Below are 72,089 nucleotides of genomic sequence, written 5' to 3'. Positions count from 1 at the left end.
CGAACGTCCTTGTGTACAATTTAATATCTTGTACTTTGCGTTTTGAATCTTGTACTCTTGTAATTTCGAGACGTTTCTTATCAATAATTGGAACCTCTTTGATTGTATTTTGTACTTTTGAGCTTTTTGGTCGTTTGCGTCTTCAATTCGTCGAATCTGTCTTTTGTCTTCACCTTTTATTATTTAAACGAATATCACTTGTAAATAGAACAATTGCAACTAAAAGCTTGTCTTTCTTGAGGAATAATGCTATGAAATATATGTTCGTTTTTAGCATTATCAAACATCATATGAATATTAACGATTACAATCTATGTTCAAATCCCTCGAAATTCCTGAAGACACTTCAAATAATGAATTATCGAGATGATGATCCAACCACATGTTACCGCAGTCTTGTACCTGAAAAACCCTCGAAATCAAAGTCATAGTTTAACACGTATCCGTGTCAGACCCTTTGGCATTTATTAGCTAAAATAACTTTTCAATCCCTTTTCAAAATAGACAGTTTTGTCAACACCCCAGCAAATCACCTTCAATTGTTCATTCGAATAAGCCTTATTATAACGATTACCCCTTCATCATTGTTACCGGAGAACCGTTCATATTCCACCACATTAGCAGTAAACTTATCAACAACTTCATTGATCATTAAGCCTCTCCGAAAAATCACGACAATTATTCATTGAAACTCTATCAAGTACTCATATACAACTTGTAACAACAATTGTCATACCAACTACTGGGAATTAGCAAATCAGTATTTTGAATTTCGTAGCAATTTTTCGCCAACAGTTATATATATACATATAACGTTTACCTTCAAGACTTACAGACTTCGAATGTGAAGTTTCTGAAAAAGACCCTAAACTACGAACTAGTTCTCGAAATCTTGAAAATTGCTGATGAAGCAGCAAAAACTGTAAACGACCTTAACAGTAAAAAGTTTGATGATAAAGAATAGTGTGCTGGCAAAGCTCAGAAAAAGAGAAAGCTTGGAACTGGAAAACGGATTGAGCAAAGTATGAAGGAGGCTGTGGATAAATCACAAGGACGAAACCTGCCTTCAAAGAATCTAAATGATTCAGCATCTGCTGAAGCCATTAACGAATACCTTATTTCTGAATCTAAACCCTTGCGGACAATATTCTTCATTATCCTCTGATATTAGAAATTCTAAGATATCATCGTATCTTTCATTATAAATATCCTCCATATTTCTGGAGATAATTCCATAATCATTCTTATCAGAAATCAATTTTCTCCTTGCGATATCTGTGTTACATCATAAAAGAAACTATTTTAGTTTCTAAATTCTGAAACCTTCGAATTTAAAATATGAATATTTTTGAAGTGGTGTTGGGAGCTGAAGCATGAGTTAGTATAATATAATGACACTTGATCAATGTGATTATATTACAGTAAGTCATGCTGAGTTTCTAAATGGAACGTGATGATTCACAGATCATAACATCATCATGTGTCATGTTACACGACTCTTACATTTTACTTAATCTCCAAACAAATCAAGAACGTATATTCTTGATAGTTCTATCTTTTCCCGTAACTTCTGGTAATTTAACTAATCAAGATCATGTTATTACAATTTCTTAAAAACCTTAGTTATGATCATTCAAAACTTCATACCTACAAATTATGGACCATTACTCGCTTGACTTAAAGTCGGGAAGAGAAAACAAAAGTATGGAACTCTGAAATATAAGGGAGAATATAAAGCCCAATAACAACACAAAAATTACAAACCGTGTATATCAATGTTTATTGCAACATAAAGACACGGGAGAATTAAAAACACTACAATCCCAAGAGCGAAGTAGAATAAAACAGATTCCTCCGATGGAATTTGGAAAAAGAGAATAATGGTTACGATAGTAAGGATAAGGACAAGGATCAGAACTGGATTAAGCATTTTTCACAATCTTTTGAAAATATGAAACAAGGAAGAAGATTATATGAGTGGTGAAAAATAAATGAAACGGAAGGGGTCAATTTATAATGAAATATCAGACATAGCAATCGAAGCAGGTTACACATTTAATCAAAGGAAATCTTAATTTCCATAAAATCCGAAGAATCAAATCTTATTTAGATTATGAAGATTTTCTATTCCTTAAATTACGAAAATCAATCGTTAATACGTCAAGAGTTAAGACGAATCTCTATTCTTCATTTCACACTTTTACGATAACTTCTCTCATACGCTTCAAGTAATTGGATTGTTTTATCCATATTATTCAAACAGTGATAAAACTCTATTTACCGACACGTATATGTCATGAAAACATTTTTATTGTTAGCCATGACGACCTCACTCAAATTTCGGGGGGAAATTTCTTTAACGGGTAGGTACTGTGACAACCCGGAAACTTCTGACCAAATTTAAATTTAAAATTTATATGATTTTGACCGACGATTCACGAACAAATATTAGGCATGAATAAAAATATATATAAATATATATATTTTATAATGTGATCAAATATAATGATAATTTAGTCATAAAACGTTTGGATTTAAAATAGTATTATTATAATATATATTGGTAAATAATGAGACGTCGATTTATAGAAGCAAATGACCAAAACACTCAAATGAATAAGTTACACTTTGAGTGGGATAATTTTTCATTGATTTGAGTCTTGTTATTGATAAAGGTACATTACACGAAACGTAAAGTACCAGTTTTCTAAACGTACGAAAGTGCGCTCGAAAAAACCGAAAGTGGTACATGAGTCGAGTGACAACGTACGAGTCATTTGAACAAAAATTACATTTTTACTACGCACGTAAATATAATATAATATTTAATTAATTCTAAAGATTAAATATATTATATATTAAATAATATTATTTATACTAATCAAATGAGAAATGAGAATTGGGCTTCGGCAGAATGAAAACAAAAGAGATAGGGTGCATAATTTCATAACCCGTCCTAATCCATCCGGACGAAGTCCATATCGATTATAAATGATTCATAATAGTTGATTACATCGCGAGGTACTTGACCTCTATATGATACATTTTACAAACATTGCATTCGTTTTTAAAAGACAAACTTGCTTTACATCGAAAGTTGACGGCATGCATATCATTTCATAATATATCCAACTATAATTGACTTATTAATAATCTTGATGAACTCGACGACTCGAATGCAACGTCTTTTGAAATATGCCATGAATGACTCCCAGTGATATCTTTAAAATGAACAAATGCACAGTGGAAGATTTCTTTCATACCTGAGAATAAACGTGCTTTCAAGTGTCAACCAAAAGGTTGGTGAGTTCATTAGTTTATCATAAATAATCATTTCATAATTTTAATAGACCACAAGATTTTCATTTCTCATAAATACACATCTCGTATCAGGCATTTCGCAAACTGCATAGAGATAAAAATCATTCATATGGATTGAACACCTGGTAACCGACGTTAACTTAATGCATAGAATATCCCCAAAACAGAACCTCTCGTCTGTATAATAATCTCGAAGTACTAAAGTATTCGTACCCCGAATGGGACTTGTCAAGGTCCATAGATCTATCTTTAGGATTCGCGTCAATGAGGGGCCATTCCCCTAAATTCTTAGGTTACCAGACTTGATGGGCGATATTCGGTTTAATAATCCAACCATGGAATGTAATTTTAAGTACTTGTGTCTATTTCGTAAAACATTTATAAAAGCAGCGCATGTATTCTCAGTCCCAAAAATATATATAGCAAAAGCATTTAAAAAGGGAGCAAATGAAACTTACAATACTATATTTTGTAGTAAAAATACATATGACGATATTGAACAATGCAGGGTTGGCCTCGGATTCACGAACCTATATCATTTGTGTACTTATTAATATACATAATTGTAATCGAATAAGTTTATATATATCTAATTTTATTTGTTATATCCTTTTATATATCTTGTAGTTATTTAGGATTTATTATTCTAAATTTCATTAAAAAAACATATTCTTTATTTATGTAAATCATATCTTAACTTATATGTTATATATATTTATTTTATATTTATATCATTACAATAATTAACAACTATACTTTTAGTTATCTTGATATATATATATATATATATATATATATATATATATATATATATATATACATATATATATATATATATACATATATATATATATATATATATATACATATATATATATATATATATATATATATATATATATATATATATATATATATACACATGTGTTTAGTATTATATTTAAAAAAAACGATATTGTATAAGTATTTCAAATGTTAGCCTATTTGATATATAGTTATATGGAATATTATCTTATTTATAGTGAATGTAATAAATATCTTTTATGAAACTAATATTTATTTGTTAAAATGATAGTTTTTATAATGATAAGTTACTAATAATAATAATAATAACTTTATTAATAATGATAATACTAATAATAATAATAATAATAATAATAATAATAATAATAATAATAATATTGTTGATAATGATACTTATGTTAATGATAATATTACAAAAAAAATGATACTAATACCAGTATTAGTGAAAATAATAATAATTTGTGTTATTTTCGTAGTAACAATAATAATAATCATATTCGTAATAATAATAAAAATCATACTTTATATTAATAATAATAATAATACTTTTAATTCATAACAATATTACATAACAATAACTAAAATTATAATACTAGTAATCATATCATCAATTTTAACATAATCATAATTTATAATATCACTAACAATAATAATAATAGAAAACTTATATAATAATGATAATGATAATAAAAATACTAAAGAATTTAAATGGCTACCTCCAAAGAAGCTTTTAACAAAAAAATAGTCGCGAACCGGACTAGAACTCCCGACCTCTCGGATAACCGTCACTCTCCTAAACCGTTTGGTCTGTGCCCATTATCTGTTTTAAAGTGGATCTCAGATTTATTTAACCCGTAACATAATTATATGGATTTCATCATCTTCTTCCTTGATTTAGTCGACCAGAAGTTTAAAAAAAAAATTGAAACAACAACACCAGCTTGAATTTTGTGTTGGAATTAAAACATACTCGACTCTCTGGGATATACTTGATCAATAGAACAGACGTGTAAAAAAAATTAAACAATAACAGCAACAACAAAAAATTTACCACGATGAACTCCAAATCTATTTTCGAATTTCTGAATGTTTTGAATCAAAATTACCACTAGAATTACATAGCACGTCCCTCCTAGAAACTTTAGAAATCATTAATTTTATCAGAAACTCTAAAACAGCTTCGAATTTCTTGATGAACATATTATTTGACTTTTTGAAATAAAGGTTTGACTTCTCAAATTCGAACTCGATTTTTAAAATTGGAACTTGAAACCTTGCAGAAAGATTAAATGAAGGATTTCTAACGCAATGGCATCATTACTTTTTGAATTTATTTTCGAATTCGAAGTTTTTAGAAAAAAGGAAAGAAACAGAGATGTCGACTATATATTTTTATATAAACTGCTTGATTTTTCTTTTCCCTCTCTTCTTCAATTGCATTAGGTATTATATAAAATGTAATATAGATATTTACACTGTATTAGACTCGTTTACAGTTGTTGTGTAGCTAGATTCAATCGACAGAAAATATATCCTGTCAGAATAAAAATAAAATAAAAATCGACTTTAGACTGTTCTTGTTTGTTATATAAACGATTGGAATCAAATGGTACTAGCTGGGTGTCACAAAACAAATTAGATACAGTTTGGAAAACGATTGGAAACTGATTCTGATACCTTATATAAAAAAAATTACGTATGATTATCTTATTCTTATTAAATATAATTACAAAACTAATAATGATAATTGATATATATATATATCAGTATAATATATATCTGTTTTATATATATCTGTATATACTTAATATTATCAGTATTTATATATTACATATATATATGTATCTATATTTATATATAACAACTAATTAATAGATGGTTATAACTATAATACTTTTAATATTATAATTAATTAATATTAACAAAAGAAAATAATAAAAAAAATAAATCTATAATAATATAATAGTAACAATAATATAATTATTATTAGTGATAGTTATAAAATTTATATCAATAATAATATTAATAATAGTAATATTAATTATAATAGTACTGTTTTTCATATGATAATACTAATATTAGTAATAATAATGCCATAACGTTTTATATAGATTTTGTAGTTATAAATTATATTTAAATTAATATTAATAGCACTAGTATTGATATTAATATTATGGGTACTAACAATATTGTTATAAAAAATATTCTTAATTTATAAGTATTACATATTATAGATTACGTAATATAATTACATGATATATTATATAATTATGAGTATTATATATTTTAATAATAATATCTAATCATAATGAAGATATAACTAGTTACATGTTCCCATTTTCATATTAAAATACTAATATTTCAAATACTGATATTAATGAAAGTAGTAATAATATTACTATAACAATTATATTTTAACTTGTTAATAATTTATTCCTAGTTATGTAATATTTACTAATCATGTAATAACATATCATTAATATTTATTATTTATACATTTTAATATATTACAATGTATATATCCTTATCAATTATATATATAAAAAAAATATCATATATATTTATATATAGTCTCATTTTAAATTACACTTAATTATTTGGTATCTTATTTTACATATTTAATTCAAATGCTTAAGTTTTATTTTAAATTTTAAATTAATATATATATACTTACCTTTACATATACATATTTATTTACAAACAATTGTCCGTGAATCGTCGGGAATGGTCAAGAGGTAATTGATTATATAAACACAACATTACAGACATTGCTTATCGTGTCGAAATCAATAGAGATTAAGTTTAAAATTTGGTCGAAAATTTTCGGGTCATCACACATAACAACTGTCCATGCAATCGCATGGCACACACTCACAATACCCATGCGATCGCATGGGGTGAGATTCCTGGCAACATCTATAAATTCGACAGTTTTTGGCTCGAGAGAACACACACATCTCTCAATCTCTCTGTTCTATATATTATTATTATTATTATTATTATTATTATTATTATTATTATTATTATTATTATTATTATTATTATTATTATTATTAAAGATTATTATTAATATTATTATTAGTAGTATTAGTATTAGTATTATTATTAGTATGTACATAAAATACTACGACGGAGTGTTGATGGAGTAATTTAAAAATAGATTTTTCGGGTAGGATAGGGCTAAGGAAATTATGGGTTATAGCTATGGAGGTGATGAGTATAGTTCATGGGTATGCTTGTGAGGTCAATTTAGTGTTTATCATCTCCGTTGCGTCTACGTACCTTTCCTGCAATATTGAATCTCAATATTGATACGTGAGTACTCGTAATTTAGTTTTTATATATTAATAGTGTATCCATGTCTAGTGCTCGAGTATATATGTTTATGCATGCTTGTATGCTTTAATTTTGTCGATAGATAGTTTATGATGATTTACGAATTTGATACATATGCTACTGATATAAAGTATATGATATGCATGTTTTTGGAAAGCTGGCGAAAAATTATTAACTTTTCATTTAGAAATCGTGTGTTTTCGAGGAACAGATTAAAAGATATGGTCAACTGAATCATGGTTAACGTTAATTGAAATTATGTTTGAAACTGTAAATTAATATTTAAACAACTTGTCTAAGAGATTGATAAATGGAATTTTTATATATTACTAATCGAGTAAATGAATTTCTTTGTAAGGCACGTCTCGTTTTGCTGACCAATTATCAAAGTTGACTGTCTTATCATGTTTTAAAGCTTTATAAATACTAAATCTGGTTTTACAAGTATTGGGAAACTATATGAAACGTTAAAATATATCCAATTGCCATGATCATTCAAATACAATATAACTCTTGAAATAAATAATGTTTTGAGTTTGATAAACTATAAATTCGTCCAACTATCAAGACTTATACTATGTTAATATAATAAACATGTATAGATTTAAAGATCAAATTGGGTCAGGTTGACTTTTGAAATGACTTTTGGTAACTTTCACATGTCGGTCTCAAGCATTAGGATTGTGATACACTATGACCTGACCTAGTTTATTAGACATGTATTGACCAACATTTGTTCTCTAGGTTAAGATCTACGGTTATTTTGCATTTCGAGTTTCGGTCACATTTCGGTGAATGACCTTATGTGCTGCTAAAGTGAGTTTCATTTGCTCCCTTTTTAATTACTTTTACAATCTATATTTTTAGGCTGAGAATACATGCACTTTATTTTAAACGCAATGGATACAATTACATACTAAATTCTACACTGAGTTTGAACCGAAAATTCCTTAGCTTTGGCAACTAGTAACTGCCAGTTATAAGAACTGGTGGGCGTGAATAGTTGTATATGGATCCATAGGGCTTGATATCCCCGTCCGAGCTAGAGCACTAGCCTTTTAACAGACGTATGCTATTTGAGAAGCATACACGTTGGTTTGCGTGTATTATTAAGATGATTATATAAAGGGTATAAATTATATATACGTTAAGTTTAGTTACCAGGGTGCTCAATTTCGTAGAATATTTTGATAAACGTTTCGGATGAAACAACTGAAATCTTGTGATCCACCTTTATATACGAATTATGCGAAACATTAAAACTATGAACTCACCAACCTTTGTGTTGACACTTTTAAGCATGTTTATTCTAAAGGTTGATAGAAGTCTTCCGCTGTTCGCTTATACGTTAAACAAGCTATGTGCATGGAGTCATACATGCTTTATTCAAGAAAACTTTGCATTCACAAAATCATCACCATGTATCTTATTTTGACAAGGATGTAGTATTGTAAACTATTATATACGGTGATTGTCTATACGTAGAAATCATCAGACGTCAAAAACCTTGGATTTATATATTCATTTATGGTGCGCCTTTTCAAAAGAATGCAATGTTTACAAAACATATCATATAGAGGTCAAAACCTCACGATGAAATCAATGAATGATGTATTCGTCCAAAAGGATTTGGAAGGATCGTCATAGTTTATGATTAGGTTAGTAAGGTAACATGTTGAATTGTAAGTATTATGAATAAGTGATGGAAGTTGATTATAATTATGTTTATGGATAGGTAAATGGTTAAAAGATAATGAATAAGAATTGATTATGATTATTATGATTAGGGTTAAAAGATTTGAATAATGATTACGGTTATGTATGTACATGAAGTATTATGAATAAGGGTTACAAGTTTATTAATAAGATTGTAATTAAAAACTTATGATTTTATGTTAATGTTATTAGGTTTTGATTATGATAAAAAAGCTATGATTTTATGATTAGTAATGTATAATGATAATGATATACATGCATGCATGCATGCATACGTATGTATGTACATGTATACGTAGTAGATATATGTGTGTGTGTATATGTAAGTATATACATACGTGTATATGTATGTGTATATATGTATGTATATGTACGTGTGTATGTATGTATGAGTGTGTATTGTGTAAGTTAAATAAGGTTAGTAAAACATGAAAAGTAAAGTAGTTATATGTATATATATGTACCACCTTTACATTAATATATATATATATATATATATATATATATATATATATATATATATATATATATATATATAAAACACTTACATATATTATACACATATATCACATAGCTATAAACATATATATGTATGAAAATAAATAAAGAATATATATGTATGTATCACATAGTTGTATATTTATATATGTAACACATACATAAGATATACATATATAGTATAGCTATAAACATTACATAGTATAATAATAAAGAATATATGTATATGTAACATGTATTGATAGACATAATAATTGGTTAATTAAAGAATAATACTATTATTAGTATAACTTATAAACCTAACTATATAGTAACACCATAAAGTACACTAAGTATATTATCACCTATATATATATATATATATATATATATATATATATATATATATATATATATATATATATATATATATATATATATATATATATATATATATATATATATATATATATATATATATATATATAAGTATATTAATAACTTGTTATGCGTATACACCTTTAACGTGAAGGTTATAATTAAAGATAACGTACAAAGACTAGATTCTGGTCAAGAATCTTGGGCGCCTGGTAATAATAGATCATTCGAGTGACTTGCATGATAGCAACGAAGTTTGGGCGAGATTGTACAACATCTTTGTTAAAAATTATAACCCGAACTTCCTAACTAGAAACTTACTATAAGTGGAAGCTTTTCATAAATAGTAGGTTTCCAAAAATAGAAACTTTTGAGAAATAGGAACTTTTCTCGAAAACCGTCACTGTTAATATAGTTTGCTATATTAATAAACTAAATTTATGTCTATTAGACATTAACTAATCAAAGGTTATATCTCTAGGTTGAGATCTCCAAACACATACTCCGTTCATACTTCTTGCGTGGAATTACTTACTTGCTACTAAGGTGAACTTCATAGCCCCTCTTTCTACTATTTCTTAACTGCTTTATAAACTTTGGGGTGAGAAACATGCTTGCTTTTAAATGATTTACAATTTAGACACAAGTACTTAAACTATTTGATATGCAACTTCATGAGACTTTTGCTAAACATGTATTTATTGTTACATGCAAATCCCCGCCATAATAATGATTGCCGACACCCGTACAGTGTCAGGGGTTAATGTTTAGTTCGATATTATAACTCATGGCATATTGAATATTTTGATGTTTTGAACTAAATCTTGTGGTCTAAAACTTATTATGATTGTTAAACCTATGATGTTCACTCAACTATTGTGTTGACATTTTTAAGCATGTTTATCTCAGGTGAAGATTAGCTTGTGTGCTGCCCTATGATGCTTAGTTAGCGGTTGCATTGGAGTGCACATATTAGACTTATCATTTGTTATTTACTTATGAATTTCATTATGTAAAACATTATTATGTTTCCGCTACAAATTCAAATTTTGTTATAAAACGTCTCATTTAGAGTCGTTCTCGTTTATACATACTTGTGTTGTGATATTGTGAAGTCATATTTCCTCGGCCCTTTTTGGGGGTATGACAAGGTATATGTCATCTACCAAGTAATACCCTTTATAAAATTCGTGCCCGTTGACATTGTAACGGACCTCCGGAGTTTGACCATCCAATAAATCTTCGAACAAATCCGATTCATTAAGCATAATAATATCATTGTTCGAACCCCTGGACCAAAGAAAGCATGCCAAATTCACATATCGTAGGACGCAACTGCCTCGAACATTATTGTTGGTCCTTGGCGATCCCCCCTGTGGTAATGCCCTTGCCACGCAACTGGATAATTTTCCAAGCCCAGTGCATGCAATCGAGACTACCTAAGATCCTCGAAAAACCGTGCATCTCCAAATGTTTGGCATGCAATCGACGAACATCTTCTTCAGTTGGTTTCCTTAAATATTCTTGCGCAAATATATGAATAATACATTTACAATAATTGTTTAAACATTCACGAGACGTTGATGAGCCCATATGTAAATATTCATTGAATGCATCAGACGCAATGTCATACGCTAATTGACATATGGCGATGTACACTTTTGAAAAATATTGAAACCGAGTTGACCGATAGCATCGTAACGTTGATCAAAAAAATGAAAATAACCAGGTCTCGGTTGAAAATTGTATGATAGAATAGCATGACAAATATGAATAAACAATGACTTACTCATTCGGTAACGTTTTCAAAAATAATCCCCCGAAAATGTTGGATTATTCGAGAAATAGTCGTTGTACAAATGATTACCTGTATCAATCCGATCTCTTTGTAACCGACATCTTCTAATAATTCTACGAGAATTTTGAGCTTCATCTTCTTCGTCCATTGCATCAAGCGAATCGAGTAAGTTAAGCGCGTTGTAACCGTGTTCAATTAAATCTTCATCAGAATCGGACTGTGAGCTATCACTATCCGTCACGCTCTCGCTTTCGCTCTGAGAATTCAATAAATCATCCATATCCATTTGAATTTTTTTGTATTTGTTTGTGAAATATGAATGGAAGGTTGAGAGGATATTGTGTGAGTGTATGTTTTTGTCGTGTAAATGTGGTATATATATTGAATATGTATATGTATTATTGATTTAAATAAAAAAAATAGAAACTAGCAGTTGGGAAAAAAAAGAAATTTAGTGGGCCCCACCAATCGACCCGTTACCACCGTTTCAGGCCCGACTAGCGGACCCACTGGCAATTTGCTGACGATGGTGGTGATCCGTTGTGTGACGACCCGGAAATTTTCGACCAAATTCGAACCTCATTCTTATATGATTTCGACAAGATAAGCAAAGTCTGATAGGTTGAGTCTCAAAAATTTTGAACTGTTTTCATATATGCAATTAACCTTCGACTGTCTCAACGATTCACGAACAACTATTTGTAAATAGATACATATATATTTAAATATATATATATATATATATATATATATATATATATATATATATATATATATATATATATATATATATATATATATATATACACATATAATAATTTGAAATATTATTTGGAATAATATATGATTTAATTGTTGAAGATAAAAATGTATAGTGATATGCGATATAATAAAAACTATATTTATAAATATATAGATACATATATATATATATATATATATATATATAAAAATATTATTAGTAAATATATAATATATTTGTTTTAGTAATTAAACTTGCTATTTTAAAACTGTTTATATATATAAAGAGAATATATTAAAAATAAATGATTTCGAACTTAATTAGTAAACGTCAGTAACACTCGGTTGACGTTTTGTTAGTTTTAATATAGATATAGTACATGTTTATGAAGGATTGAAATAAAAGTTAGACTGTAAATTGATTACGAAGATTTTAGATTTGTTAAAAATATTTTTACCTTTTTAAGTTTAAATATTAGTATTCCGTACATAGTAATTGGAACAGAAAATAAATAATTATGGTACCTTTTTGATCAGGTTTCAAACAGTTATTGAGTGAAATAGTTAATTATATTTAATCTAAAAATTTGGGATTTTTAGGAACACTTTTATACGTTAACTGTTTAGCAATGGACACGATATAGCAATCCGGATAAACCGTCGGTAGAATAATCATTTGAGTGGCTGCTTTCCTATTCCCTACAGTATAAGTGTGATATTATTGTGATTACTATTTTCATTCTTCTCAAATATGAACTAAATATATATATATATATATATATATATATATATATATATATATATATATATATATATATATATATATATACACACACACACACTTATACATATGCAAGAGGAGACCATAGATTACTCTTCTTCTTCTTCGACTCAAATCACCAACCATCTTCTTCTTCAATCACCATCCACACAACCACCATCTTCATCATAACAACCGCCGGAGATCACCATGTCCAACCACCCAGGATCACCATCGAGTCTCCTTCCACAACAACCGCCGCCTGTCACCCTCAACAGCCGTCCTTCCACTACCGGAGAACCACTATAACCATATTAACCACCCCACGACCGCCATTACCCGCCACTCACTTTCTCTCCTCCTCCTCCTTGTCTTTCTTTTTCGTAATCAACAACCACGACCACTTCATCACCACCATGGTCAAACCATCACCACCCAACAACACCACAATCGTCACCTTCATCTTCAACCTCCCAACAAATCCATCACAAACACCACCACCGTGAGCTACTGCAGCTGCAACCTTGTGTTTTCTGTATTTCTTTTTGCTCGACACCCACCATGAAGTCATTGTAAAACTTAAACTACGTTTTACTGTATTTGTCAACCAAGTAAAGAAACCCACCACCATCGATTATATCACCACCTATGGTGACTACCCGTTAATAACTACAAGCCTTCTGTTCTTGCTGTTCTGATCGAACAAGACCCAATCCAAACCAACCACCACCGAAATAATCAAAACCCACTTCATCTTCATGAACCCATCACCACTTCACAGCGGGAACCATCATGGACACACCACCCTTATTACCTCTCTCGTTCTCTTTCTTAATTGAAAACGAAACCCTCATGAAACACCTATTATAAAACAACAAACCACAATCCTACAACCCGAATCACCACCGTCACTTTATTTTCTGTTTTTATTATTTGAACCACCATTGGATGTTTTCTTCGAAAACCCAAACAACCACCTGTGAAGGTTTTTACTACTGTAAATGCTTTCGCTACTTCTGTTTATGTTTTACCCGTGAACACACCTATATAAACCTTCTGTTTTAAATCATCTATTGCTGCACTCTCCAGCTCTTATTACTGATTTTTATAGCGTAAAGAATGATGAAATAATAATGAAAATAAAGATGATACAGTGAATAGAATGATGGTGGCTATCGAAATACTGTTACTAAACCCTTGCTTTATTTCTCTTTGGCCGACAATTATCAAGCAATTAACCCCACATGTGTTTTAAACGAATCTAATAGTGGCGTATACATGTTCGATGGTTGATCCTAGATTTTTTTTTTGCTGGACTTAAGTTTCTAAACGGGCTGATATATTCAATTGGGCCGAGAACCTGTGGTTAGTCTGTTGGGCCGTAACCCAACTCCATTTTTTCTCTTGGGCTTGCTGTCGATTTCTTGGAGAAAGAAGTGAGGAGAAACATAGGTAGTAAGTTAAATAAAGCTAGGTTGTATTTAAATCAGAAAAACAAGGGTGAATGGATAGTTGAGGGTGTTTGTGTGAAACGAGGGGTTGGAGGTTCGAGCCCGGTCCAGAGCATTTCTTTTTAGGAAAAGCTTTTAGGGGTATACACTCTTATTATTATTTCATTTATTATTATTATTATTATTATTATTATTATTATTATTATTATTATTATTATTATTATTATTATTATTATTATTAATGTTAATGTTACTAACTATTATTAGTATTATAATTATTATTATTATTACCATGATTATAAGTAATACAACCATTATATTTATTATTATCATTCTTATTATATAAAGTATTAAAATTAAAAGTTGTATTAAACTTATCATTTATAATAAGATTATCTTTGTTATTAAAACTATCATTGTTATTATCATTAATAGAATCATTAATATTATTATTATTATTATTATTATTATTATTATTATTATTATTATTATTATTATTATTATTATTATCATTATTTTTTTCATTACTAATATTATTTTAATACATATAACATAACGAAATTAATATTTTTATTTATAAATATATATATATATATATATATATATATATATATATATATATATATATATATATATATATATATATATATATATATATATATAAAATGAATATATGAAACTTATATATACCATTAATATAAAAAGGATATAATTAATAAATTTATATACATATAAATGTGTCCGATTACAATTTTGTATATTAATAAATATACAAATGATATAGGTTCGTGAATCCGAGGACAACACTGCATTGTTCAAATATCATCATATGTATTTTTACTACAAAATACAGTAAGTGAGTTCATTTGCTCCCTTTTACTCTTTATATTTTTGGGACTGAGAATACATGCGCTGTTTTTATAACTGCTTTATTAAATGCTTTTGAAATATATTTTGAACTGCGAATAAATGAAATGCTTTTATAAATGTTTGAGGAGATAGAAACAAGCAAAACATTCCTCGAATGAATTATTATGCAGACAGAAGTTCTGTGAATTATTATTGAATTAGTTGGACTTGATAATTGCCACTAATTGTTGTGAATATTTCCCCTGATTATTATTGCTTGATAACCTAAGAATTAGAAACGGGTATGGCTCTAATTCACGCGAATCCTAAAGGTAGCTACCGGGTTTAACACCCCCACCCAGAATGTTCACTAGACGGAAGAGCTAGTGGGCGTGGTGTTTAGTACTTCGAAGTTTATATATTATACAGACGAGATGTTCTGTTTTGGGGATATTATTGATGCGCATTATATGTTAAGGTCGGTTACCAAGCCAAGCTATGAAAGCAAAGTGAATGTTATGTATCGAGAGAATGATTTTTATACACAGGTTATGTGTATTAGTTTTGTGCACGAGATATGTGCACGATTATTTAAAAATCGCGAGGTAACCTACGGGGGAGAAAAGGATACGAACCTACTCTGCTAAGCATTATGAAAAATGATTTCGTACACGAGATAGGTGTACTGTATTTGAATCTTGTGGTCTATCAAAATGATGAATTTTATTGTTTACGATAAACTTATGAACTCACCAACCTTTTGGTTGACACTTTAAAGCATGCTTATTCTCAGGTATGAAAGAAATCTTCCGCTGTGCATTTTGCTCATTTTAGAGATATTACTTGGAGTCATTCATGACATATTTCAAAAGACGTCGCATTCGAGTCGTTGAGTTCATCAAGATTATTATTAAGTCAATTATAGATGGATATATTATGAAATGGTATGCATGCCGTCAACTTTCGATGTAAAGAAAGTTTATCTTTTTAAAACGAATGCAATGTTTGTAAAATGTATCATTTAGAGGTCATATACCTCGCGATGTAATCAACTATTGTGAATCATTTATAATGTATATGAACGAGTCATTAAACGTTGGCGGTCGGTGGCGATGCTGATAACGGCTGCATTGCGAGTGGCCTTACCCTAAATACTTATAGCTTTTTTTTTGAACAACAATTGGGATCACCCGAGGGGAACTTTAACCACCCGTTGCGATCATCTCCCGTTTCGATTATGCCGATGCAGCGATAAACCCCGCCCCCATCGCTGCCCGGGAGGAAACCTTGAAACCGATCCAAGGGCACGGCCAAGTAAAATACCCCTCCCCTTTACCCCCCAAACGATATGAGAAGGGTGCCATTTGTGGATACTTCATGACAGGGATGAAATTACGTTTTTAATATGTAGCCAACGAGGGTCGAACTCCTGAACTCCCCTAAAGGAGGCAGGCCACCAACCGCTGAACCACATCACAATTTCAAATACTTATAGGTTTTACCCCTTACCTATATTTCATCTAACCATTTTTCCCTTATCAAAAGGACAATATGCAGCTAGTTCTAAATTTATCAAACTAATAAAACTAGGGTACCTATATAAGATAAGATAATTACTTACGAGTTAGTGAGTTACAGATACCCTTTGACCACACAATTTAAAGAAATTTCAGTAACTTTGATATATAATTTTAAGAATAGACAAAGGAAACGTTTAACACGTGTTGACAAAGAGGATTTTACCCGTGACAAAACATTTGCATTATTTAACAAAAGTAAGTTCAATAATTGAGATCACTACCCCACAATTCTCTATGGGTGCGTATGTAAGCACAACATTACATTCGTAATCCTATCCTCTCATATCCATTACACTCTTAGGCTGTATTCTCGAGTTTTTTTAAGAAAGAAATGAGAGGAATTGGACGGAGAAAAAACTAATGATGCATTCTTGAATTTTTTTTTTTAAAGGAAGGAATGGAGTAGAAAGTAAAGGGTTTGAGAGGAGAGTTTATAGCCTTTTTAGTAAGATGATTTGGGTGGAAAACAACTCTTATATATTTACAAGACTATATTATATCCATTATAAGAGTGTTACCCCGTTAGTTTTTTGACCTCTTTCAGATACTAAATATTTACCCATACTCACACAGCTCATAAGTTCATAACCATTCAAACTATCGACTGTTATTGTATATTTATATATATGAATATATAAATAAATATATAAAATAAGATGAGATGCTTTACTTATTATTAGTATGAATCATACGGAGTTTTTGCATAAAGGAGTAATATATAATCTGTATCTATATCTATATTATATATAATATTTTAAAATTATATAGACAATTAATTAATTTCCTTTCCTTTTTTTTAATCTCCTCTCAACTCGAGAATGCGTTTAAAATATAATATATTACATTCCTTTCCATCATTATTATCTCCTTCCCACTCCATCCTACTCTTTTCTGCTTAAATAAAACTCGAGAACACAGTCTTATAAACGGAGGTGATCTTTCCACACTTACTTTTAATACATATACACTATCTATCTATAGTTAATATTAAATCTCTATCCTTGTGATGTCATAAATAAGCAATTATCCTTTATAAAAATAAATCGGAAGGAAAAAAAATTAGAAGACATGTAGATGATGTCATAAACACTAATTAAAATAAATTAATTAAAAAGGCGTAATTATTTATCTTCTACTTTATTAATAAATTAGTTTTTCCTTTTCATAATAACAACTAAATAGTTATTCCGTATTATTTTTAACGAACGTTATTATCTTCTGCATCATATCTTATTCTTTTCTTTTCTTCAATCATAACAACTAAATAATTTATGTGACTAAAATGCAAGTCAGATTGGGACTGATATTGTGTGATATGTGGGAATATCAAATCTCTTATACAACAACAACAACAACAACAATACCCAATCCCACACTTGTAGGGTATGGGGGAGGTGAGACGTAGACAATCCTACCTCTACCCTAGGACAAAGAGAAGTCATTTCACCACCCCGAGTGAAACACTCACAAGAGTAGAGAAAGTCCTCCCTCTCTATGTTCGACGGATAAAGAGATTGCTTGCAACGGACCTCCGGCCAAAAAAAAAAAAAAAAAAAAAAAAAAAAAATGCCAACGCCATGAAAATGGTGGAACGAATTTCCATGGGTTTTAAAATGTTGCCTGGGATTCGATTTAGGCTCTAAGCGACAGTCAAGTCGCCAATAATTAGACGCTTGCTGATGGCTCCCGAAACAGCGCCGTAAAAAAGAAAAAAGAAAAACGTACCTTAGAGTGTACTGCGGAGCACAGGACGAATAAAGTAAAGCTGCATTAAATGAGAAATAAACATATATGTCCACATACAGATAAAAACACAACATAGCAAGCCATTCTATAAGAATTAACATACAAACATACATAAAACAGTATCTACCCAACAAGCATACATACGGGAAAACCAACATACGCATACATAGATATAAAACATACAAACATACGAATATACATACCAACATACGGATATACATACAAACATACGAATATACATACAACCAAACATATAACTATACATACATATAAACATACAACCATACATAAATACAAACATACATAAATACATAAATACAATCAAAGACAAGCAGAAAAGCAAAACAAGCGAACATACAAACAAACAAACATAAACCTGCGAACAAACTTAAATACATACATACAAACACGAACATCCATACATACACATAGAAACCCACATGTCCAAACTTACACCATCGATGCATGGGTCTAGAGAGAAAAAAAAAAAAAAAAAAAAAAAAAAAAAAAACAGCAAAGGGCAAAGAGCAGAGTGAAAGAAGATACCCACACAGACCTACAAAACCACAAACACACAAACAAAACCAAAAAAAACCTACTCGTCTATTCTAATTCTAGTCCTCCACGCAACCCTATCAGAGGTCATGTCCTCGGTCAATAAGAGCTCCTTCAAGTCTAGCTTTATCCTATCTTCCCACCTACGCGTAGGTCTACCCCTTCTTCTTATGCCGTCAACCGTAAGTGTCTCGACCCTCCTAACAGGGGCAGTAGGAGGTCGTCTTCTCACATGCCCAAACCATCGAAGTCGTTCTTCTCTAAGCTTGTCGATGATGCTTCTAACTTTCAGGTTCTCCCTAAAAACACTATTAGGAATCATATCTAACATGGTTTTACCACATGTCCACCTAAGCATCCTCATCTCTGCCACCTCCATCCTCCTCTCTTGTGCTTTCGTCATAGGCCAACACTCTGATCCGTATAACATGGCAGGTCTAATTGCCACCTTGAAGAATTTCCCTTTCAGCTTAAGGGGGATCTTCTTGTCGCATAAGACTCCAGTCGCTGCTCTCCACTTCACCCACCCTACCTTAATTCGGTGCGACACGTCTTCATCTATCCTCCCCGATTTGTGTAGCACCGAGCCCAGGTATCTAAACGAAGTTTGTGGATGCAAGATCTGGTCTCCAATACAGATGTTCACTCCATCACTTTGTTCATCAACATTCCTATCAAAATCGCAACTAAGATATTCTGTCTTTTGTCTACTAATGTATAGACCGTTACTTTCTAAGGCCACCCTCCATTGCTCCAGCCTTCTATTAAGCTCCTCCTTAGAATCCGAAACGAGCACAATATCATCGGCAAAAATCAGGCACCAAGGGATGCATTCTTGTATCCCTCGAGAAAGTTCATCAATGATCAAAGCGAAAAGGAAAGGGCTAAGGGCCGATCCCTGGTGCAGGCCTACTTCTATTGGGAAAACTTCAGTATTTCCCACCGGTGTTCGAACACAAGACTTCGCCCCTTCGTACATATCTCTAATAACATTAATATACCTACTCGAGATACTTCTGCCCTTAAGGGTCTTCCAAATCAAGTTTCGTGGCACGCAATCGTAGGCCTTCTCTAAGTCTAAGAAGACCATCTCTAGGTTCTTTTGCTTTTCTCTATACTTCTCCATAAGGTTCCTAATAATATGGATTGCCTCTATCGAAGAGCGCTTTGGCATAAAACCAAATTGGTTCTCCGAAACATTGGTTTCGCGTCGAAGTCTAGTCTCAATCACTTTCTCCCAAAGCTTCATAGTATGACTAAGTAATTTTATGCCTCTATAGTTACCGCAACATTGAGCATCCCCCTTGTTCTTATAGATGGGAATAGTCTCACTCAGTCTCCATTCCATAGGCATTTTAGAGCTTCGAAACGTCTTGTTAAAAAGGCAAGTCAGCCATCTAACACCAGTGTCGCCCAGGCACCGCCACGCCTCAATAGGGATCTGATCCGGTCCCACTTAAAATAAAATAAAATTTCTTAAATACAACAAAATATTATTCATTAGTCAACTTTCTAAACACAAAATATCGGATCACTTTTTAAAATTATGATAAAACATCCACGTGACCATATGTACAAACTTTAAAAAATTATACAATCTTTTACAAAAGACCTCATTAACATATGTACAAACTTTGAAACATATTATACCACCTTCATATAATAATTTTAATTTTAATTTTTTAATAAAAATAAGGAGACATTTGTTATTACTAATAATTATTATTAAAAGTATAAATACTCAATTTTAGAGCAAAATTTATTATTATTATTATATTATTATTATATTATTATTATTTAACCATGGATTTTTTTACCGGATTAATTACGTTACACATGTATACAAAATACACGTTTCAATAAAATGTTGTAATGTAGACTCATATGACAAGGAAAATAGCAATTGTGATAAAAATTGGAAGAAGGTCGTGGGAGAATAAATGTAGTTCATTTATTCTGACCAAGTTAAGTATATCAATATGTTTGTAAAAACAATGACAAGTTTCTTAGTCGAAATCTGTGGTTCCACGGGTCATTAAACTAAATGACTTTAACATTTACGTTCACTTAATACTCAAAACATATCATTAAACTATTTTATTAAAACAAACCCGTGATTTCACAAAAGGAGACAACGCTTAACGGTGTTAGGTTTAGGTTTTGTTTGAAACAAATTTAGCCAGGATTTAGAGGATGAAGATAGTGCAGACAACGCAAGTCGGTAGCGGTCGTGGATGAACATTAAGTGACATTGTGAATTGACTAAGTTGATGTATGCGATTTTGATTTTTTGTTGAAAGATAAAGGGAAATGAGTCCTAGTTTCATCGTCCTTCCATTTGATATATATGATGATGATTGTGTAGGTCATGTTTGAAAATGTAGCTTTACGAGTTACGATCTTAAACGATTATAGTAGAGAAAGATGGAAACATGATGGTGTGATTAAAGTTGAATGGGGGTGAGAGTATGACTGACGAGTTGGGAAGAGAAATAAGAGTTTCCAGAGAATGAAGTCAATTTTTTCTTCTTCCAAATTTCATTTCAATCAAAACGTAATCTAAAGGGTATATGGGAAATGTCGATGAAAGGTTCCAAATATGCTCGACTAGATCATCGGTAAGTTGGTTGTGCACTGCTATATCCCTTATTTCTCTTGCGATCGTGTCTCGATCTCGTCCTCTATTTGGTAAACGTCCTGGACGATTCTCCATGTCCTCGTAACAAAATCTTCTCCCCACTTAGTGCAAATCCATTATCTATCAAGAATCATTATTATGTAATATGAGACAACAATCAATTACTCTTAGCATCTTCTTTTGCGGCATACTGCGTGAAACTATTTGTAAAATATGAAACCGACCTTAAAGAACCCCAAATGCCATATCTACATACTTTCGGACATTAGCTTGAAATCTGGTAAACTTAATAGTTGGCTCTTCTGTGGGACACACATATCCTTCTATTAAAATTGCCCGGTCAGGATATATACTGTGAGCCGTCCCATTCTTAAGTGAATAAAAAAGGGATTTATTTAAAACATTTATATCATTGTTGAAACCCGCCATTCAAAAAAAAAAGCATGTTAAATTCAGAAGTCATATGAAGCAACTGCTTCAAGTATAAGGGTCGGTTTGTGATCCCCTCGAGTGCATTGTCCTTTTAAAGAAATTGGACAATTCCTCCACTCCCAATGCATACAATCAATGCTACCGAGCATACCTTTGATATGACGTCTCTGCTTGTGTGCACTATAGAATCGTGTGCACGACGCGTGTCTAAATTCTATTTCAATTCCGTCGAAATCACATTGGATCTCGTGAACCAAACAAGACCAAATTTTATCTGGCAATGAAAATAAGGGAACAAATTTGGGCATATATACACCGATGAAATCAGGCAACCGTCTCCCAGATCGAATAGTTATGAAAACAGGGATGTGAAGCAATTGAGATCGTGAAGGTCGCCAAGTTTTTAAATCAGCAATAGCGATGTAGGCAGAGAAGGAGACAGAATGCCTTTAAATGGGAGAGTGAATGGCGTTAATGTGTTTCTTTGAAGCAAACGACAAAATATTGGGTGTCTTTTGGTACATAAAGAAATTAGAGTTTTTATTTTGGTTGGAATAAAGATGAAGATGCTAAGAAAAAAAGACATCGAAAAAATAACAATAATCATCATGTAAGAAGCATATGGGGTGGTTAACTGAATTTGACTAAAATTCGTTAGTGTCATGAATCAGACGCGACGTGTACAAATTTCAGCTATATTTGCGTGTAATTTTATACAAAATTTAAGGATTAAGCGAGTAATTGTTTTTTATTCATTGCAATAAAAATCCTTATCACTTTCAACATTTAATTTAACATGTGATAATAAGAAAAGGATCCGGTAAAACGTTAACAGTCCACGTCACGCGTGTGTAACCAACCACTTGCCTAAAATATTTAACACAAAACCTTTTCTCAACTTTCACGCGACAGATGCGCGTGGGATTCTATCACGATTTCCAGCCGGGTCAAGCTCATATTCACTGGACAAATCCGTTGAAAGCCAGTCAGATATCAGTTGATTACAGGCTCCATTTTCTCATTTCATTTGAATCTCATCGTAATTTAAATTTCATTTCACTTTTTTCATCGTTGAAAACTTTGACCTTTGACCAAAGAAACAAATATGAAGTAAACTTGCACCTTCATCTCCTCTTTCCTCATACCGTGTTTGTTCCCCAAAATACTTGTATCTTTATTTCCAGCATCAAATATCATACCCATATAAATAATCCTTCATCCCAACTAATTTTATCCATAAAAATCACAACCATAACAAACTTCTCACTTGTAAACTTACAAATACTTATAAATTTTATTCTATCATGGATGGAGATACGTCCCAAGAACAATACCAAAGCTCAAATTTACTTGAATTAGCAGCAACGGATGATGTTTCCGGGTTCAAGTACTTGACTGAAAAGAAAGGTTTAGCCGTAGATGAATTTGGTTTTTGGTACGGAAGATATAACAGAAAGATGGGGTTCGTTCAGCGAACCCCTCTTATGATTGCTTCCATGTACGGAAGCAATCATGTTTTGAAGTATTTAATTGACACAAAAGGAGTTGATGTTAATGAACCATCCGAAACGGACGGTGCCACTGCCCTGCACTGCGCCGCCGCCGGTGGGTCACCGGCGTCAATTGAAGTGGTGAAGCTTTTACTTGAAGCGTCAGCTGATGTTAACTTAAACGACAATAACGGGAATAAACCAGGCGATTTAATCGCCTGGGGCATCAAGGTATCAAATAGGAAAGTGTTAGAGATGTTGTTGAATGGTTTTTCGAGTGATGAGGAATTAATTGAAGAAAAGGAAATTGTAGCTAAAAAGGAATACCCGGTTGATGTATCGATGCCGGATATTAATGAAGGTGTATATGGGTCTGATGAATTTAGGATGTATACGTTTAAGGTTAAGCCGTGTTCACGAGCTTATACTCATGACTGGACCGAGTGTCCGTTTGTTCACCCCGGCGAGAATGCTCGCCGGCGTGACTTGAAAAAGGTTAACTATAGTTGTGTTCCGTGCCCCGAGTTTAAGAAGGGGAGTTGTGCGAAAGGTGATTCATGTGAATACGCGCACGGAGTTTTTGAGTCGTGGCTTCATCCAGCTCAATACAGAACTCGTCTTTGTAAAGATGAGATTGGGTGTGCGAGGAAAGTGTGTTTCTTCGCACATCGAGTGGAAGAGCTGAGACCAGTTTATGCTTCAACCGGCTCAGGTCTTCCGTCGCCGAAATCTGGATCCGTTACTGTTCCAGTTTCTTCGATGGAAACGGGCTCGATGAGCCCGTTAGCCCTAGGTGCAACTTCACCTACCTCGTCTCCCATGTGGCAAAACAAAATGAATCATTTGACACCACCTGCGCTCCAACTGCCCGGGAGTCGGTTAAAGACTTCATTGAATGCGAGAGATTTCGAAATGGATACGGAGTTTTTTGGATTGGAGAAAATAAGGACTCAACAACAACAGAGACGACAGATGCTAGACGATATATCGAATAACATTTACAACAATCAAAATAAATTTGCGGAATTAAAACCAACGAATCTTGAAGACGTTTATGGATCGTTGGATCAATCGTTATTGTCTCAATTTCATGGTTTATTATCTCCAAAGGTTTCAAACTCACCAACTCAAATGATATCACAGTCTCCTAATAATCGGTCACAATTCGTTAACAGTCCAAACCCGCTTCGGGCATCTTACCCGTCACCAAACTACTCATCCTCACCCGTTCGTAAACCTACAAGTTATGGGTTTGATTCATCGGCTGCAGTAGCACAAGCCGTTATGAATTCAAGATCTGGTTCATTCTCTAAACAACGCTGTCATAGTTTTATTGACCGTGGGCTGCCTGTGAGCCCGCGGTCAATCCCACAATCCAACCTATCTGAATGGGGTTCGCCAAACGGGAAGTTGGATTGGGGATTTAGCGGTGAAGATGCAAGTAAGCTTAGGAAGTCTGCATCTTTTGGAATAGGTGGTGGTGCAGGTGTTGGAGCTGGGCGGTATATGTCACCGGAAATGCACCGGTACGGCGGCAGTGGTGGTGAGAAACTGCCACAGTGGATTGAGCAGATGTATATAGATCAAGAGCAGATGGTGGCATAATAGCAAAAGCTCAATAACAGCTTTCATTTTGCCATAAAAATTCTTTAAATTATTTGTAATTCCTTCATAGTTTTCCAACTGGAATCCATTAAGATTATAGTTTCTGATTAATTCAACCGTTTGAACTTGAAATGTAATTTGATTATGAATTATGACTATACGGTACGAGAATTAATTTAATTTTTATATGAATATGAATGTTTTTATTCATTTTTGTCCTAGCAACCTTCGTATGATCCTCGTAGTTCATGATAGATGATGCTTGACATATGATTATTACAGTATTATAATTATGAAAATAAATAAATTATAATATAACTATAATTATAAATTATATATAATATAACTATAATTATAAATTATTTATTATTATTATTGTTAGTTATAGTTATTAAGTAGTAATAATAATAATAAAAATAATAATAATAATGATAATAATAATAATAATAATAAATAATTTATAATTATAGTTATATTATAATTTATAATTATAGTTATAGTTATTAAGTAGTAATAATAATAATAATAATAATAATAATAATAATGATAATAATAATAATGTTTGTCTTCAGGCGTGGTATTTGAATGATGGCACTATTATTGGGGACACTTTGGTGGTGGGGAAGGTTTTGCATTTGATTATGGAGGATGGGCCTCGTTTTGGGCTACATCTCAACGTTGAAAAAACAGAAATTTTCTGGCCTACGGAGGACCCTCGCAGCAGGCAAGTAGGTGTCTTTCCTCCTAATATTGCTCGGCCTTTAAATGGTGTTAAGTTGCTAGGGGCCCCCGCAACTTCCGATCTTGGTTTTAGTAGTGAACTGGTGATGCAAAGGGTGACCAAGTCCATTGCGCTTATGGATAAGGTTGCTAAGCTTGATGATCCTCAGTGTGAGTTGTTGTTGCTTAGGGCATGTACGGGAGTTTCTAAACTCTACTTTACCTTGCGTACTTGTCCTCCTAGTATATTTAAGGCGGCTCAACGCGCTTTCGATGAAGCCCTTCGATCTTCTTTGGAGCGTATTGTTACTGCTTCAGGGCCTGGGTTTGGTGATTGGCAGTGGCGGCTTGCCACCTTGCCATTTGCATTTGGAGGGCTTGGTGTTTATTCTGCGGGAGATGTTCGTCATTATGCTTTTCTGGCTTCTCGATTACAGTCTGCTGGGTTGCAGACCAAGCTCTTACGTCATACGGGTATTGTTGGTCTTGGTCGTGATTTTGAAGATGCATTGGGTCTGTTTAATAATACGGTTGGGTTTGATATTTTAGGTAATCCGAGTGAGGTCGCTGCCCCAATACTCATGAAGAAATTGGCAGATGTTTATTTCACAAAGGTTACCGCTTCTGCAGAATCCACTTTTTCGTTATCTCCCCGACAATCGGCCTTATGGAAATCACAGCAGGGTGATCACACATCTCCTTGGCTAAGGGCAGTCCCTATTTTGGGGTTGGGTCAGACGATGAACGCAAAGACTTACCGATGTGTGTTGTGCTACCGGTTAGGTGTTCCTTTGTTCTCTATCTCGACGGCATGCTCTGCCTGTTCAAGGGTTTTTACTGGGGATATTTTCGGGGATCACGCCGTGTCTTGTGCTGGTATGGTGGGTATTAAGCATCGACATAATATTGTTCGGGATTTTCTTGTTGATGTTTGTTATCGATCTGGGATTTCAGCGAGAAAGGAGGTTGACATTGGGTTGTCTGGAGGGAACGACAGGGCCCTCAGACCTTCAGATGTGTTACTTTATTCCTGGGATTGTGGTCGCGATGTTTGTGTTGACTTGACAAGGTCTTCTCCTTTGACGCAGTCTGGCTTTCTGACTTTGTCCCTGGACGTGCTGTGGTTGATGCGGCTCGTCGGAAGCGGGTCAAATACGAATCTAGCTGTCAGGCGATTGGTTATGGTTTCATTCCTTTCTCATTTTCTTCCCTGGGGGAATTAGAGAAGGAGGCTGTTTCTTTGCTAAAGCGGGTTCAGAAGAGTTCGATGGCGCAAGATATTAGTGCCGGTACTGCTGCTCATATTTTTACTAGGATAGGTTTTGCTATTGCTAGAGGTGTGGGGGCCCAGATTGTCTCTAGGCTTCCCACTAATTTTTTGTAAGTTTTAAAACTTTTAAGTTTTTATTATTAAAATAATAATAATAATAATAATAATAATAATAATAATAATAATAATAATAATAATAATTATTATTATTATTTGTTATAATTTCATATTGTATATGAAATATATTTACTAATATGAAGGAAGATAGAAATATGAAGGAAGATAGAAGAGATTAAATTCTTATTCAAGAATGGTGTACATACTAATTACAATCGATAGCATATTTATAGTACAATAATTCACTGTGCAGTTAGGTGGAACAGTAATATCCGTGATCCACCAAATATATTGATTCACCAAATTTTACTTTATCAAAAGTGTCGGCCACTACACAATGACACTTGACTTATAACACTCCCCCTTGGACGACAATTTTGTTTCACTAGAGATCAACTGCAACTTACTGCCTCGTTAAAAACCTTGCTAAAGAAAAACCCAGTGGGATAAAAACTTTAGCCAAGGAAAAAAGAGTGCAGCATAGAGTTGACTCCCCCTTAAGTAGACATCGCTGAGTCGTCACATCTTTTGATCTTGCCTCATGCCAATATTGTGAACATGTGTTATGAAAACAATAGTTGACAGTGTTTTGGTATAAAGATCTGCATAGTTGTTGATTGAACGTATCTCATTTTAATCTGGTTGTCTTTTATAAGATCTTGAGTATCTGAGAAGAATCTAGGGGGTATGTGTTTTGTTCAGTCACTTTTGATATATCCTTCTTTCATCTGTGCTATGCGAGCTGGATTATCTTCATAGATAGTTGTTGAACTTTTATCGCGTTCTAGTCCACAAGAATCAATAATGAGTTGTGTCATTGATCTTAACCAAAAACATTCCCGAGTGGCTTCATGTAATGCAATCACTTCGGCATAATTTGATGATGTTGCAACAAGTGTTTGTTTTTTAGAACGCCATGATTTTGTGGTACCTCCATTTAGGAATACATATCGAGTTTGAGATTTATCTTTATGAGGATTTGATGAATGACCTGCATATACATAATCAACCAAATCTTGTTTTGAAGCGTTAGAATAAAATAATTTTAAATCGGCAGTTCCTCAAGGGTATCAAAATATGTGTTTGATCCTGTTCCATTGTCATTTGGTAGAAGTTGAGCTGAATCTTGCCAACAAATTAACTGCAAGAGAAATGTCAGGTCTTGTACAATTTATAAGATACATAAGAACCTCAATTGCACTAAAATATGGAACTTCCGATCTGTTAAGATTTTCATGATCTTCGCAGGGATGAAATAGATCAGTGTCAATATTGAGTGATCTAACAACAATGAGTTTGTCTTTAAAAGATGTTTTAAAATCTTTTCGGTATAAGTTGTTTGATGTACAAGTTAACCATTAGGCATATGCTCAATTTGCAATCTAAGGTAATACTTGGTATTTTCAAGATCTTTCATTTCAAAATAATTCTTTAGAAGTTGAATGATTTCATAGATCTCTTTATTTGTTCATATGATGTTAAGATCATTGTTTTTCATAATAAAATAACATGGCAAATAAGTTTATGTGTATACACTTTTCTTATCAAGTAATCACTTAATCAGTTATACCACATATGTCCTAATTGTATAGACCCATATAAAAATCTTTGTGATTTAATAGAATACATTCCCTTGGGTTTTGCATTAGATGCTTATGATACCTTAAACCCTTCAGGTATATTCATGTATATCACTATCAAGTGATCCATACAGATAAGTAGTTACAACATTCATGAGATGCATTTAAGTAACTACCAGGTTGATTAAGTATCTAATAAGTAATTGTATCCATTACAGGAGGATAAGTTTTCCTCATAATTCATTTCCGGTCTTTGTGGGAAATCTTGAGTTACAAGTCTAGTTTTGCCTTGTAACTTCATTTGCACATTTCTTTTTCGGATAAAAAATTCATTTGTATCCCATACGTTTCACATTTTTCAAAGTGATAACGATTAATCCGAAAACTTTTCTTTTATTGAGCGATTCTAATTCAGCTCGTATTTCTCCTTTTCATTGAGCTCAATCATGTCTATTTTGATATTCAATGACAGATTTTGGTTCTAGATCATCATCTTTATTCATGATGTCATTGTAATATTATATGAAAATATCTCATCAAGATTTTTTTTTTTCATTTCATTTCGGTTCCATAATATTGCATAATTTATCGCAATTTATGTATTTACATTTATCAATATCCTCTGCAGAAGGAATATTGATTTATGGTTCTTCTTGAACACTTTCTTTTATCTCATTATCAGCTGATTTTCCTTTTCTAGGATTTTTATCTTTGGAACCAATTTGTCTTCCACGTTTCAGATGTGGCAAAGACTCATGAGTGACATTATTGCCAGCTTTTGGAATTTCAATTCGAGCTGGAGCATTTCCTGCTATTATATATGATTTAGTCACTCTTTTGTATCTTTAAATACATAAAGTAATTAATTTGCAAATTCTTGCATATGCATTATTTTTTAACTTTCTTTTCGCATTCTTTTGTGCGAGAATCAACATACCTTAATTGATGTTCATACTATGAAACATCATTTTCTTTATTTTTCATTTCTCCCCCTAATCTAGGGAACAATGTTTCATTAAAATGACAATCATCAAAACGTGCTGTAAAAACATCACCCGTCATGGGCTCAATATATCTTATGATTGAAGATGTTTCATATCCAACATATATTCTCATCCTTCTTTGAGGAATCATTTTAGTGCGTTGTGGTGGTGCAATTTGAAAATACACTGCACAACCAAATGTTCTATTTTGGCTCTCGACCAAAATTAAGTTGGTAGGGGAGAATATTTATGATTTGCACTTGGTTTAATGTGAATCAATGTCGCATCATGTAAATTTACATGTCCCCATATAAATATTGAGAGTTTTGTACTCATTACCAATTGTCTAGATATTAGCTGCAAGCAATAAATATTCAGCTAAATCAATTTTGTATGTACATGAGCAATAGGATGTTCAACAACAATCCCTATAGAAATATAATAATCATTAAATGCTTGAGATGTTAACTCATCAGCATTATCAATTTGCACCCTTTAATGGTGTAATCAGAATAATGTGTTCTCAATTTAATAATTTGTGCAAGAAACTTTGCAAATGCCATATCACGGCTTAATAACACACAAACATGAGACCATCCGCTAGATGCGTCTATTAGAACCATGAAATATCAAAATGGTCCACTTGATGGATGAATTGGTCCATATATATAACCTATTCTTTTCATTAATCACCATATGTGCTTTTCATTAATCACCATATGTGTTTTTCATTAATCACAATATGTGCTTTTCATTAATCACCATATGTGTTTTTCATTAATCACCATATGTGCTTTTTCATTAATCATCATATGTGTTTTTTCATTAATATGCGTTTTTCAGTGCTACATAGATATTTCTCATTTCCGATTATCATTGACTGATAATCATATCCATTATGATATATATCAGAGAAACTTAACAAATTTCTCTTTGATTTGAGAGAAAACAAGACATTGTTTATAAGAAAATTCGTACCATTTGGTAATATGAATTTTATCTTTCCATTTCCTTTTGCAGGACCTAATATAGTATTTATAATTCTTTCAGATGATTTCAAATCAATGAAATATTTCTTAGATTTGATCATAATGTGTATGTTACTACTATCTGCAATACATAGCTCTTTACCATTTAATTGATGTTGTATTCTCAGCCCCAAAAAAATGTAAAGAGCAAAAGGGAATCAAATGAACTCACCATACGATATTTTGTAGTAAAAATATGCATACGACGGAACTGAACAATGCAAGGTTGGCCTCGGATTCACGAACCTCCAAAAAGAATAGGCTAAGAAAATAATGCGCCAGCCCGGACTCGAAGGAAATAATGCGCCAGCCCGGGCTCGAAGGTAGTGCAACATGTTCATTTGCACAGGGCCCAATAATTTAAGTGGCTCAATATATTTTATTTTATTAATACACAAAAGTTAACTTAGCCCAAGACACATCAAACCTAAGAGGATAAATGCAGGCTTTAATTCTTACTGATTGTAGATCATGAATTTACAATTTATAGAATACATATTTTATAATCGATGTGGGATTACAAAAAGAAATTAGTTAAAACTAACGATGTATTCTCTTTTAATATAAGTTAAAACTATCTATGTGTGATTATAAATCATCACTTTTATATTTCTTATCGAACCCATCAACGATTTTTGATAATTTTTTATTTTATTTTTTTTATACAATTCAACCATTAGCTTATATATGGATACGTGAAAACAAATTATGATAGAGGCCTTTTTTTTTATGCCTCGCTCGGGGCACCGAAAAAACTCGGGACTGGCCCTCGTGGTATGCATGTAACTCGAAGAATAAACACAAAGATTTAGGCGATGGTGGACTGTGTGTTAGAAGATCTTGGAGGCCCAAGGCCAGTTTTTTGTAGCAGCCCAATTGACCCAACAATAATATAAGTCACTGCCCTTTAGCATATGGTAGGCAAAAGTGATTAGTTCGATGGAATAAAAAAAAAATTAGCTTTAGGCGATTCAATCATTAATAGCAACAATATTATACCATACTTAAATCAAGTAAAGGCAAAAAGTGATTAGTTCGATGGAATAAAAAAAAATAGCTTTAGGCGATTCAATCATTAATAGCAACAATATTATACCATACTTAAATCAAGTGGGGTTCTTTTGATTATTTTGTGTCGGCCCGTGATATTTTAGAATCCAAGAAACTTATAAGCAACTTAATTATAATAAATAAAATAATAATATATATGTATGCATATTTACAAAAGTTTATTTAGAGAGAGAAAATATAAATCGGGTATATGTATAACATATATTTCATAGGGTACAAATGGTAATGCATTCACATGTACAACTTTGAGCATGCAATCCGTTATAAGATGGTATGAGCGCATGCACACACCCACAAAACAGATTTAATTCTCACTCATCAGGCCATTATTGTCTGAAATGAAATTCTGAATATTCTCGAGATCTAGGTAAAAAAAAAAACTTTTTCCTACTTATAACTTGATTTCATCTTAATTAATTTATAGTTACATTAAAATTCACAAAACTACCTTCATCCTTATTGATAGTTTTGCAGATTATTACAGAGTTTGTTTTGTACAACACTAAAAGTCATTTATTATTAGCTTTATATCATACAAACTGTCCTATGATATAAATAATGAAGGAGTACGTTTGTGCCAGGAAGAAGAACAAATGGGTTGTGAGATGGTTGTTTTATATGTGTAAGTAATATATGTATATGTATCTTCATATTTCTTTTTTTTTTTTAACTGTCCCTCTCAAAACGGGTTCATTTTATGATTGTTGTAAAGTCTTGGTTTTCTTGTTAATTAATTAATTCAAAGTATTTTAAATTAAATAACGTCAACAATTTTGGAATACCTGATGAGTATAACTCAGTGGTGGAAGAATCCAAGCTGATAAAATTTTGATCAGAAGACACTTCGGAGGTTTCTAGATCTTCCGGTGGTTTTAGCGGCGGAGGACGATGGCCGGTGGGAATCTTGAGAGGTGGAAGTGGTGGTTGAGTAACTATAAGAATCACCATGATTATATGGAGCTCTTCGTGCTGATAACGTGTTATAATTTCATATTGTATATGAAATATATTTACTAATATGAAGGAAGATAGAAATATGAAGGAAGATAGAAGAGATTAAATTCTTATTCAAGAATGGTGTACATACTAATTACAATCGATAACATATTTATAGTACAATAATTCACTGTGCAGTTAGGTGGAACAGTAATATCCGTGATCCACCAAATATATTGATTCACCAAATTTTACTTTATCAAAAGTGTCGGCCACTACACAATGACACTTGACTTATAACATTATTATTATTATTATTATTATTAATTATTAATTATTAATTATTATTGTGTCATCAAGAATTATTCTGCTTACTTCATTTGATATTATTTTTATGGTTGTGTATGTTTATTGGTATATGATAATGGAATAAAATAATAGTCAATCTAGCATGATTGCGACGTTGTCCCTTTAATAATTGAATATCTTGACATTTTCGTTGGATGTGAGCCAATCTAATACGGAAGTGTTCTAGAAACATAAGAGTATCCGCACTGTTGAGAATTAGATTGCACGTGTACGGGGTTAAGAGTTTGAGGCTCATTTAGAGATTTGGATAATTTATTAAAAGTTCATTTTCGCCTCGAGCAAGGTTAATTACATGTTACTAACATTAAAAGGATAAATATATAAATATAATGATGTGATGTTTATCATGTTTTGCAAAACATAAACATGGTTTTAGGCTTTTAGCCCGAGATTGTGTATTTTCAGTGTACCGGGTGTTTGAGGAACGATTGTCTGCCTCTGGTGTAATTAGTGTATCGATTCGAATGGCCCAAGATGGCTGGTGTGATTGGTCTTAGGCCCAGAATGAGCATTCTCTTGACACTGGGCCTGACACGAGTGACAGGTTGTTGGGGATTTAAACATTATTGGGTGAGAATTCTAGATTGGGCTTTAAAGATCTTCAGCAGTTGAGCTTGTGTAACGGACTTTATGTTTACTGGTCCGTTTACCATCATAATTGGTTTGATGAGGGGCTTACCATTTGAAATTGCTTTTGAGATATGATTTGTTCATCCTACATAGTTATTATCAAATTGTATTTGCTTCCCTGTTAGAATGTTTCTACTTGAATAGGAGTATTAAGTTCTGAAAACCACTATTTTAATCAATTTAACATTTAAGATGTTAGGAAGGAAAACTTCCAAAAATCTATGATTATAAAAAATTTACAACATTAATTGATCTAGTGACTTCAATTCGATACCATACTATCCCTATCACCCTCAAAGATTTAGTTCTTTCACTGAATTTACGCAACATGAATCATCTGGATGATGATCTAGGTAAATCATGAGCGTTATGTTGGTGATTTTAGTGTTATCCAACTATCATTTTAGCTGATTGTGATTTACTAGAAAGCAGGAGTTGACTAGTGATACTTAACATGGGTTCGGTGAGTGCGGAGTGCACGCCCATAAGAGTGAACTAGACACTGGCGCACTATAATGGCGGGGTCAAGGGGGCTGCTCCCCCTTGCGGGGTCCAAGGGGCAGAGCCCCTGGCTGGGGCCCCGAAATAAAAACGTTTTGAGTGATACGTTTTAATAAAACGTTTAAAGAAAACGTTTTTCCCGCTCCTTTCAACAGTCCTAACCATTGGAATTATAATCATCTGTTTTAAACTGTTTTATATGATCAGTTTGAAAACTGCTTTCACATACTCTTTCAATTTCACATAGAAACATACACAAAAATCTATACACTAAATCGCGTTCTTCTTGTCTGGAAACGATTTTCATTTTTAGTCGTATCCTAATTGAAATTTTGTGTAACAGGAGACAAGGAGGGTCGGAATATTCAATTAGGAAAGTGTTTCACGATTCTAGAAATATCCGAATTATCTGTTTACATATCCTATTTCTAACACGTTATGTGGTTAATGTCCTGAATTTGATGAATCTAGAACGAAAAAATTATTTATTATTCAACAATCAACATTATCGACATCTTTCTCATGATTAGTCATACGTATTGAAGCTTCAAACAGATGCAATTTATAATTCATGGCATATTAAGGGAAGCAAGCTTCTTGAGTAAGCTCGCTAGTCTAACAATAATGTACTTATTTGATGTAAAAATGATGGTATTATCACACACCCATACATGCACATGATCTTTTATTCTGAACCTTGGCCTTTGTCGAAATACCAATTGTCGAGATGTAACTTTTGGATTCAAGACCATGTCAAAAGGTGTTGGGTCTCCCGAAAATAAATGCTCCAGGGTTCGAATCCGTTCTTTGTTGTCTTATAGCCGGGTCAGCTCAATTTGACTCTTGGACATGGGATTGACGTGGGCGGACTAATGTTTCCAAAACCTACATATTTTGTTCAAAACCTACATATTTTGCCTAAAAAAGTTACTACGTTTTAAAAAAATTTCGCCCCGAGTGAGTAAAATTCCTGGTTCCGCCACTGCATAAACCTCTTAATATGAAACATTATCTAAAATGATTGTTTTCTAAGCATATCACGACATCTGGAAATGTTAGTTGAACGTTCGTAACCCTAAATTTTATCATTTTTCGTGTTTTAGGTTTGACGACATCAAACAGTTCATTTATTAACAACAAATAATTACCCTTTTTAGTTAATTTGATACGGAAAGAACTCTTTTTAGAAGTAAAAATAATTGTGTCATTAAATTGAACAAGGTAAGGAGACTAAGGTAAGGAAATTGTGTATTTTTTTTGTACCATTTAATCATGGGTTAAAGCCAAAAATAGGCTATAAACTTACACAGATGCACCGATATCGCCCACAAACTCATTTCCGTCATACTGTCGCCTACAAACTTTCAAAAAATGTGCTAATATCAACATTTTATAGTTTTGACCTGTTACATACTAAATTTGACCTGATTTTTTTTTTTTTACGAATTAAGATCCAATCCACGAACGACAAGTGTTGATTTTAACCAGTTTAGCCGGTAGCAAGTCATTTTTGTTTACATTGGTACACTTTTTGAAAGTTTTTGTTTACATCGGTACACTTTTTGAAAGTTTGTAGGCGACAGTAGGACGGAAATAAGTTTGTGGACGATATCGATACATTTATATAAGTTTGTAGCCTATTTTTGACTTTAACCTCTTAATCATTTGCTCTAAAAATTGGACGGAATCGTAGATTTTGATTTCATGGGCCATCAACCCTAAAGGCCCACATATTTTGTTAAGCCACTATATAAAGTACTAATGTAGGACCATTTTCTGAACATTGCCGTTTTTTTCAGACAAAATTTTCTCCTCTGTCACTTCTTTTCACACATCTTCTCGCCACCCTCACCGTCGCCATCGTCACCATCGCCACGCCATCGTCACCATCACCTCGCCATCGCCGATCGGTAAGTTTCTTTTTGCATTCACTGTTTCTTCGTGTGTTGAACCGTTAATTTGTGTTCCAGAAATGGTTTACGTTTATTGTAATTCTTTAATAGATAAAAGTTGCGATTAGGTTTATTTTTATCAAATTATTTGAGCAATTTTGGTTGCGAATAGACTGATTCTGTTATACAAACGTGAATAGTTTAGATCTGAACATTTTAAAACTGATCTCTGATTCCGCCCTTTGGCCTGCATGCAGAGCTCTTCTTACTTTCAATCTACTTTAACTTTGTAATAGTATATTTATATACAGCAACGATGACCAGTACATTTTATATGATTATTGTTATTGGTTGAAATTGCTTGATAGATAAAAATCGGATGTAGGTTTAATTTCTTGAATTTTGTTATAATTTAATTTGCGGTTACACCATACCTTTTTAATACATCCGTGACTTTTTTTAATACTTAAAATCACAAAAAATTTATATGGCTCCATGTCTCCAACCTTTTGAACTTCTGATGCAGGTATAATATTAAATCATGGACTGCTTATAGTGCTCTTCTAAAACCCTTCATATTCAGGTTTGATATTTAAAAATAGTAGTGTTAGATATATGTAAAGTATTGCGTATTTCATTTGTGGAAAACATTTGACCTTTAACTTATGTGGTTTGTTCTCTTTACTATTACGTTTCATATATAATATAACTTTGGGGTGATAATCCGTACATTACCAAAATCTAACAAATATATCCATATACCACTACATCACTTCATAAACAACCCTTTAAAATAAGGTTATTGGTGTATGGATTATTCCCCGCGACTTTGTGAACTGGGTCAGGTTAGGTACATGATGTAAACGAAATGAGTATTGTTCACATTAATTGCTAAGATTTTTAGTATTTATAATTATTACTAATGACATTCATTTTTGAAGGTGGGAAGCTGTCAAAGGCCAAGTTCGTTATAGGCCAAATGTACGATGACGTGCTCATTACGATATTGTCGGTTATTTCTATCAAGGATGCAATGGTTACCGGTGGTGTTGCTACAAGATGGAGATACTTGTGGTTTAATTTAAGACTATTAAACTTTGATGGTAGTGAGAATTTTCGTAATAAGATGGGTCTGGTTGATGTAGTTAATTCTAGAAAAAGAAAGATCATCAAGAAAAGTCATCCGAAGCTACAACCACCTGGCCGTCACTGACTTTCTGATCCGTTATGGTTTCAATAGTAATCATAAACATGTTAGTTATGATTGTCTTAATTTTGCAGTAAAAAGGAAAGTTGAGTTTCTTGACCTGGATTTGACGGGCCTTTGTCGTTACAAGTGGTGCACAAGAAGAAAAGAATAATGCGGACACTGACATGAATGTTGCGTACAAAGAAGAGAGTGATGCGAACTCAAACAGGGCAAACAAAAGGATCAATCCACCTGCTTTTAGGTGCCACGAGTGCCGAAAGAATGTGTCACTAAATGTTTTTCGTCTCATATACGATGGTTGTGGTGAATTCGTGAGTAACATGACCCGAAGGACCCTTGAAGCAACGATTTCGCAGCATGCAAATGCGACATGAGTTTTCACTCCATGTTTAATTCATGTGGCATTTGCATGCTACGCAAATCGTTGCTTCAAGAGTACCTTCAGGTCCGCTGCTCACGAATTCACCACAACCATCATATATGGGACGAAGAACATTTAATGATACATTCTTTTGGCACTCGCGGTACCTAAAAGCAGTTGGCTTGTTCCTTTTGTTTCCCTTGTTTGGGTTCGCATCACTGTCTTCTTTGTGCACAACATTCACGTCAATGTCTACCTTATTCTTGTCTTCTTGTTGCACAACATTCAAGTCATAAGTTTAAGTGGTGAACTAATGATAAACAATCAAAAATATGTATAAGAATAATCCCAAGATGTTATCGTGGCGAAAGAAATTTTTATGACAAACTTAAAACTCTTTGAAATCATGGATATTTGTTAAGCTAAATCTATCTATTTATCTATGCGGACCTTGTATCATGCATCTTCAATGGTTACCATATAGATTTACGTCTTGCTCATCTTCCGAAATTGAAGGAACTTGACCTTGATATGGGTAAGTTGAATATCAATAATGCGTTCGGCCAGTTATTATCGTGTGCTTGGTCCGTGGAGTCTCTTTCTCTAAATGTAAAAAAGCCCGAGGTTAGCAGCTCATCATTTTAATCATTTTGTAATGAATCGCTGATGGAAATGTTTGTGAGACGAGTATATGCTTTTGTAGGAATCCTTAATACTTGAATCTGTTCCCATGTTACCAAATCAGAAGAAATTAAGATTGGCAGTTAGTGTTAAGCGGCGATGATTGTCTTCTATTTTTGGCTTCCATAATGAATGCATTCCCAAAATTGGAGACTATCTATTAAGGTACTCACACGATTATCCAGTTAATTTTTACTTTATTTAACCCTACTAAATATGGATCTTTTGCAGCCATGTTGGACTTCTCCAATCATAAGTAGAAAGAAAGCAAGGGGTCCAGTAATATTCATAAACACCTCGAGGTTGTTGAAATTGTGGAATATAAGGGTCGGAAATGTGACCTTGAACTGGTTGCATACATCATACATACTGCTGCTGCAAGTGCGCCGTAGAAAATGAAGGTTATTTGTTAAAATATAATGTTTTTCTAGATTGATCTTGATTAGTGTAGAATTGTTTAGAAATATTTGATAGTAATTAATAGATATTTAGGAAGTAATTACTAGAAGTCACTAGAATAATTAGCTATCTATAAAAGAAGCTATAAGCTTCATAAGAGGCATGTTGGAGCCTATAAATAGCCAAGAAGCCTTCCAAGATTGTTGTACAAAAAAACACAACACAATTTACAAAAAAACACAACACAATTTCAAGTAATAAAACCTCAACCTTTCAAATTACAAAGTCTTCATACTTCTTTCACTAACTCATCCCCTCATAACATTAAACTAATATAAAACCTAATCATCACATTAAATTAATCTAAAATTACTACAATTCTAACATTATTCATGCTGCTGATGTCGTAATACCTGTATTTCTTGAATGGCTATAAAAGTGACGTAAGCCGCTATTAATTACTTTAATTGACAAAATAATGTGAGAAATAGAATTCCCTTTTATGTATAGCAAGAAGAGACTCATTTATGATATTACCTAATCATTATACAACAAGTTTGCCCTTCTTATCACTCAAGCACTGTGATTAGAAGAAGTCAAAAAGCCAAAACATGAAAAAATACAATAAGATTGACCAATGTATTTTTCTTGTCAGCGACTAGTTCAAGCTCTATGTTTGAAGTGAAAACCCAAGCACTGCAAGAGCCACAGAATATATTGTATAATACTTTAATTGATTTGTAACTTAATTACTACAATATTTATTCGGATTTGTTCATTCTACAGAATTTGTACTCCTTGTCTTATGAAAATTTCCAGCCTACAATCTAGAAGCTCACTTTCTAGATGTTCAAAGTAGCCTTCTTTGAACACCATGTAGAAGAAGCAAAGATGAACACGATGACGGCCGCCCACCATCTCCGTTCACACGACACCTTCCTCGTTCACACCATTCCATCGCCACCAAAGTTTTAGTATAAATAGAGGTTGAAACTTCAATTGTAAATCATCCCAAAAAATCACTCAGAGAAGTGTAATCACAACCTAGAGAGTGTGTGTGACTTTGAGAGTTTTTTAGAGTTTTGTAATACTCTGTAAATCTATTCTTGTAAGTAATAGAGTTATTTTCTCTCAAATTTGTATCTCCCAACGTCCAGGCGATCCTCTCTTCCTAACAAGTGGTATCAGAACTTGGTTAGAGACGTTGGTCGAGTTTTGAGTTTTCTGAAGTTTTCTCAAAATTCAATTTTGAGTGTACCATTGGATTCGTCTCGTCGAACCGAGTTCAACGCAAAAAACGGCGACTTAAACGGAGTTATAACGAGCCCAGAAAACGCGGTCAAAGTTTGGTCAACTCGCCGGAATCTCGCCGGAGAAGGCGACCACTGTAGCAGTCGGCGGCACTGTAGCAAGTTCCTGTAGCAGTACTGTAGCAAGTTCCTGTAGCAGTGCTGTAGCATTTCTAAAATTTTACAATTTGGTCCCTGAAATTTTCAGAATTTCATTTTTTGTCCCTGAAGTTTATAAAAATTATAATTTTACCCCGTAGTGGAATTTAAGTCGCGAAGTGTCTATTCCACCATTTTCAACCGTTCCGGACGTAACGGTGATCTCTGTTTTCAACAATTCAACCCCGTTTGTGTTGAAAAATTATTTGTAAGGTGATAATGTCCACATAAGAGTCAACATCATCTTCCGGAACTATGATTATGCTCACAGCCACAAACTACACGCTGTGGAAACCTCGGATGGAAGATCTCCTTAGCTGTAAGGATTTGTTCAATCCTATTAAATTGAAGGGTATAAACCCTGATTTCGCCAAAGAGATAGATTGGAAGAAATCAAACCGAAAAACTATTGGTCAGATCCGTCAATGGATTAATCATAGTGTCTTCCACCATGTTGCATAAGAGACAGACGCATATGCCCTCTAGAAAAAGTTGGAGGACATGTACCAGGCCAAGACTTCTCGGAATAAAGCCCTGCTGATGAGGCGTTTAGTCAACATGAAGCTCAAAAGTGGAACTTCAGTTGCCGAGCATACCAGTGAGTTCCAGAACTTAGTCAACCAGTTATCGTCTGTAGAGATGCCTCTTGGCGATGAAGTTCAGGCACTACTGCTACTTAGTTCCCTTCCCGATAGTTGGGAAACGCTGGTAGTAACACTCAACAACTCAGCCCCGAATGGAAAACTTACCATGTCAATGGTCAAGGATGCCCTATTCAGTGAAGAGGCAAGGAAAAAAGACATGGGCACAGATCAGACCCATGCCTTTGTCACAGAGAATCGGGGGAGACAGCGAATGAGTAGCAAAAATAAATAGAGAGGCATATAAATGCCATTATTGTGGATTAGAGGGACATATGAAGAAGAACTGCTATAGATTGAAAGAGGAACAAAGTCAAAGCAGTTCACAGCAGAAGAATAAGGGTGGAGAAACATTAGTGACTATCTCTGGTGATGTAGCTTATTGTTCAACCCATGATGAGACATGCCTTTACGTCTCACAAGAAGAAAAAGAATGGGTGGTAGATACTGCAACTTCCTACCACGTGACTCCATATAAGGAATACTTCACAACATACAAAGCTGGTGACTTTGGAGCTGTGAAGATGGGAAATTCCAGTTCCGCTGAGATTGTCGGAATTGGTGATGTCAAGATAAAGACAAGTTCCGGGAGCACAATCACTCTGAAGGATGTCCGCCATGTGCCAGATCTTCGGCTGAATTTACTTTTCGGAATAGCTCTCGACAAATAGGGCTATGATAGTCATTTCAGTAGAGGCACGTGAAAATTGTCAAGAGGCGCTATGATAGTCGCTCGAGAACACATTGAGACGACCCGACCGAATCCATAGGGACGAATACAATAACATATGATTACATCGCGAGGTACTTGACCCCTAAATGATACATTTTACAAACATTGCATTCGTTTTTAAAAGGCAAACTTTCGTTACATCGACAGTTGACAGGCATGTAAAGCATTTCATAATATATCCAAATATAATTGACTTAATAATAATCTTGATGAACTCAACGACTCGAATGCAACATCTTTTGAAATATGTCATGAATGACTCCAAGTAATATCTCTAATATGAGCAAATGCACAGCGGAAGATTTCTTTCGTACCTGAGAATGAACATGCTTTAAAGTGTCAACCAAAAGGTTGGTGAGTTCATTAGTTTATCATAAAGAATCATTTCATAATTTTAATAGACCACAAGATTTCATACATCCATTTCTCATAATCATACGTCCCATGCATAGAGACAAAAATATCATTCATATAGATTGAACACCTGGTAACCGACATTCACAATATACATATAAGAATATCCCCATCATTCCGGGATCCTCCTTCGGACATGATATAAATTTCGAAATACTAAAGCATCCGGTACTTTGGATGGGGCTTGTTGGGCCCGATAGATCTATCTTTAGAGTTCGCGTCAATTAGGGTGTCTGTTCCCTAATTCTTAGATTACCAGACTAAATAGGGCATATTCGGTTTAATAATCCAACCATAGAATGTAGTTTCGATTACTTGTGTCTATTTTGTAAAACAGTTATAAAAGCAGTGCATGTATTCTCAGTCCCAAAAATATATATCGCGAAAGCATTTAAAAAGGGATTAATGAAACTCACCATACTGTATTTTGTAGTAAAAATACATATAACATCATTGAACAAGTGTAGGGTTGGCCTCGGATTCACGAACCTATATTAATTATATATATTTATATGACGGTCAATATTTGTCTAACAATTTAGGCCAAGTCATAGTGTATCACAATCCTAATGCTCGAGTCTGACTCAACAGTATAGTAACATGTTATATTACCCATGCTCAGTTAAAATTCTAGTAAAAGGTGACGTGTGAAACAACGTAACACAAATGGTTTCATAATCATAAAATAGTATTTTAGTATTTAGAGAAAGTCAACACAAAAAAAAAATTTAACTGAACAGTTAACGGAAAAAGTCAAAGTTCAAGGTCAAAAGTCAATAGTTAAAGTAAAAACGAGGTCGCATGCAAAAATACAATAACTTATACAACAAAATGATTTTTCGGTCAAACATGACTAAACGGCCACTTCAGCGATTTTTAGAAAAATTATCGGAACTCCGATTGATAAACGGTCACAGCCTTCAAATTCTCGTTACCACAAAGATATAACATGATTTTTGGCAAAAGTAAACACACATCAGGCCGACCATGACAACTGATACAAAACTGACATTTTTAATAAAAAAGTTTCAACTCTTTTTAGAATTTTAAAATGTGACCAAATAGTCAACTTTGACGATTTTTAGAAAAATCGTCGAGACTCGAATTGACAAACGGCCAGAGTCGTTTGTTAGACCTTACAACAAAGAATTTAGTGGTATTTTTTTTTTAATCTGAAACAACGCAGATCAGCGAGAATTTCAGTTTCCGTATCGACGTTTCATCAAAATTTACAAAACTTCTTTTATCCATAACTTGACAACCGTTCAACGAAACGAGACGTGCTTTATATGAAAATTCATCTACTCGACGAGTAGAATCCAAATAACCACTTTTTATTACCCAGAAAATTAGTTCACTAATTATCATTAGCAATTTAAATTACAAAATTAATTATACAATTTGTTTATTTCATAACTTTCTAACCGTTCATCGAATCCATTTGATATCTAAATGAAAAGTTCTTAATTTTAAGCTAGCTTTACAAGGACATGCATATCTTATACCTTATTTCATCCCTAGTATAACAACCTTTAAGATTCAACATAACCTATCTAAGGGCAATATCAAATGTACAAGCATGCATAATTCTATTTTCTTGAGCACTAGTCAGGGATACACTATTAGTATGTAAAAATTAAATTATGAGTACTCACGTATCAATATTGAGATTCAATATTGCAGGAAAGATACGCAAACGTAACGGAGATGATAAACACTAGATTGACCTCACGAGCATACCCCCGAACATTACCCATAACCTCCTTAGCTATAACCCATAATTTCCTTAGCTTTGACCCACTCATAAAACTCGTTTTGAAAACAATCGAGCAGAACCTTGTCGTAGTATTTTATGTATAATATTAATAATAATAATACTAACAATATTAATATCATAAGATGCCTTTCAAAAAAAAAAAAAAAAAATTAATAATAATCTTTAATAATAAAATTAATAAATAAATAATATGAATAAGTAAGTGCTACGGAGTAATATAGATTGCAAAAATGAATTTGAAACCGAGATTCGTTCGAGTATTTAAAAGAAGTCACTCACACCTACCCCTTTCATTGCCCAACACATATATGTGTTAAAAAAAAATAACTTGCCGACACCTTTAAACTTACATTACACGTGATATAACTTATATATTATTTAATATATATTATATTTAATCTTTAGAATTAATTAAATATTATATTATATTTACGCTCATGGTAAAAATATAATTTTTACAAAAATGACACGGTCGTGGTCTCACGACTCATGTACCACTTTCGGTTTTTCGGGCGCACTTTCGTACATTTAGAAAACTAGCCTTTTACGTTACGTGATGTGTACCTTTTACAAAAATTAGGCTTACTCAACAATAAATTATCTTTATAAAAATATAACTTATAAAATTGAGTGTTGTGGTCATTTTCTTCTATAAATTAAAGTCTCGTTGTTTGTCAAAATATTTTATTTTAAATTAAACATTTTGTGACACGTACCTTTATTAATAACTAGACTTAAATTAATTAAAAACTAACTCACTCAAAGTGTAACTTAATCTTTTGAGTGTTTTGGTCATTTACTTTTATAATTTATAATCTTGTTATTTATCAAAGCGTATTTATTAATATTAGTTTAATATCAAAACGTTTTATGACTAATTTAAATTAAAATTTATAATCTTATACATATTTTTGAAATATTTATCTAATAACATACTAGTTATCCTTTCAAAACTAATTATATAATTTAAGATCCTTTACAAAATCGAAAATCCTATAACGTTTATGCTTTAAAACTTAATTTGATTTCATTCTTTTATGCGTAAATGTTTAGTTTAATTTCCTTAACTTTCTAAATAATATAACTTAATATAACATAACAAATGGGTTTATCTAGTCAACGAATCTTATCCCAATTATTCCTTCTATATGATAAATCGAGTATTATGAAATTCGATTCTCCACTAACTTTTGTCTAACTCCCAATAAGTGATACTTTGTTCTTACTTGTAAATCACTTTACCATTTATTCTGAATACCGTTAAAAAAATAAGGGTTTCCTAATTCAAAGTGGACCTCATAACAGAGACTCATAATCATAGTTCAATGTATCCGATAATTCAATCATTTGATATTATCTTTTAATCTCGTCGATAAACTTACACCGAACAAATACGTTTATGTAACATATTATTCATTCAATACCTTGATAACATTTCCAAGTTCATAAAATAGATCTCATAGCTTATATTCATATTAACTAATCCGTTCAATGTTTTATTAATATATCTCAATTTAATAATCACACATGTATATGTATATATATTTATTTACACATAATTGTTCGTGAATCGTTAGGCATGGTCAAAGGGTAATTGATTACATGAATATAGTTTCAAAGCTTTCGAGACTTAACGTTACAGATTTTTGCTTATCGTGTCGGATATATATAAAGATTAAAGTTTAAATTTGTTCGGAAATTTCTGGATCATCACAGTACCTACCCGTTAAAAGAAATTTCGTCCCGAAATTTGATCGAATTCGTCATGGCTAACTATAAAAATGTTTTCATGACGAATATGAGTTGATAAATAGAGTTTTATCATCATTGAGTAATATAGATAAAACAATTTGATTTTGCGAAGAGTATAAGTGAAGCTATCGCAAGAGTGTGAAATGAGTAAATGTATATTCGTTTTAACCAATGACGTGGTTATGATTGATTTTCCGGAATCCATGGGATTTAAAGAAAATCTTCGTAATAAGATTTGGGGTTTCGTCGATTTAGGAAATCATGATCTTCTTTGATTAAATGCAATAATCTGTTTCGATTGGTCTGTCGGATATTTCACTATAAATCCACTCCCTTCATTTCCTTATTTCCACAGCTCACACCTTCTATTCTTGCTCTCTGGATTCATATTTTAAAACATTCATCAACATGCTCCATCCAGTACTGATTCTTGATATACTCCTAACTTTCATATCTGTCATCCTTCTCTTTCATCTACCACCGGAGGAAGTTACTTACTTCTATCATTACCTTGGGGTTATAGTGTTTTTCATTCTCCCGTGTCTTTATATCGCTATACGCATTGATATACACGGTTTGTAGTTTCTGGGTGGTTGTTGGGTTTTATATCTTCCTTTATACTTCGATGTTCCTGCTTCTGTCTTCTATAATCATTGTCATCCATAGTTAATGTTCTCTCCTATTTGCTGCGGTTTATACCCCAATTTTTGTTTTCGGAGCTTTGTCCTTTCGTTTCTTCTTCTTGCGATTAAGTAGCTCTTGTAATGGTCCGGAATTTGTATGTATGGCTTTCAGAAGGAATATAGTAATTGTTCTAAGAAGGAAAGGGTAATGGTAAATCCTGATTTGTTAAATTACCAGAATACCCTGAAAAGACCGAATCATCAAGAAATATTTTCTTGATATATTTAGAGATTAGATAGAATGTAAGAGTCGTGTAAATGGTACATGATGACGGTATGTCCTGTGAATCATCACATCCATTAGAAACTCAGCATGAATTACTGTAATATAATGACGTTGATCAAGTGTCATTATATTATACTAACTCATGCATCAGTTCCCAACACTACTTCAAAAACATTCATATTCGAATTTTTCAGAATTTAGAAACTAACACAGTTTCTTTTATGTTGCAAATATTACGGAGAGATAAATGATACTTGATAAGAATAGTTGTGAAAATATCTCCAAAGATATGGAGAATATGTATAATGGAAGATACGAAGATATCTTATAATATTTAAGATATGATGATGATGAAGAATATCTGTCTGTGAAGGTTTAGAATAAGAAGTAAGGTGTTTGCTAACGATTTCAGCAGACACTGAATCATTTGAATCCTTTGAAGGCAGATTCAGTCTTTGTGATTTATCCACAGCTTCCTTCATACTTTGCTCAATCCATTTTTCAGTACCAAATCCTTTCTTTTTCTGAGCTTTACCAACTCACTATCTTCTATCATCAAACTCTTGGCCATTTAGACCATCTACCATTTTTATGTTTCCTCTGCATTTAATGCTATAATATATGAATCACTGGTTATCAATTCGAGATGGGTTCAGAAGAATCGTGTTTTAGATGATTAAACGCTGGTGGTAATATGGTGGAATATGAAAGGTTCCCCAGTAATAATGACGAAAGGGCAACGTATCTATCAGGGTTATAATAAGACTGGTCCGACTGAAAAGTCGAAGTTGACTTGTTGGAGCTGTGACAAAATTAGCTACTTTGAAAAGGAATCGAAGTGTTATTTTTGCTAATAAATGATAAAGGAATCGACGAGGGTACGTGTTAAACTATGACTTTGGTTTCGAGAGTTTTTCAGATGCAAGACTTCAAGTAATGTGTGGTTGGATCATTATCTCGATTGTTTATTATTTGAAGTGTCTTCCGGAATTTCGAAAGGCTTTTAAATACAGATTGTCATAGTCAATATCCAAATGATGAAATCTTCCTGAATCTCGAATGATTTTCATATACTTCTGAGTGTTACGAATAAAAGTGATGTTCTGTCACAGCTTTGAATTCATAGTATGACTTTGATAGATGTAGGAATTCTAAAAGTGATGTCTTCTGTTAAATCTTGACTTGGATTTTGATTTGTCATAATCAGAATAGGTAATTAAATTTTAGATGAGAATGGTTGTTTTGATTTCTATAGAAGAATGTATATTGGTTTAGTTGATGATTATTGAATCAGAATTGAAGAATGTAGCATATTAATTGTGATTTTATATATCTCTCGGGTATTACCTACCCGTTAAAAAATTTCACAAATAATATTTTGAACAAGAATTCTCATTACAATCTTTATGAAAATATATGTGGGTATATTTTCTTCAGATGTAGTACAGATTCAATGAGTTAATATCATACTAAGCTCATTTGATTTTCGGATTGAATTAGAAATGAATTTTCTCTAAAACATTAGAGATTACATAATCTTCGCGAAGTATTTCACTAATGTAATCAATGCTTCAATGCTTATATGTATTTCCTTAGTGAATCATGCTGATGCTCATAGAACTGTTGCTAACTTCGCAAGATACGCATGTTGTTTTCCTGTAAATTTCGGGTATATCGAAGATGAAAGTGTATATTCAAACATGTTATTGAATGATACACTTGATTTATTATGAACCGGAGTTCATTAGATTGAAACAGAGATTGTGGTTAACGATGATTAAGTTGTTAATGAAGGATGTACATCATAAGATATTAGTAATATGAATTTAAACGAGTAGTATCTACTCTTTTTCAATTCATACTTAATAGCTTAGTACAAAAAGATTTATTATAATTCCAGAATTCATATATATAAAATATATAACAATTCTTCAGAAAGAATGAGTTAATACTATATAACTCGTTGATACAACATATTCGTTGTTGATTGGTAACGATTTCCACAATGATTCTTGAACTGATGGGATTTGTGATGTCATAGGTGTTGCTGATTCTGACGATGCTGACGTTACTGACTATACTGGTGATGCTAACGGTACTGTTGTTGCTGATGATACTTCCGGTAATTGCTAGTGATGCTCGTATAACAAGTAAATCGCGCACCATCCTTGTTAGGGTTTCGATTCTTCCTTGACTCATTTTGGTTCACTCATCTGATTTAGGGTTAGGTGGAAATAGATAATCTCTAAGACTTTAGAGATTACATAATCGCCGTAGAATATTCCTCCGATGAAGTTATGAATCAATACTTCATCGTTTGTTGTTGTTGGCACTCCTTGGTATCTATGATGCTTGTGATGTTGATATCCGAGGTATAGATTATGATGTTGAGGCGTGTGATACGAATGTGTTTGTTGATGATGGTAATGGTACTGTTGGTGTTAATGATGATGATACCATTGATGCCGGTGATGCTGCTGATGTCTAGAGTATTGAGGTTTGCGATGTTGATGTTACTGGCGGTACTGATTATGCTGCTGGTGCTGCTGATGGTGTTTGTAATCCTTGCACCATAAGCTCCAAAGCCGTCACGCGTGCGCGAAGTTCGTTAACTTCTGTTAGTACACCGGGATGATTGTCGGTTGGGACGAGCGGATAAATAAAATCTAGGATTTGATGTAGGATATAATCGTGACGAGATACTCTGGAGATGAGAGAGAAAACAGTTTCTCAAACAGGTTCGCCGGTAAGTGCTTCAGGTTCATTGCCAAGAGGGCAATTTGGTGGATGGAAAGGAACACCTTCTTCTTGTCGCCAATGATTGAGGAGGCTACGAACCCATCCCCATTTCATCCAAAATAGATGATGGCTGATTGGTTGATCCATTCCGGTAACACTGTTTTCGGAGCTTGAGTGGAATTCCATATCGGCATAACTGTCGGAATCTGAGGAGTTCGAACTAGTTGAGGGATCCATCTCGTATGATCAGAGAAAGAATTTTGGTATGAAATAGATTGTAGAATTTAGATTTGGTATTCCTCAATACATAATTTACATATGTATATATAATACCAAAATCCCATAGATTTCGGATAATCTTTGAAAGATGTTAGTCAAAGTTCACAGTGATAGATATGCTAAGACAAGAATTCGTCTATACACTATTATGTAATAAATGCAGGAAAACGCGTCTAGTCTTAAGGATGATAAGCAAGTGATTTTTGACACAAATAATAAGCAAAAACTTTTGACATGCAGACACGGTCGAAGTCCAGACTCACTAATGTATCCTAACGACTTATCAGTTAGACACACTAATGCTGACCTGGTTCGCTAAGACCACCGCTCTGATACCACATGAGACGACCCGACCCAATCCATAGGGACGAATACAATAACATATGATTACATCGCGAGGTACTTGACCCCTAAATGATACATTTTACAAACATTGCATTCGTTTTTAAAAGGCAAACTTTCGTTACATCGACAGTTGACAGGCATGTAAAGCATTTCATAATATATCCAAATATAATTGACTTAATAATAATCTTGATGAACTCAACGACTCGAATGCAACATCTTTTGAAATATGTCATGAATGACTCCAAGTAATATCTCTAATATGAGCAAATGCACAGCGGAAGATTTCTTTCGTACCTGAGAATGAACATGCTTTAAAGTGTCAACCAAAAGGTTGGTGAGTTCATTAGTTTATCATAAAGAATCATTTCATAATTTTAATAGACCACAAGATTTCATACATCCATTTCTCATAATCATACGTCCCATGCATAGAGACAAAAATATCATTCATATAGATTGAACACCTGGTAACCGACATTCACAATATACATATAAGAATATCCCCATCATTCCGGGATCCTCCTTCGGACATGATATAAATTTCGAAATACTAAAGCATCCGGTACTTTGGATGGGGCTTGTTGGGCCCGATAGATCTATCTTTAGAGTTCGCGTCAATTAGGGTGTCTGTTCCCTAATTCTTAGATTACCAGACTAAATAGGGCATATTCGGTTTAATAATCCAACCATAGAATGTAGTTTCGATTACTTGTGTCTATTTCGTAAAACAGTTATAAAAGCAGTGCATGTATTCTCAGTCCCAAAAATATATATCGCGAAAGCATTTAAAAAGGGATTAATGAAACTCACCATACTGTATTTTGTAGTAAAAATACATATAACATCATTGAACAAGTGTAGGGTTGGCCTCGGATTCACGAACCTATATTAATTATATATATTTATATGACGGTCAATATTTGTCTAACAATTTAGGCCAAGTCATAGTGTATCACAATCCTAATGCTCGAGTCTGACTCAACAGTATAGTAACATATTATATTACCCATGCTCAGTTAAAATTCTAGTAAAAGGTGACGTGTGAAACAACGTAACACAAATGGTTTCATAATCATAAAATAGTATTTTAGTATTTAGAGAAAGTCAACACAAAAAAAAAAATTAACTGAACAGTTAACGGAAAAAGTCAAAGTTCAAGGTCAAAAGTCAATGGTTAAAGTAAAAACGAGGTCGCATGCAAAAATACAATAACTTACACAACAAAATGATTTTTCGGTCAAACATGACTAAACGGCCACTTCAGCGATTTTTAGAAAAATTATCGGAACTCCGATTGATAAACGGTCACAGCCTTCAAATTCTCGTTACCACAAAGATATAACATGATTTTTGGCAAAAGTAAACACACATCAGGCCGACCATGACAACTGATACAAAACTGACATTTTTAATAAAAAAGTTTCAACTCTTTTTAGAATTTTAAAATGTGACCAAATAGTCAACTTTGACGATTTTTAGAAAAATCGTCGAGACTCGAATTGACAAACGGCCAGAGTCGTTTGTTAGACCTTACAACAAAGAATTTAGTGGTATTTTTTTTTTTTAATCTGAAACAACGCAGATCAGCGAGAATTTCAGTTTCCGTATCGACGTTTCATCAAAATTTACAAAACTTCTTTTATCCATAACTTGACAACCGTTCAACGAAACGAGACGTGCTTTATATGAAAATTCATCTACTCGACGAGTAGAATCCAAATAACCACTTTTTATTACCCAGAAAATTAGTTCACTAATTATCATTAGCAATTTAAATTACGAAATTAATTATACAATTTGTTTATTTCATAACTTTCTAACCGTTCATCGAATCCATTTGATATCTAAATGAAAAGTTCTTAATTTTTCGCTAGCTTTCCAAGGACATGCATATCTTATACCTTATTTCATCCCTAGTATAACAACCTTTAAGATTCAACATAACCTATCTAAGGGCAATATCAAATGTACAAGCATGCATAATTCTATTTTCTTGAGCACTAGTCAGGGATACACTATTAGTATGTAAAAATTAAATTATGAGTACTCACGTATCAATATTGAGATTCAATATTGCAGGAAAGATACGCAAACGCAACGGAGATGATAAACACTAGATTGACCTCACGAGCATACCCCCGAACATTACCCATAACCTCCTTAGCTATAACCCATAATTTCCTTAGCTTTGACCCACTCATAAAACTCGTTTTGAAAACAATCGAGCAGAACCTTGTCGTAGTATTTTATGTATAATATTAATAATAATAATACTAACAATATTAATATCATAAGATGCCTTTCAAAAAAAAAAAAAAAAAAAAAAATTAATAATAATCTTTAATAATAAAATTAATAAATAAATAATATGAATAAGTAAGTGCTACGGAGTAATATAGATTGCAAAAATGAATTTGAAACCGAGATTCGTTCGAGTATTTAAAAGAAGTCACTCACACCTACCCCTTTCATTGCCCAACACATATATGTGTTAAAAAAAAAAACTTGCCGACACCTTTAAACTTACATTACACGTGATATAACTTATATATTATTTAATATATATTATATTTAATCTTTAGAATTAATTAAATATTATATTATATTTACGCTCATGGTAAAAATATAATTTTTACAAAAATGACACGGTCGTGGTCTCACGACTCATGTACCACTTTCGGTTTTTCGGGCGCACTTTCGTACGTTTAGAAAACTAGCCTTTTACGTTACGTGATGTGTACCTTTTACAAAAATTAGGCTTACTCAACAATAAATTACCTTTATAAAAATATAACTTATAAAATTGAGTGTTGTGGTCATTTCCTTCTATAAATTAAAGTCTCGTTGTTTGTCAAAATATTTTATTTTAAATTAAACATTTTGTGACACGTACCTTTATTAATAACTAGACTTAAATTAATTAAAAACTAACTCACTCAAAGTGTAACTTAATCTTTTGAGTGTTTTGGTCATTTACTTTTATAATTTATAATCTTGTTATTTATCAAAGCGTATTTATTAATATTAGTTTAATATCAAAACGTTTTATGACTAATTTAAATTAAAATTTATAATCTTATACATATTTTTGAAATATTTATCTAATAACATACTAGTTATCCTTTCAAAACTAATTATATAATTTAAGATCCTTTACAAAATCGAAAATCCTATAACGTTTATGCTTTAAAACTTAATTTGATTTCATTCTTTTATGCGTAAATGTTTAGTTTAATTTCCTTAACTTTCTAAATAATATAACTTAATATAACATAACAAATGGGTTTATCTAGTCAACGAATCTTATCCCAATTATTCCTTCTATATGATAAATCGAGTATTATGAAATTCGATTCTCCACTAACTTTTGTCTAACTCCCAATAAGTGATACTTTGTTCTTACTTGTAAATCACTTTACCATTTATTCTGAATACCGTTAAAAAAATAAGGGTTTCCTAATTCAAAGTGGACCTCATAACAGAGACTCATAATCATAGTTCAATGTATCCGATAATTCAATCATTTGATATTATCTTTTAATCTCGTCGATAAACTTACACCGAACAAATACGTTTATGTAACATATTATTCATTCAATACCTTGATAACATTTCCAAGTTCATAAAATAGATCTCATAGCTTATATTCATATTAACTAATCCGTTCAATGTTTTATTAATATATCTCAATTTAATAATCACACATGTATATGTATATATATTTATTTACACATAATTGTTCTTGAATCGTTAGGCATGGTCAAAGGGTAATTGATTACATGAATATAGTTTCAAAGCTTTCGAGACTTAACGTTACAGATTTTTGCTTATCGTGTCGGATATATATAAAGATTAAAGTTTAAATTTGTTCGGAAATTTCTGGATCATCACACACATTTGTGGCACACTGTACAAGACTCATGTGAAGATCTGCACAGAAAGTATTAATGTTGCAGAAAAGGAAGCTTCACAAAATTTATGGCACCAGAGACTCGGTCACATGAGTGAGAAAGGGTTGTCTACCCTAATAAAGAAGGAGCTTATCAATGTAGACAAGGACGCTGCACTAGATCCTTACAATCATTGTCTGTTTGGTAAACAGCATAGAGTCTCGTTTAATTCCTCTTCAACGAGAAGATCAGTGTTACTCAGTCTGGTACACTCTGATGTTTGCGGTCTCTTAGAGGTTGAATCAATTGGCGGCAATCGATACTTTCTGACATTTATCGATGATGCTTCTCGGAAGGTGTGGGTATATTTCTTGCGGACGAAGGACCAGGTGTTCGATTACTTCAAAAAGTTTCATGTCATGGTAGAACGTGAGACAGGAAAGAAGTTAAAGTGTCTTCGATCCGACAACGGCGGTGAATACTCCTCTAGGCAGTTCGATGCCTATTGCAGATCATATGGCATCCGACATGAGAAGACAGTTTCACGTACCCCTCAACACAATGGTATAGCAGAAAGAATGAACCGAACAATCATGGAACGTGTTCGGAGCATGCTCAGTATGGCTAAGCTGCCAAAGCCATTCTGGGGAGAAGCAGTCAGAGCCGCATGTTACTTGATCAACCGATCTCCATCAGTACCACTGAATTTTGAAGTTCCGGAGAAACTTTGGTCTGGAAAGGATCCATCATACTCTCACTTAAGAGTATTTGGATGTTTGGCGTACGCACATGTATCCAAGGAGCTCAGGCAGAAGCTGGATGCAAGGACCACTCCATGCATATTCATAGGCTATGAAGATGAAGAATTTGGATACAGATTATGGGATCCAAAGGAGAAAAAGGTGATCAGAAGTAGGGACGTGGTGTTCCATAAAATCCAGACAATAGAAGATATTGAAAAGGCCACAATATCTCAGAAGACAAATGTTGCTGCTCAGGTGCCAGAGGCAACAACAGAATCATTAATGAGAAATGAGTTTTCAGTGCAAGAAGAAATGCCAGAAGTAGAAGATAATGAGGAAAATGACGGTGCTGAGCAGGGGGAGCCACAACCCCATCTGCCAGACGTTCCAGAACCATCACAACGCGAAGATGATAGTGGATCTCCTCAGTATATTCCAGAAGTTCGTAGATCTGAACGAGGTCGGATTCCATCGAGTAGATATCCAGAATCCGAGTACCTTCTACTTACTGAAGATGGAGAACCAGAGAGTTTTCATGAAGCAGTATCTCATAAGGACAAAGAAAAATGGTTGCTCGCAATGCAGGATGAGATTGATTCTCTGCAGAAAAATTAAACTTATGAGATAGTAGAACTTCCACGCGGGAAGAAGGCACTGAAAAATAAATGGGTGTTCAAGCTGAAAAAGGATGGCAGCGGAAAAGTGGTGAAATACAAACCACGGCTTGTAGTCAAAGGATTCCAACAGAAGAAAGGGATTGATTTTGACGAGATATTTTCACCAGTAGTCAAGATGACTTCAATTAGAGTCATACTTGGATTGGTCGCAAGTATGAACTTGGAGCTTGAACAGATGGATGTAAAGACAGCTTTTCTTCATGGAGATTTACATGAAGAAATTTACATGGAGCAGCCGGAAGGTTTTGAGGTTTCAGGAGATAACCTCGTATGCAAGCTGAAGAAAAGTTTGTATGGTTTGAAGCAGGCACCTAGGCAGTGGTACAAGAAGTTTGACTCGTGCATGGTGAGTCAAGGGTACAAGAAAACTGCAGCAGATGAGTGTGTCTACATTCAGAAGTTTTCTGAAGGAAATTTCGTTGCTCTTCTACTATATGTAGACGATATTTTGATCGTAGGGAAAGACGCAACGAAGATCAACCAGCTGAAGAAGGAACTCTCGAAGTCTTTTGACATGAAAGACTTAGGACAGGCTCAACAGATTTTGGGAATGCAGATTACCCGAGATAGGAAGAATAGAAGGTTATGGCTATCTCAGGAGAAGTATATTGAACGAGTGCGTGAACGGTTTAATATGAACAATGCCAAGCCTGTTAGCATTCCATTAGCCAACCATTTCAAGTTAAGTAAGAGATCATGTCCCTCATCCATGGAAGAGATCGGGGAGATGTCGTCAGTACCATATTCTTCAGCAGTTGAAAGTTTGATGTATGCAATGGTGTGTACAAGGCCCGATATTGCTCACGCAGTGGGAACAGTGAGTCGTTTTCTCTCGAACCCTGGGAAAGAGCATTAGAATGCGGTAAAATGGATTCTCAGATATCTTAAGGGCACAATGAATCTATGTCTTTGTTACGGGGGAGCTGATCCAATCTTGGAAGGCTATACAGATGCGGATATGGCCGGAGATACTGATAGTAGGAAATCTATTTCAGGATTCATTTACACTTTTGCAGGAGGAGCTGTTTCATGGCAATCAAGACTACAGAAGTGTGTTGCATTATCCACAACTGAAGCAGAGTATATTGCTGCCGCAGAAGCTGAAAAAGAAATGTTGTGGTTAAAGCGTTATCTTCAAGAATTTGGAATAAAGCAAAAGGAGTACAAGGTATAATGTGACAGTCAGAGTGCTCTAGATTTGAGCAAGAACTCCATGTACCATTCCCGTACAAAACATATTGATATTCGCTATCATTGGATACGCGAGGTTATTGATCGACAACTGTTGAGACTAATGAAGATCCATACAAAGGAGAATCCTGCGGATATGTTAACAAAGGTGGTGACTCGAGAGAAGTTGGAGTTATGCAGAGACATAACTGGAATGTTCGTGGATTCGGCTGGAGGGGGAGAATTGAAAGTTTCCAGCCTACAATCTAGAAGCTCACTTTCTAGATGTTCAAAGTAGCCTTCTTTGAACACCATGTAGAAGAAGCAAAGATGAACACGATGACGGCCGCCCACCATCTCTGTTCACACGACACCTTCCTCGTTCACACCATTCCACCGCCACCAAAGTTTTAGTATAAATAGAGGTTGAAACTTCAATTGTAAATCATCCCAAAAAATCACTCAGAGAAGTGTAATCACAACCTAGAGAGTGTGTGTGAGTTTGAGAGTTTTTTAGAGTTTTGTAATACTCTGTAAATCTATTCTTGTAAGTAATAGAGTTATTTTCTCTCAAATTTGTATCTCCCAACGTCTTACCATAGTTATCATCAAAATGGTTTTGGGTATTATTCAACTAAACAAGTGTGGAAGGATTTGGTTTGCAATGGGCCTTATGTAAGCTGGTATAAAGTCATTTGGTATCCTCATATTACTCCTAAACATGCTTTTATTGTGTGGTTGGCTGTACAGAGGAGACTTAATACCCAAGACAGATTGAAGAAATGGTACCCTCACAAGCAGTTCATTTGCAGTCTATGTTCTAAACAAGAAGATTCTCATGCTCATTTGTTCTTTAGATGTGAATTTTCAAATCAAGTTTGGGAGATGACAAGGCAGCTGTTGGTGTATAAGGGGTTAACTAATGACTTGATGCAGATCATTGATGATATGGCAAAATACCCTTCAAATAAAGACATTAGGAATATTTTGAATAAAGTGGCCATTGATGCTCTGGTGTATGCTATTTGGATGGAAAGTAATATTTGGATGGAAAGAAACAACAGAATCTTCAGAAATGTGAAGCGGAGTGTCAAAGATGTTAGCTTGGAAGTTAAGGATTTCATTAGGTTTAAGTTGACCAGTTTAAAAGTCAAAGACACCCAGAATGTTAAAACTGTTGCAGGCTTGTGTGATTTGAAAGTGGTGGGAAATAGTTTGCAGATTGTATAAGTAGTGCTGGTATTTGTTTGTTAGTTGGATCATTTGTATTTGGAGTTTTATGGTTAGTGTATGCACTGCCATTGTATTGTAATGTTTGTGATGAAAATTAATATATCTCACAGTTTGGAAAAAAAAAAAGTTTTGTTTCTTTCTACTGTATCTTCCTTTTTAGACGCACATTTATAAAAAAGTTCTATCTTTTTTGCAATATGCTAAGTAGATCTTCTTCTCTTCAAAGCGGTTCAATTCCGTTAGCGCAATCTAGATGTTATTTCATATACAAATTTTTAACAATTTGAAATAGAGGACTTTGCGTTACCGGAATACATTATCTGTTGGATTGTGAGCTTATGTCATGTTTCTACAACTGAGGTATAACTACGTCTCTGATAAAGCTTAAACTTTCTTATATTGATCAAAGAGTTGGTAAATTTAGAAAATTATTCTGTCCAACCATATGTGTGGTCCAAAATTAGTATTTATTGTGAAAGTGTTAATTTATAGTCTTGATTGGATTAGATATACATATCATATCATAGGTGGAATTGTTTTTTTGTAATCGTTAGATATTTAAGCTGCATTCCCTTCCCGAGCTACTAATAAATCAATAAAACGAAATAGTTAAAAGAAAAAAAAACTGAGCTACTATATAGTTCACCTCAATTGCTAAAGGGTGATGATGATATGTACACAATCATTTTTGTTATCTAAACAACAATCATGCTTTACATAAAAATGATTGTCTATGTATCTCTCCCCATTGCTAAATTTGGTAAAACATGTTTGTGTTGGAGTGTATGCAGTTTTTGACCTTCTGACATTTTTTATTTTAAAACACGTTATAGATTTATTCAATATCTTGGAGGGAAGAACATATATATATAAAAAGAGTTAATTACACCTATGGTCCTCGTAATCTTGGTTAAATTACGTCTCTAGTCCTTGACTCTTAAAAATTATATGCTTCGTCCCTGTGGTTTTAAGTACAAACGGAGGTGGTCCCTGTGATCTTGGTTAAATTATGTCGCTAGTCTCTAACTCTTAAAAATTATATGCTTCGTCCCTGTAATTATATCCACCTACTACTCTTAAACTACCCAATGTAGCTCTAAAGGCTATGTTTAGAAATTTTTTTATTTATTTTATCATTAAAAAAAGAAAGTCAAATAGAAAGAGAGAAGGAGAGAGAGACAGAGAGAGCGCCGTTTTCATTGTCATATATCCGTATCTTAAAACCACTCTAGTTATATAATGTAGGGCCGTTTTCTTAAACTTTTCACCCAACTTCTCTCGTACTCACTTCTCTCACCGCCACCATCTCATCGCCTTTGCTGATCGGTAAGCTTCTTTATCCTGTTTCTCTCTGTTTCGAGCCATTAATTTGTGTTCCATAAAAGCTTTATGTTGATTGTAATTGTTTGATAGATAAACGTCGCGATTAGGTTTATTTAGTTTTCTCCAACACTGTTTCTTGTCATCTTGTGTACAAACGTGAATGATCTGAATCTGAGCAATTCAAAACTTATCTATACTGCAGATTAATTACTATTTTAATAATAGACTGCATGCAGAGCTGTTCTTAACTGCCAATTTACTTTAACTTTGTAATAGTATATTTATTGTTTGATAGATACGAATTGATTTAGGTTTATTTTTTTTTTTTATAATTATTTATAATTCTTTTTGCAGTTAAAACTGTATATTTTTAATACATTCGTGATCGACTTTTTTTAATCTTGAAATCACAAAATTTTTCTATGACTCCACGGATCCAACGTTTTGACCTTATCTTGCAGGTTAAATATTAAATTATGGAATCCTTATGGTACTCTTCTACTACCCTTCATATTCAGGTTTGATACTTTTAAAAATATTTGTGTTAGTTACATATTAAATATTGCTTCATTTATTTTGTGGACAACATTCCACCTTTAACTTATCTAGTTTGTTTTCTTTACTGTTACATTCTATCAATAGCTTTTGGGTGATGACTTGTACATCAACACAATTTATTCAATTTATCCATATACCACTAAATACATCAACAAAATTTATTCAATTTATCCGTATACCACTAAATACGTTTTATAATGTTTGACAGTAGAACCCTCTGAAACAAGTTCAGTGGTGTACGGATTACTCCTTGTAACTTTGTGAACTAGGATGGGTTAGGTACATGATGTAAACAACATGAGTATTATTGACATTGATTGCTAAGATTGTTATTATTAATAATTATCACTAAGTTGCTAATGACATTGATTTGTGAAGGTGGGAAGTCGTCAAAGGCCGAATTCAAATGATTTTATAAGCCAAATGTCGGACGATGTGCTCATTAAGATATTGTCGCTTATACCTATTAAGGATGCAATGGCCACTAGTTGTGTTGCTACCAGATGGAGATACTTGTGGCATAATTTAAGGCAATTAAACTTTGATGGTAGTGAGAGTTTTCGTAATACACCGGATCTGGCTTATGCAGTTGAATCAAAAAAGGAAAAGTTCATCAAGCAGGTCAACTCAGTCACCCAAAGCTACAGCCTCCCGACCGTCAGTGAATTTCGGATTCATTATGTTTGAAACCATAAGCATCATTATATTTTTAATCATTGGCTCAATTTTGCATTACAAAGGAAAGTCGAGTTTCTTGAACTAGATTTGTCGAGCTACCGTCATTCTATGTATATTCGTGGTGAAGCTTATGATTTCCCATCAAGAGTGTTTACAAGAGTAGATCCAAACAATTATCATGCGGATGAGTTGGTGCTAAGCTATCTAAAAAAACTTATACTGAAAAGGGTGAATGTGACGAAAGAAAATTTTCACAACTTTTTAAAGAACTCTCCAAATCTTGAGATGATATCTATTAATAACCCAGTGTATCTGGATCATATTATCATCGGTGGACGTGGACAATGTCGTAACTTAAAATACTTTGAAATAGTGGATACTTGTAATAATGTTAAATCCATCTATTTATCTGATTTGGACCTTGTATCGTTCACCTTCAAAGGTTACACAACTTACACTATAGATTTACGTCTTGCTCTTCTTACAAAACTGAAGGAGTTTGAGGTTGACATTGATGGGGGTTTGTTGAATATTAATAATGTGTATAGCCAGATATTCTCCTGCGCTTTGTCCCCGGAGTCTCTTTCCATAGCTGTAAAAAATCCTCAGGTTAGCGGTTTATTCGTTGAATGTTTATTATGAATCACTAATTGAAATGTTTGTGAGACTATGACTTGTTTATGCAGGGATCCTTAATACTTGAATCTGTTTCCATGTTACCAAATCTGAAGAAATTAAGATTGGCAGTTGGTGGTAGCGGCTATGATTGTCTTCTATTTGTGGCTTCCATAATGAATTCATGCCCCAAATTATAGACTTTTTCTATTAAGGTACTCACGCGATAATCTTGTTAACTTAAATAAACCTTATTAAATGTTAAACGGATTAACAAAAATGTGGATTTCTTTGCAGCCATGTTGGATGAAACAAATCTTAAGAAAAAAGAAAGCAAGGGCTGCTACTAATTCCCGTAATCACCTCAAACTTGTTGAAATCGTGGAATATAAGGGTCGGAAATGTGATTTTGAACTGGCTTCATATATGATACAAACTTCTGTTGCACTGAAGAAAGTTGTAATTGCAATTGTAACGAATCCGTATGTGAGAAATAAGGAAGCTGCTCGATCATCTGCTGAAAGAATTAAATCAATAATGCCTGAAGGTGTGGAGTTGGTCATAGTCTAATTCTCCTTTAATTAAACATTGGAATTTGGCAGTTATTTAAGCAGTTAGTAGTATTTAAGACCTGGGATGTAGAATTTTAATTGCAATGTAAAAGTAACTATTGAATTATTGTGGGCTTTGATTTCATACTCATCCTCTAAACTATGATATATGACTCTTAAATTATGGATATTTTTGTATTGCATAAGAAGTGAAGTAAACTATACAAAAACTATTACACAAAACAATCTGTGCTAGTTTCCTAAGCCGTAGATGATTAAGGAAATTGTAATTTTGCGTATAATTACTACCACTCTTACAATTGTTGCTTCGGTTATCTGCTCAATATACCAAGAACATCCCTGTCGGATTGTGACCTTATGTCGTCAATTTCCTACAATCAAGGAATATCTACATCTCCGTCAAAGCTTAAAAATTCTTTTAGTGAACAAATTGTTAACAGTAAGTTAGAAAATTATTTTGTCCCACCATGTGTGCTTAGTCCCTGATGGTTCTTTATGTAACATGTTTGTATATTGATCCAAGATTAAAATTTGTTGTACAAGTGTAAATTTCTACTCTTAATTGAATATGCATATCATAGGTGAAAATGTTTTCTTGTAATCGCGTTATATATTTAATTGACAAAATTTTATTCCCCGTCCCTGAACTTTACATTAAATTTGACTCCTCGTCCTTTTTCTTTTTTTTTTTGTGCATCCCTCGTCCCTAATGTATCACAATTCTACATCTCTCGTCCTTTTTAGGGATGAGGGATGTAGAATTGACAGAAAGAAAAAGGACGAGGAGTCAAGAAAAAGGACGAGGGATGTAGAATTGTGATACATTAGGGACGAGGGATGCACAAAAAAGAAAAAGAAAAAGGACGAGGAGTCAAATTTGATGTACCGTTCAAGGACGAGGAATGAAATTTTGTCTATTTAATTTAAGTTGCATTCCCTTCCCGAGCTACTATAAATCAATAAAATTAAGTTAAAGGAAAAAAACAGGGATAGCTACTGCAGTTCACCTCAATAGCTCAAACATGTTGGGCGTGTATGGATACTTCTACAGTTAAGGTACTTATGATATGTCCAGATAACAGCTCAACTAGAATTTTATTAAGTACATATAGCCATTACTGACCACTTCAAACTTAAAACCCAAATAGTTGGAGAAGATATTAGCATGCTTTAATTAGGATTTGAATTGAATGTGCTTAATTATTTCCAACTTATAGAAAAACACCCAACAAACCCAGAGCCACATAAGTTCTAAGGTTTACGGAACATAAATGTAAAATACAACCCGTTAATACAATCTTAATGGTGTACGGATTACGTACTCCACGTAACTATGTGAACTAGGACGGGTAGGTACAGGACGTAAACAACATGAGTATTATTGACATTGATTGCCAAGATGCTTATTATTAATAATCATTGCTTAATTACTAATGATATTCATTTTTGAAGGTGGGAAGTCGTCAAAGGCCAAATTCATATGATATTATAAGCCAAATGCCGGACAATGTGTTCATTAAGTGATTAAGATATTGGCGCTTATGCCTATTAAGGATGCAGTGGCCACTAGTGGTGTTGCTACAAAATGGAGATACATGTGGTGTAATTGAAGGCAATTAAACTATGATGGTAGTGAGACTTTTCGTGATAAAGTGGATTCGGCTGATGTAGTTAAATCAGAAAGCGAAAAGTTCATCCGAAGTTACAATCACCTGACTGTCAGTGACTTTCGGATCCGTTATAGTTTCAACCGTGATCATGCACATATTATTCACACATGGCTCGTATTTGCAATGAACATGAAAGTTGAATTCCTTGAATTAGATTTGACGGGCCTCTCTCTTTATATGTGTTCAAATGTAGAAACTTCTGATTTCCCAACAAGATTGTATCCAAAGAAAATTCGATGTTATGGTGGAACTTATGATCCAATATTGTATCCAAGTATGATTCCAAGATGTTATCGTGGCGTTGAGGTTGTGCTACATTATCTTAAAAAAACTTATACTGAAGAAGGTAAACGTGACGAAAGAAATTTTTCATAAGTTTTTAAAGAACTCTCCAAATCTTGAGATGATATCAATCCATGACCTACTATACCTGGATCGTATTATCGTCAGTGGACAACGTAATAGCTTGAAACACCTTGAAATAGTGTATACTTCTACTTATAACGTTAAATCCATCTATTTATCTGATTTCGACCTTGTATTGTTCACCTTGAAATAAGGTGTATGTCCAGATATCGTCCTGCGCTTTATCCCTGGAGTCTCTTTTCATAACCGCAAAAAAACCCGAGGTTAGCGGTTCATCAATTGAATGTTTTTATAATTATAATGAATCACCGTGGAGATGTTTGTGAGACTTTGATTTGTTTTTGCAGGTATCCTTAATACTTGAATCTGTTCCCAAATCACCAAATTTGAAGAAATTAAGATTGGCAGTTGGTGGTAGCGGCTACGATTGTCTTCTATTCTTGGCTTCCATTATGAATGCATGCCCCAAATTGGAGACTTTTTCTCTTAAGGTACTAACGCTTTAATCTAATTTTATTTAGGGCAAATGTCTCGAAAAGGTAACATAAGTTACCTAATTTGACAATCAAGTTAATCTTCAATTTGCCTAAGCCCGAAAATGATTTCAATTTTTTTTTTGCTCAAGAAAAGGATTACGTATTCAAAAATTTTAAAATTAAGGTAATCTTCGTCAAATTCATTTACGATTATTAGTTAAAAATACATGATTGGTCCCTAAAGTTCCTTAAAATTGCACCTATCGTCCTCTTCATCATCTTTATTAACATTTTCATTCCCACCACCACCACTACCACACTTTTCAAACTTGAAGCAACCAATAAAAGTGTCAAAATAATTAAAAAATAATTTTTAAAAAAATCTCAACTTCTTTAATTATTTCTATGAACTGATTTTATTAGATTCATAATCTAACACACGCAATTAATAGTGACACATTCGATTAATGAGGCTTGCATAAGATTTACCTAAAAAATGGAGGATATTGTTATTTTTTTGACGGAGTTCTAACTTAAAAATAACGATACTCATCTTTATAATTAACATTTGATAAAATAATCTTTTAAACGTTAAAATAAACATAAATTACACAAAATAGGAATTGAGGTAACAAAATGTTAAGGTATTTTTGAGTGAAATTTGATTTTTTATACCACAAAATCATTTGCTCTAAAAAATGCACGGAATTGTAGATTTTGATTCCATGGGCTATCGGTTTGACCAAAAAGGCCCAGACCTTTTGTTAAAGCCTAAAGCCACTATATAATGTAGGGCCATCTTCTAAACCTTGCCCTTTTTTTCAGACTTCTTTCACACATCTTCTCGCACCGCAATCATATCTTCGCCATCGCCTATCGGTAAGCTTCTTTCTGCGTTTAATGTATTTCTCTGTTTTTCTCTTTTTTGAACCATTAATTTTTGTTCTAGAAATGGTTTATGTTGATTATAATTGTTTGATAGATAAAAGTTGCGATTATGTTTATTATTCTCCAATATTTAGCGTAATTTTGGTTGCGAATAAACTGATTCTTGTATACAAACGTGAATGGTTTGAATCTGAACATTCTAAAACTTATACTCTGACTCGCTCTTTCGACCTATACTGCAGATTAATAATTTTTATAATGGACTACATACAGAGCTCTTTTTACTGTCAATTTACTTTAACATTATAATACGAGTAGTAATAGTATATTGTATATTTATGTACAACAACAATATTTAATCCCGCTATGGATAAGTAAATTACATATGATTATTGTTACCGGTTGAAATTGTTTGATAGATATAAATTAGAGTTAGGTTTATTTTCCTGAACTTTGTTATGATTTTGTTTGCGGTTACACTGTATCTTTTTATTACATTCCTGACTGTTTTTAATCTAATAATCTCAAAAAATTTGTATGACTCCTCGGCTCCACCTTTTTGACCTTATGATGCAGGTTAAATATTAAATTATGGACTCCTTATGGTGTTCTTCTGCTACCCTTCATATTCAGGTTTGATATTTTTAAGAAGCTTGGGAGGACATCCCTTAGGGCTTTCGTTAACATTCATAAATTCGTTGTACACTTGCATAACTGCCATCAAAAAGTCAATCTCAGCTGCTATGTACAATATAATTATGCACGTTAACGACAACCCTAAATGACGTCGTAGCAAAATCCTATTTTTAAAAACGTTTGTGCTAGTTATATATTAAATATTGCTTCATTTTATTTGTGGACACAATTTCACGTATAACTTACTAGATTTGTTTTCCTTACTATTACATTCTATTAATAACGATGGGGTGATGACCCGTGCATCACCAAAATTTCTTCAATTTATCTGTATACCACTAAATACGTATTATAATGTTTTATAGTCTAACCCTCGAAAACAAATTTAGTGGCGTACAGATTACTCCACGTAACTTCGTGAACTAGGACGGTTAGGTACAGGATGTAAACAACATGAGTATGATTGACATTTTATTGCTAAGATTTCTCTCATTAATAATTATTAGTAAATTATATGTCTGGCAAACGGGTCAGGTTGGATCGGTTTGGGTAACGGGTCAAAATGGTTTTGGGTTGAAATGGGTCATAGGTCAAACGGGTCAATTTTTTAAACGGGTCAGAATGGGTCAGGTTGGGTTGGTTTGGGTAACGGGTTGAAACGGGTCACAGGTCAGTTGAGTCAAATGGGTCAAATGGGTTACATCGCTTTTTACATTTATTACATTATTTTAGTTATTATTATTTATTATATATACATAAGAACTGTTAATATACATAATAAATGACATAACCATGAATGCTTTCAGAAATTTTTGACGAAAGAAACTTTTTGTGCTCGACCCATTTGACCAATTCACAAAACCCATTAGCCACATTTCTATTTATTGATATTTGAGTATTGATACCCATTAGACCCGTTCCTTCATTTTTTTTGTATAGGACTCAATAGGTTGGAGAGAAACCCATTTGGATCTCTTTTTAAGTTTTGATTTACATTGTTAGGCTTAATTTTTCTCAAGACCCAATTGACCCGAAAGCCTGATCCATTTGAACCGAATTTGAGTGTATCGGTCACAATTGCCAGGTCTAGTAAATTACTAATGACATTTATTTGTAAAGGTTGGAAGTCGTCAAAGGCCTAATTCGTATGATTTTATAAGTCAAATGCCGGACGATGTGCTCACTAAGATATTGTCTCTTATGCCTATTAAGGATGCAATAGCCACTAGTGGTGTTGCTACAAGATGAAGATACTTGTGGCATAATTTAAGGTAATTAAACTTTGATGGTAGTGAGACTTTCTTTAATAAATCGGATCACGTAGTTGAATCATAAAAGAAAAAGTTCATCAAGAAGGTCAACTCAGTCATCTGAAGCTATAGTCACCCGACCGTCAGTGACTTTCAAATTCGTTATGGTTTCAACCGTAATCATCAATATGTTATTAATGATTGGCTCAATTTTGCAGTAAAAAGGAAAGTTGAGTTTCTTGAACTAGATTTGACGGGCTACTGTCATTGTATGTATATTCGCGATGAAACTTATGATTTCCCATCAAGATTAATTACAAGAGTAAATCCAAGATGTAATCTTGGGGATGTGTTGGTGCTGAGCTATCTAAAAAAACTTATACTGAAAAGGGTGAATGTGACGAAAGAAATTTTTCAGAACTTTTTAAAGAACTCTCCAAATCTTGAGATGATATCTATCCATGACCCATTCTACCTGGATCATATTATCATCAATGGACAATGCCGTAACTTAAAATACTTTGAAATAGTGGATACTTGTAAAGATGTTAAGTCCATCTATTTGTCTAATTTGGACCTTGTATCGTTCACCTTCAAAGGTTACAATATAGATTTACGTCTTGCTCATCTTCCGAAACTGAAGGAAGTTGACCTTGATATGGTTCGGTTGAATATTAATAATGCATTCCGCCAGATATTGTTTTGCGCTTTGTCCATGGAGTCTCTTTCCATGAATGTAAAAAAACCCGAGGTTAGTAGTTCATCAATTGGATGTTTTTATATTGAATCACTTATGGAAATGTTTGTGTTAATGCTTTGTTTTTGCAGGGCCGAGAGTTATCAGTATTTATCAAATCTGTTTCCATGTTATCAAATATGAAGAAATTAAGACTGGCCGTTGGTGGCAGCGGCTATGATTGTCTTCTATTTTTGACTTCCATAATGAATGCATGCCCAAATTTAGAGACTTTTTCTATTAAGGTACTCATGTGATAATCTAATTAAATTAAACCCTACTAAATGTTAAACATTTTAACAAAAATGTGGATTTCTTTGCAGCCATGTTGGACTTCACCAATTATAACTAAGAAAGCAAGGGTTGCTACTAATCCCCATAAAAACCTCAAACTTGTTGAAATAGTGGAATATAAGGGTCGGAAATGTGATTTTGAACTAGCTGCATACATCATACAAACTGCTGTTGCACTGAAGGAAGTTGTAATTTCAGTTTCAAGGGATTGTTTGAAGAAGAAAGCTGCTGAATCTTGTACTAAGCTTATCGAATCAATAAAGGCTCAAGGTGTGGAGTTGGTCATAGTCTAAATTCTCATTTCAACCTTAGAATTTGGCAGTTATTTAAGACCAGGTATGTAGATATGTGATTGCAACGTACATGTGTTTGTGCGATACAAAAGTAACTATTGCATTATTGCAGGCTTTTATTTCATACTCATCCTATAAACTATGATATATGACTCTCATATTATAGATATATTTTTTTATATTGCATAAGAAATGAAGTAAACTATACAAAAACTTCTACACAAAACAATTCGTATTAGTTTCCTAAGATGTATATGATTGAGGAAATTTTAATCGTGCTTGTAATTACAGCCACTCCTATAATGTTGCTTCGATTATGTGCTCCTTTCTTGTCAATATACCAAGAACATACCTGTCATAGGTGGAAATACCTAAACAATTATTTTTGATAAGATCTTGGAGGGAACTTCCAAAGATATATGATTGTAAGAATTTACATCATTAATTGATCCGTTGACTTCAATTCGATACCATACATTATATATCGCACGCCCTCAAAGATTAACCTCTATAATTAATTGAATCTGCGCAACTTGAAACGTCCAGATAATGCTCGAGGTAAATCATGACATGGTTGGGATGTAATCGACTTTTGTGTTCAAGACCATGTCAAAAGGTGGGTCACATGAGTCTCCGGAAGGAGGTTACTCGACTATCTGTTTTTTCTCTACCCTTTTAGAACACTCCTTATATATACCTGCTCCAACCACCTTCAGTTAACAAGTTAGAGAAGATATGAGCATGTTTTAATTAGGATCTGATTATTTCCAACTTATATTATTATTATTTTATTATTATCACAACCAACATCATCATCGACGCCTCTATTTTGTATTTTTCGCCGCCCAAAATTCGTCGCAACGGTTGTTGCGCCCTTACCCTAATGTTGTCGGCGTTGGTGGCTACTGACAGGCCACACACATACGATTGGTAAGTTGTGTATTTTTCATATTGTACTTTCTTTCTAACCTATTTGGGCCAAAAAAAAAAAAAATTTCGGTTGATTTTTTTCACATTTTGTGTATCCAAGTCAATTCAATTTTTTTTTTTTGTTTTTTTTTGTCAAAAAACAGTTATGCCTATAATCGATTTCTGATTCTGTCTTTTGCAAGTTCTTGCTGGAGGTGTAACCCCTTTTTAGCTTTTTCTATTTAACGGTAATTCTAGGATTGATTTTTGTTTCGCCTTTTAGTAATTGTAGTTCTAATAATAGATACATAATATATAGATTATAAATATATATCTATACCGATATATTGATACGTACAAACAGCGGGCAAGGATTTTTTGCAGGTAAGCGAGTTTCTTGACGACTATACTAATTGGCACACCGTAAAGTTCTGTTTTTTTTTACCTACAATGAAAATTGATTTATAGTTCAATATGAGTTGATACATTTTTGTTATGACTATTAGCATTATGAATAATGGAGGCACTACAATCTTTGGTGGAGTTGCAGCCACCGGAGTAACGATGGTATCTTTAGTAAGCACTTTTTTTTGTGGTGTTTGGATTTGTAGTTGCACTATTATTCTTGGTTCTAACAGGAATGTGTAGAGACTGAGATTTAATAATCAGTTTGTATTTAGTATGTATGTTTTGTTGCATTACAATTTATGATCTATTTCAGTTTATCTATCGTTATCGTTTAATATCATACTTATATCGGAAAAGAAAGTATTTTTAGTGAACACACAATTTGAGTTGGGTTAATTATCTCATTCTTAACAGGTTGGAGCGGAGTTCATAAGCACAGTGATATTGATAAGTGCAGGGACGGCTACAACTATTGTGAACCAAAAGTCACCAGGGGCCGAAACCCTGATCAGACTAGCCGGTTCTTCAGGCTTACGGTCATGATCGGCTATACTACCTATTGGACACATTTCTGGAGCCCATTCGAACCCGTCAATCACTATAGCACATGCTGCACATTTTTCATGGAAACATGTAAGCCTTTTTTACTACCCCATATGTTATTATGTAATGTTAAAAGTTAATGTATTTCTAGATAACTCTAGAACTAGTTAAGTATTATTAGATATTTGTTAGTAGATATTTTAGGAGTATATATTAGAAGTTAGTAGATAGTTAAGCAAGTTAAAATATCTAAAATAGCTAGTAAGAAAAATCAAGAAGTTGCTAGAACTATAGCAACCGACATATTTGCCTATAAATAGGCATTTGAGGTTCCAAATGAGATGTACACATAACCATAAGCAAATTTGAGTAATAAAACTTAACTTTCTAAAAACTCTTCTCCATCTAATTTATATCTTCAAAAACACCCCTCATATAAACACTATAATACTTCTAACTAAAACAAATCATCCCAATTTAATTAATCTAAAATTACTACAAGTTTAACAAGTGGTATCAGAGCCGTGTTTGGGCGTTTGTTTGAGTACACCATGACTACTGTTGGTGCGTACAATATTCTCGTCCCCATCTTTGATGGCGACAACTATTATTTTTGGAGTATCTGAATGAAGACATATTTCCAAGCACAAAGCTTGTGGGATATTGTCGAAGTGGGGTTCACAACTCCAAAAGACGTCGGAACTCTGTCCGCGGAAGAACAAGAAAAATACAACAAAAATGTTGTAAGAAATGCTGCTGCTCTTGGCTACATTCAACAAGCCTTGACACCGTCTATCTTTCCACGAATCATGGGAGCTACGACAGCCAAAGAGGCGTGGAAGATCCTTCAAGAAGAATTTCAAGGAAATGTCAAGGTGAGATCCGTCAAACTACTAACTCTAAGACGAGATTTTGAAAATTTAAATATGAAAGAGACTGAGACTGTGAAAGATTACTATTCTAGAATTAAAGAAATAGTAAATCAAATGAGAGCCTATAGAGATAATATAACTGATAAGAGGATCGTAGAAAAAATACTTATCAGTATGACAGAAAAATACGATCATGTCATTACTGCTATCGAAGAGTCGAAAGACATCGAGACTCTGTCGGTACCAGAATTAATTGGCTCTCTTGAAGCATACGAGGCTAGACTGAGTCGGCGCAGTGAAAACTCACTCGAAAGTGCCTTTCAGTCTAAACTCAAATTAAGGTCTCAAAAATCTAATAATGGGGGGAAAAGAATTTGTGAAGAAAATTCGAGAGGAGGAGAAAAACCCAGAACCGGGTTCGATCAGAGAAGAAAAAACTATCCTCTATGTGGTATCTGCAAAAAGACAAACCACTTGGAAAAATATTGTTTCCACAAAGGAAAGCCACAATGCAATAACTGCAGAAGATTTGGGCATCTAGAAAAAGATTGCCGTTTAAAACAAAATCATCGAGCTAACTTCACGGAAGAAAGTGAAGATATACTGGAGAACAAAAATCAGCTATTCTATGCCTGTCATGTCGCAAATAAACAGAGGGACGATACTTGGTTGATCGACAGTGGGTGCAGCAACCACATGACAGGAGATGAAAAGTTATTTGATAGTATCAACACGTCCGTAAAGTCCAGCGTCAAACTAGGGAATGGAGCGCTTGTTGACACTAAAGGAAAAGGTACGATAACTGTTCAAACTAATAACGTCAC

At 33.2% G+C, this 72,089-nt stretch overlaps 4 protein-coding genes across 7 annotated transcripts; all 4 read left to right on the top strand.

Annotated features, from left to right (window-relative positions):
- The first annotated feature begins 23,795 nt into the window (after positions 1-23,795).
- On the top strand, positions 23,796-25,869 carry LOC139867703 (zinc finger CCCH domain-containing protein 29-like). The gene has a single exon (XM_071856068.1). The coding sequence runs from the start codon at positions 23,887-23,889 to the stop codon at positions 25,675-25,677; it is 1,791 nt and encodes a 596-aa protein (XP_071712169.1). The 5' UTR covers positions 23,796-23,886; the 3' UTR covers positions 25,678-25,869.
- Positions 25,870-26,292: 423 nt separating this feature from the next.
- LOC139869178 (uncharacterized) lies at positions 26,293-37,987 on the top strand. Its single transcript, XM_071857500.1, has 5 exons — positions 26,293-26,871; positions 26,947-27,011; positions 36,682-36,792; positions 37,143-37,155; positions 37,716-37,987. The coding sequence occupies exons 1-5, from the start codon at positions 26,319-26,321 to the stop codon at positions 37,985-37,987; spliced, it is 1,014 nt and encodes a 337-aa protein (XP_071713601.1). The 5' UTR covers positions 26,293-26,318.
- A 21,447-nt stretch (positions 37,988-59,434) lies between these two features.
- LOC139867067 (uncharacterized) lies at positions 59,435-61,812 on the top strand. Of its 2 annotated transcripts, XM_071855392.1 has the most exons (5): positions 59,435-59,504; positions 59,963-60,019; positions 60,438-61,346; positions 61,424-61,567; positions 61,650-61,812. In XM_071855392.1, the coding sequence occupies exons 3-4, from the start codon at positions 60,846-60,848 to the stop codon at positions 61,550-61,552; spliced, it is 630 nt and encodes a 209-aa protein (XP_071711493.1). In that variant the 5' UTR covers positions 59,435-59,504; positions 59,963-60,019; positions 60,438-60,845; the 3' UTR covers positions 61,553-61,567; positions 61,650-61,812. The 2 variants fall into 2 exon arrangements, with proteins under 2 accessions (XP_071711493.1, XP_071711494.1); XM_071855393.1 differs by lacking the exons at positions 59,435-59,504; positions 59,963-60,019 and having other exon boundaries at positions 60,270-61,346.
- Positions 61,813-65,180: 3,368 nt separating this feature from the next.
- Positions 65,181-68,572, top strand: LOC139867059 (uncharacterized). 3 transcript variants are annotated; one of them, XM_071855387.1, is made up of 5 exons: positions 65,181-65,315; positions 65,901-65,957; positions 67,810-67,961; positions 68,039-68,191; positions 68,270-68,572. In XM_071855387.1, the coding sequence occupies exons 2-5, from the start codon at positions 65,927-65,929 to the stop codon at positions 68,531-68,533; spliced, it is 600 nt and encodes a 199-aa protein (XP_071711488.1). In that variant the 5' UTR covers positions 65,181-65,315; positions 65,901-65,926; the 3' UTR covers positions 68,534-68,572. The 3 variants fall into 3 exon arrangements, with proteins under 3 accessions (XP_071711488.1, XP_071711489.1, XP_071711487.1); XM_071855388.1 differs by lacking the exon at positions 65,181-65,315 and having other exon boundaries at positions 65,788-65,957; XM_071855386.1 differs by lacking the exons at positions 65,181-65,315; positions 65,901-65,957 and having other exon boundaries at positions 66,888-67,961.
- The last annotated feature ends 3,517 nt before the right edge of the window (positions 68,573-72,089 follow it).

Source organism: Rutidosis leptorrhynchoides, chromosome 9 (assembly GCF_046630445.1).
Source record: "Rutidosis leptorrhynchoides isolate AG116_Rl617_1_P2 chromosome 9, CSIRO_AGI_Rlap_v1, whole genome shotgun sequence".
In the NCBI taxonomy this organism is placed as follows: Eukaryota; Viridiplantae; Streptophyta; class Magnoliopsida; order Asterales; family Asteraceae; genus Rutidosis; species Rutidosis leptorrhynchoides.
This window is presented reverse-complemented; position numbering and strand designations above follow the sequence as displayed.

What these genes read in the sequence shown, in the direction of transcription:
- LOC139867067 (XM_071855392.1), top strand. Translation starts at nt 60,846, where the DNA reads ATGTATATTCGTGGTGAAGCTTATGATTTCCCATCAAGAGTGTTTACA. An exon ending in TAGCTGTAAAAAATCCTCAG is followed by an intron (nt 61,347 to 61,423) that starts GTTAGCGGTTTA and finishes TTGTTTATGCAG; the next exon opens with GGATCCTTAATACTTGAATC.
- LOC139867703 (XM_071856068.1), top strand. Translation starts at nt 23,887, where the DNA reads ATGGATGGAGATACGTCCCAAGAACAATACCAAAGCTCAAATTTACTT.
- LOC139869178 (XM_071857500.1), top strand. Translation starts at nt 26,319, where the DNA reads ATGGAGGATGGGCCTCGTTTTGGGCTACATCTCAACGTTGAAAAAACA. An exon ending in CAAGCTCTTACGTCATACGG is followed by an intron (nt 26,872 to 26,946) that starts GTATTGTTGGTC and finishes TTGATATTTTAG; the next exon opens with GTAATCCGAGTGAGGTCGCT. An exon ending in CAGATGTTTATTTCACAAAG is followed by an intron (nt 27,012 to 36,681) that starts GTTACCGCTTCT and finishes CGTTTTTTTCAG; the next exon opens with ACAAAATTTTCTCCTCTGTC.
- LOC139867059 (XM_071855386.1), top strand. Translation starts at nt 67,482, where the DNA reads ATGTATATTCGCGATGAAACTTATGATTTCCCATCAAGATTAATTACA. An exon ending in TGAATGTAAAAAAACCCGAG is followed by an intron (nt 67,962 to 68,038) that starts GTTAGTAGTTCA and finishes TTGTTTTTGCAG; the next exon opens with GGCCGAGAGTTATCAGTATT. An exon ending in TAGAGACTTTTTCTATTAAG is followed by an intron (nt 68,192 to 68,269) that starts GTACTCATGTGA and finishes ATTTCTTTGCAG; the next exon opens with CCATGTTGGACTTCACCAAT.